The sequence below is a fragment of the Orcinus orca genome, chromosome 3 (genome assembly GCF_937001465.1).
Source record: "Orcinus orca chromosome 3, mOrcOrc1.1, whole genome shotgun sequence".
Lineage (NCBI taxonomy): Eukaryota > Metazoa > Chordata > Mammalia > Artiodactyla > Delphinidae > Orcinus > Orcinus orca.
In genome coordinates, this window is record NC_064561.1 from 131394737 (window position 1) to 131466825 (window position 72089).

The 72089-nt window shown below is 38.7% G+C and overlaps 1 pseudogene; it reads right to left on the reverse strand.

Moving 5' to 3' along the window:
- Positions 1–13403: 13403 nt before the first annotated feature.
- On the reverse strand, positions 13404–50319 carry LOC117201670 (B-cell CLL/lymphoma 9 protein-like; annotated as a pseudogene).
- Between the last annotated feature and the right edge of the window lie 21770 nt (positions 50320–72089).

Genomic DNA, 72089 nt, shown 5'->3' on the forward strand with positions numbered 1-72089 from the left:
GGTTTGTTGCAGTTGTAATTAGTTAAGATGAGGTCATACTGGAGTAGGGTGGGCTCCTAATCCAATATGACTGGTACCTTAAAGGAGAAATTTGGACACACACACAGAGAGGGTGTCATGTGAAGATGAAGGTGGAGATCTTCAAGCCAAGGAACACCAAAGATTGCCAGCAAACCACCTGAAGCCAGGAGAGAAGAATGGAAAAGATTCTCCTTCAGAGCCCTCAGAAGGAGCCAACCTTGCCAACACCTTGATCTCAGACTTCCAGCCTCCAGAACTGTGAGACAATAAGCTTCTGTTGTTGAAGGCACCCAGTTTGAGGTACTTTGTTACGGCAACCCCAGCAAACTAATACAAAGCTTGAGCAGACATAAATTAGATTTTCTACAATATTTTGGTCACATTTTCCATCTTGCATTAATAAAAGTGCAGCACAGTTTGTCCGCACTCCAGAATTTTGCTAGCACAAACACTCGCCTCATCACAATCACCACAGGGAGGAAGAAAAAACAAGCCAAGCTGAGGTGTGTGTGCAAACACGTGCTTGCTCTTCTGAAGAAACTGAAGGCACGTTTCTTAATTTAGGCATATTTCCAAAGAGGCTGAAGAAAGGAAATCACATTTAAAACAAACATTTACCCCTGTTGCTAAGTAAATGCCTCACAACATTACTATAGTATCAGACATGAAAAATAAACCAGAATTATGCAGCTGGGTCTAATGCTGTCTATTCAGGCGCTAGTGACTGACAAAGAGAAACAGTTGCATTTTGTATGATAATTGGTTGGGGATGTGCAGCATGCATTTAAAAACTGTGTCAGAACACTTTTGCATATCAGAAAACAATCTCATTAACACATCTCATGAGACGCTTGTGTAGTCAAGGAATTTTAATAATTCCCGAGGCCTTGGACAAGGAATACAATTCAAACCATTTCAGTAATAGAAAAAAAAAATCGATAATCTTTATATTGCCATTGGTAATGTCAAACTCATAATTCCACCTTTATTAATATTTCATCGTTTTATCGGAATAATTACTACTTTGTAGTATAAGTACTATTATGTGCTTATGGAAACATGGACATGAGCCGCATATTTCTTCCATTCAGCTGACACAGTAGAATCTACTGAAATCGAGACTAGGATGACAGAGCGTATGCAAGAAAAATGCTCACGTCTTATTTGTTGTTTTCAAATTTATACAAAACCCAAAGGGTAAAAACCAGCCCGAACGACAGGTAACCTCCCCAAGCCTGATCTGGTGGTTTGACTTCATGAAACTTGCACTAAACGAGACATTAGGCTTCGCACAGTTGACGAAGGACTTAGGAAATCACTGCTTCTATTCTGATGCCACATTCTTGATCTGCCCCACTCCCATCCCGCCTAGACACACAGGGCTCAAGACTCCTTCTGAGCAATTCAGACAGGACGGAGCAGCACATGGAATCCACCTAGCAGACCCTAACCAGCCTGGTTTCCAAAGCCTGTCTGTTAGAACTAAGGTAAGGGTGAGTCATGGGGCCCATGTTCACCACCCAACCTGTTTGGGAGCACTGCTCTGTCATTTTCACAGCTAGACCTGCAGGCAACATGTGCTCTGTTATGATAGGGCAAGGAATGCTCAACTTATCAGGGACCTGATTGGGAGAGCAGCCTTAGTACTTATAATAGTTGTTAGAACTGTTTACAGAACACTGTTTTTTGCACCTCAGGGTAAATCATGTGGCGTGAAGCCATGCCCCATCCCATGTGGAGCTGGGGGCCAGTGGGAAACTTCAGTTTTCCCAGGAAGGGGGAGCCTCTCTCTTTACTCGAAGCACTACAGAGGAGGCACTAAATTTAAATGGAAACAAGAGAGATGTAGATGAGATCTGAAGAGCTTAGGCTCCTACAGGAAGAAGAATGGTTTGTCTTTCTAACAGAATTCAGAGTCTCCTTGGAGGGGTTTTAAACAACGACAAGGAAGATTTCTCTTTCACCCATTTTGGAATACCTATATTCCATGTACCTTGGAAGATATCGAAGAAATATGTCAGACAAAGTGGTGCCTCATGGTTTTAAAGGACTAGGACTCTGTTCTCCTCTGTTGCTATGAAATCCCTTGGAACTATAGGAAAGAAATTAGTTTTTCCAACTCTTAATCAATGAACACCTCCCATTCCACCCACGGGTGCTCTTCTTTTAGGTGTCTTTGCTGCTAATCCTCTTTAATCTCCTCTTTCTTCTCTATGTTTGGTCTTCCAAAACTGGCCCTGCATTATACATTCAGAGAGTCCTCCTGCGGAAAAAGAACTAAAATAAAAAATACAACGTGCTCTCAAAAACGGTTTAACGCCTTGTGCCTTCAAGCTTAGTATACTCACATACAGAGAAGGATCTAAGAACCCACTCATTGCTATACTTTATCTTGGTTTGTTGGACTTGTCAATTAAAGGAAGTATTTTCATGTTCAGACATACCCAGGGAATAGTGAAGGAAAAAGAAATGTGGATTTAAATAAAGGCTCACTAAGAAGGAAACGTTAATGGATGGATGGAAAAATCAGCTTAGTATAGAAATAATGTTAATCTCAAGTCCAAATTCAGATGAGTGATACAATGCTCTAATGATCTGGAAGTTAAGCTTTGAAATGCCTGAAGTCTCATGTTCCCAATAAGTTTCAGATTATTTCAGCTTGACTAAAAGTAGGGAGAAAGGGAAATGACATTTCTGCTCTCATTTTTCCCCTCTTTGTGAGTGTCAGTGATGAATCGTGGGTGAATGAGAGCAACTGGGGGTTTTGACCAATGGAAGAAAATTTGGAAACCTTGCTGCCATCTATATCCAGTTTTTAAATTATTTCACTCAATGGGCAAGATTCGGTGATGAGAGTTCAGAGAGACAATGCTTTTCCATCCCAGCTGTGCCAGTAGCTCCCACAAGCATAGTTTCCTTTATTTAAGTGCAATTATTAAATCATTCTTTCATTGGTTCAACAAAAATTTATTGAGCACATGCTATGTGCCAGATATCATTCTAGATCCAGGGTTACAGCCATGAAATATCTGATAGATGTTCCTACCTTCAGTGAGATGGAGGAAGTGGACATTAGACAAGTAAGTGAAACTGTAGGGTATCCGATGGCTGAAAAGGCTATGGAGGAAAATAAAGCAAGGAAGGGCAATGGGGACTAACGGGGATTGAGTTGAGTACTCAAGTTCAAAGTAGGGAAGGCAGGCAAGACTTGGCTGAGAAGAAAATATCTGAGCAAAGATCTGAAGAAGTGGGAGGACCACATGTGGATATTTGTAGGAAGAGCATTCCAGGCAGAGAGAATAGCAAATACAAAAGCCTGAACATGCACCAGACAGAACATTTGTCAAAGCATGCCATATCCCTTTTCCTACCAAAGTAAATGTCACATAGAATGTAACTCTGCTCTAACAAAGGTAGCCAACAGCATGTGAATTCTGCATTCATAGTACAGTGTATTCTGATCAGTAAGATTATTACATCAATTTGATGAAGTGCCTTGGGACTTGGTCCATGTGTTACATCCATCTTATGTAGCTTTCTATTTGTTTTTGTCTTATACTGGGAATACATAAATACTAAATTATTGAAAAGATAGAAACAAAACAGACCTTTATACAGTGAAATGTGACAGTTCCCTCATCCCACTTCCTCTGTTCTAGTACCCATCCACCTACTGACCTCCTCATCCCAGAAGAAACTACTGTTAATAGTTTGATATATGTTCATATAGTAACTTCATGGTTAACCTTTTAAGAAACTATCAGACTGTTTTCCAAAGTGGCTGTGCCATTTTAAAATCCTACCAGCAGGGCTTCCCTGGTGGTGCAGTGGTTGAGAGTCTGCCTGCCGATGCAGGGGACATGGGTTCGTGCCCCGGCCCGGGAGGATCCCACATGCCGCAGAGCGGCTGGGCCCGTGGGCCATGGCCGCTGAGCCTGCACGTCCAGAGCCTGTCCTCCGCGCGGAAGAGGCCACAGCAGTGAGAGGCCTGCATACCGCAAAAAAAAAAAAAAAAAAAAAAAAAAAAAATCCTACCAGCAGTGTCTGAGGTATCCATTCTTTCTACCTCCTTACCAACACTTGTTATTATCTTTTTGATTAGAGTCATCCTAGTGGGTGTCAAGTGGCATCTCATAATATGATTTGCATTTCCCTAAAGAAAATGATGTTAAGCACCCTTTCCTGTGTTTGTTAGACATTTGTATATATTCTTTGGGTAAATTTCTATTCAGATCCTTTGCCTATTTTTAATCATTATATTATTGATTTGTGAGAGTTCTTTATATATTTTAGATATAAATTCCTTGTTAGATACATGATTTAAAATATCTTCTCCCATTCAGTCTTTCCACTTTCTCTGTGGTGACCTTGAAGCACAAAAGTTTTTAATTTTGATGAAATCTAGTTTAACTATTTTCTCTTTCACTTTTGCTTTTAATATTATATATAAGAAGCCATTGCCAAAGCCAAGGTCATGAAAATTTACCTCCATGTTTTCCTCTAACAGTTTATAATTTTGACTTACATTTAGATTTCTGATCCATTTTGAGTTAATTTTTGTATATAGGGTAAGGTAGAGGTCCAACTTCATTCTTTTGCATGTGAATTTCCAGTTGTCCTAGCACCATTTGCTGAAAAGACTCTTCATTCTCCATTCAATTGTTTTGGCACCCTCTTCAAAAATCAATTTACTGTAAATGTGGGGATTTGTTTCTGGATTCTATATTCTAGTCCACTGATCTATCCTTAATCACTATGACATGGTATTGCTTACATTTGCTTAGCAGTAAGTCTTGCAGTCAGGAAGTGTAAATCCTTCAACTTAGTTCCTTTCCAATACAGTTTTGCAATTTTGGGTCCCTTGTATATTCATACAAATTTTAGGATCAGCTTGTCATTTTCTGCAAAGAAGCCAGCTGGGATTTTGACAGAGATTGTACTGAGTATGTAGATCAATGGGGAGAGTATTGCTATCTTAATAATACTGCCTTCTAATCCATGGACATAGGATGTCTTTTCATTTACTTACATCCTTTAAATTCTATTCCAACAATATGTTTTCAATGTACAAGTCTTGTACTTCTTTTGTTATAGTTATTCATAAGTATTATTCTTTTTTGATGTTATTGTAAATGAAGTTGTTTTCTTAATTTTATTTTTGGATTGTAAGTATATAGAAAAACAATTGATTTTGTATATTGATCTTGTATCCTGAAAAATTGCTGAACTTGTTTATTACCTCTAAGTATTTTGGGGGATTCTTTTATATTTTCTAGCTACAAGATCATGTCAACTATAAATAAGTATAATGTTAGTTGTAGGGATTTTTGTAAATAGCATTTATCAGGATGAGGAAGTGACCTTCTATTCCTAGTTTTTTGAATATTTTTACATGAAGCGGTGTTGGATTTTTGTCAAATGCCTCTTCTGCATCTATCGAGAAGAGCACGTTGTTTTTGTCCTTTATTCTATTGATATAGTATATTACATTAATTGATTTCAGGTGTTAAACTGACCTTCTATTCCTGAGATAAATCCCACTTGGCCATGGTGTATATCCTTTTAATATGTTGGTAGATTCAGTTTGCTACTATTTTTTGCGTGTGTGGGGAATTTTGTGTTTATATTTATGAGAGATACTGGGCTGTAGAATCCTGGGTTTTTGTTGGGTTTTTTTTGGTGATGTCTTTGGTTTTGACATCAGAGTAATACTGGATTCAGAGAATGATTTGGAAAGTGTTCCCTCCTCTTCCATTTTTTGGAAGAATCTGTGAATAATTACTAATAATTCTTTAAATATTTGGTAGAATTCATCAGTAAAGCTGTTTTGGCCTGGGTTTTTCCTTGTGAGGAGTTTTTTGATTACTCATTCAATCTCTTTTGTTATGATCTATTTAGATTGTCTATTTCTTCTTGATTATTTAGCTGGTTGTGTTTTTCTGGGAATTCATCCATTACATTTAAGTTTTCCAATTTATAGTATAGTATTTATGGTATTTTCATAGTATTCTTTTAGGACCCTTTTTATTTCTGTAAAGTTGGTAATAATATCATCTCATTTATTTCTGACTTTAGTAATTTGAGTTTTCTCTCTGCTGTTTTTTTGGTCAGTCTAGGTATAGGTTTGTCAATTTTGTTGATCTTTTCAAAGAATCAAACTTTTATTTTGTTGATTTTCTCTATTGTTTGTAATTCTCTATGTCATAATTTCCACTCTACTCTTTATTATTTCCTTCATTCCACTTGTTTTAGGTTTAGTTTGTTCTTCTTTTTCCATTGTCTTATGGTAGGTGTTTAGGTTATTGATTTGAGATATTTCTTATTTTTTAATATAGGTATTTACAGCTATAAATTCCCCTCTTAAGTATTTTTTTAACAGCATTTTATAAATTTTTGTTTTGTGTCTTCATTTTCATTCTTTTCAGTCTATTTTCTATTACTTTTTCTGATTTCTTCATTGATTAATTTGTTATTTAGGAATATGTTGTTTAATTTCCACATGGTCATGAATTTCTCACATTCCTTTCTGTGTTTTGATTTCTACTTTCATTCTATTGTGGCTGGGGAGAATACTTTGTATAATTTCAATCCTTTTAAATTTTTTGAGGCTTTATATGAGATTTTTAGAAATATTTTTAATAGATATTATCAAATAGTCCTCCCAAAACAGTACATATCTTCCCACTATGTGATTGATTAAAATATTCAAAGGATTTGTCAAAAACCAGAGTGAAAATAAAATCTTTTGTAATTCCCTTTCTGAATTTATTTAGTTAATCACTAAAATTAGCTGAAATTATGTTACTCTTCAGGAGATAACAGAATGATAATTAAAGTGCCCACTTAACACTATCGTTCGCGCTAATGCTGCATATTTAAAATACATTATCTGTAATCTTCACTATAAAATAGGTATTAATATTCCCATATTACAAATGAAGAAACTGAGTGCCAGATCATTTAAGTAACTTGTCCAAAATCACACAGAAAATGAAGAAGTATTGGAATTAAGACTCAAATTTATTTCTACCATCATACTCTTCTTCTAAGGCCAAGGAAAAATGATCACACAGAGATCATGCTTTTCCCTCATCTTTCCTTGTTTCTGAAATACCCTAAGACCTATCAGGAGTCATGTTCCGACTATTCTCAGCAGCCACAAATTTACATTTTCCATTTTTACTTTTACCTTTTTCCTATTCCGGAGGTCAACTGCATCTTATAATTGGACAACATGCTTATTGGCTTCTTCCCAACTGAATTAGATCTGCATAGTGGATTTTGCATTTTAAAATACTGAATCATTCATAACTTTAGATGGGGCATGAGCTCTCCAGTAATCTACTGTGCTCACAGCCTTATTCTAACTGGTATTGGCCTAAGCAAAAATGTGTGTTATCTGCCTGGTCCTTGCAGATCTCTGAATATGTGAGTATTGATGTAGAACCTTGGCTTTTATTTTTTTTTTAACTCAATCTATGGTAGGAAATGTATTTTACATTTTGATCCAGTACACACTCATTTCCTACATATGTATGTAAAAGAACACACCCTTACTACTGATACATTCTATTATTTAAAAAACTCTGGTCATGATTCAGTAAGTTTATTTCATGAGATAATAATGGGCTATAACCTATAACTTAAAAATAACTTATAGTTTGAGAACCCAGAGAAAAGGCTAAACTAGGCCAGTTGTTCATTGTGCACTAAATAATAATTACTCATCATTAAGAATAAAGACACATCTTTCTTCCCACCCCACCTCCCAAATTCCAAGGTCATACCTTCTATAATTATTGTCCTCGACAGCCAAGTCCCCAAATGCTTGACTACTTTGACCCCTAGAAAGCCACAGTAAATGATAAGCAGAGACTAGACAAATTACACTACTCAACTGCACGTAACCTTTTTGAAGGCTCCTTTGACTGGATTTCCAGCACTCCCACATTCGTATTGCAAGACCAAGTTTAGAAGAAGGTAAAATAAGGAAAATGGAAGGCTTGGCAGGAGGGGAGGAACCATACAATGAGCTACTTGGTTGGGGCTTTGGGCCAGCAGGCCCTGCCCAGTAAAGGAGTTCATTCTATAGCTTCTAAAAGGACCAGCCTGAGCTTCCCTGGAAGCTGAAGTAGAGGCAAAGGCATGGATGGTGACATGAGTGAGGTGGGTCTAAAGTCCAGAGACAAAGACTTTGTGAGAGGCGACAGGGCCCAGATGTCCATCAAGGGTTACTTTCAGGCAATGCCAAGGCAAAAATCAGCCTGTGATTCCCTCTTTGGGAGAGGCCATAATGATCGACTTCCACTATGAGGATGTGGACACCTTTTTCATATATCTGCCCCCCTGCATTCTCCTGCCACCCCACCCACCCCGCTATGATTGCATTATTTAATGGGATTAAGAAGGTTGATCTAACAATGAGGCATCATTCAACATACTCTACTCTGAATAAAAATTTAAAAGAACAATATTTGGAAGGGACACTTTCTGGGCAGCTTTAAACAAACAAAATTACTTAATAACCCTTGTGGAAAAAATTACAGTAGGTTACAAGAGGGGAGGAAGCCATGGTAATTTGAAAAAATGTGTGCTCCTTTGGAACGACTTAACTAATAGAAGACACTTGGTTTTGTTAGTAATAATTGCAACAGATTTCTATGATGAAGTAGGTGAAATGCTCCCATGCTTGGAATTTAGTAGAGAATTGTTTTAACATGTTGCCTTTTCCTTTGCCGGCATTCTAGAGTCAAAACACAGAGCTTCTCTATAACCCTAGCAATACTTGTATGGAATTCGGGATTGTTGAGGCTAACTTAGATCTTTTCCCAAAGAGTCAGTCACTGCAAGTATCAGAAGGATCTTGATACACAGTCACATCCATGGCACAGCAATACATCCTCCAGAAAAAATGGTTTCTATCAGTTTCTGCTTAGCTGACTATACACACACATACACACACACACGCACACACAATCTCAGAGTTTTCCCTGGAACATGCATGAGTTCCTACTTGACCTATTTATATGGCTATAGCAATCTGTTCAATTAGGCTCTCTGGAAGCTTTCCTTGGTTTTCTGAAGTTAAGTCCATCTGTTTTCCTGCAATTTAGTGCATTAGTATGACTTGGAAATATAAGTTCAAAACCCAGTCTAGTTGTCCCACTTATATCCAGGGGCACATACCCTTTTTGTGGCTTTGTCATAACCCTCCTATAGGTGATGTGCTTTGCTGAATACAGCTTGAGACTTACCCATCATTGTTCTCAGGCAATTTCTGTGCCTCATTAGTCAGGATAATTGAGAATCAGCTGGATTTGTCAAACAAAGTCCACTGGCTTAGCTTCAAATTCTTCTTGCTTTTGTCCTACACTAGATGACATTAGGAAAATAGTGTTGGTAGCAGATCAACTCTTGTACCCAATCTTGTACCTAATGGCTTAGCTGCTTGACATAATAATATATATGACTCTGCAGTGATGTCTACTGGCATGGGGTGAGACAAAATGCTGTCTGGCTGGGACAGATAGGGTCCCCATTCCTGGAAAATAAACATATTTGCTGGGTTATTCTTGGAAGAGCTGTTTGAAAATTCTTAAAGCAAGGGGTAGAGAGTGGTGATGAATTCCAGACATAATGCCAAATGAGTCCCCAGCTCATAATTCCCACAGTTGGCTACAGATGAAAGTCCATAGGGATAGAAGCAGAGATTAAAAGTGCTGGCAGCTTGGACCACCCCTTCCTGTGAGCTCATTCTATGCATAAAGTGAGAGAAAACCTTATGTAAACCCCAGACTTTGAGAACCTCAGCAACCTGGACATTCAGAGTCAAGGATGACCTGCACCTAGGACCACAGCTGTACTTCACAAACCTCCCATTCATTCCCCCAACCTTCTCAGCCACAGAATAGAACATCCTATAGAGAGCAGTAGCTAGAGATGTGAAGCCAGAACCCATGAGAGACCATGACTACTGACAGGCAGATTCTTCATGTCCAAAGTCAGAGGGCGAGCACCTATGCCAAGTCCAGCACAGCCATCTTACTAAGCCTCTGCCTGGCTGCACCCCCCCTCCTGCACTTCTAGGTCTCTAGCCCTCGTCTAGACTCTCCTTGTTGAGCCTGCTCAGCTACTCTCCTTCTCTCTCTTATTGCACATTAATACTACTCTTTGAGTGGCTGCTGCTGACTTATAACTTCAATCTTTCTTCAGCTTCTAGCACAAACCGTGAGTACAGAATTCATGGGTTTTGTAATGAGGCAGATCTGGATTTGATTTTTAGCTTTTTTTTTTTTTTTTTTTTTTGGCCTATTTGCAGTGGCACCTTGAGCAAGATGCTTAACTTCCCATCTGTAATCCCTGCAGGATGGCTGGAAGAATTAACTCGCCCTTTCATTCAGCAAATGTTCATTAAACATCCTAAAATAGGAGAAGCAGAAAGCACAGCGCCTGGCATATAATAAGTTCATGATAAAGAATAATTATGCGTAGTGTGATGAAAATAATGATAGAGACAGAAGTAATATTAAGCACCAATCTGACCTCGTCCCACATCCTTAGCTACTTCAATCTGAGATCAGTAAATATTGATCCATTGCCCATAGTTTCTATGGCTTTGGTTGGGCCTCTAACTTCTAGTTCATTATCACTATACATAGCATTTCTTTCTTGGCTTGGCTCTTGCAAAGCTCTCAGGTTGTAGTCTTGCCTTTTTATCTGGATAATATAATCATCTACGAGAATTTGAACTCCTTCACAAGCTTCGTGTATCAAGTGACGCTCACTAGAAGAGTTCCTGTGCGGAGGAGCCGTTGGATGGCATCCTGAGATATCTCCACCTGCCATATGGTGTGGCAAATGTCATGATGTAATTGCTTCCTTCATTCCAGGCCAGCTTGCCAGGAACCTGATGCTACCCCTGTAACACATGATACCAGTGGCTTAACTGTTCTAAGGCCTTCAAAAGCAACTACTTTGCATGTTCTAACCCCATGGATTCCCTAAAGTCTCCACCATCCTACAGAGCTGCGTTTTCTGAGTTCCTCCTCCTAAGAACAGCTCTCTAGTTTTATGTTAATTGTGCTTGTTCCTACTACTCATTCCTGGAATTGATCTAAGTTAATAAGAGTGTTCTAAATACAATTACCAAGTGACTGCTCCCTTAGAATTTATGGTTCATATGCCCCAGCTAATAATCTCGTAACTTGAAAGAACTTGTTTGTAATTGTTCATGAATGTTCTATTTTATTTTCTTTACTTAGAACAAAATACTAATTATGTTTTTTTCTTGTTCTACAGCTTGTTTATGTCGTTATATGACAACATCTACAACATGGGTGTCTAGAGGGCATTGTCTTTCTTTAGGTGAACATATTGTCTAATTTATTAAACACATGTAATGGATAATGATCAAATTAGTGACTTTACATAAGAGGCCTTGTACAACAAGGTTTTTATTTAGTTATTTCTCTTGGTCACATCCTTAGGCTTCGGTAAGCAACAACATAATTCATCCTTAACTTCTTGCAACCTGTGTTTACTAATTGCCTTGTTAGCTGTTTTGATATTTTTTCTTAGGGTTGCATTCAAGTCTCTCAATAGAGTGAAAAGGGCACATGGGAGAGAGCTGGAAAGAAATGGGGAAGCCATGGTTCATATAGGCAAGCTCAGTGTTGCTGAGGTTTCTGATTTTTCAGAATATTAATAGATACTAGAAACCAAAAGAAAAATCAGTGGATCAGACTTAATTGATGGAATGGCAGTTTACAACCCCTGATTTACTATCCTTGGGTTCTTGCTTCCTTGAGTATTCTTCACATAATAAAGGCCAAGGTACTTAACAATGAGATCTATGCTGTCAGAAGCTGAGGACATTACATTATGCTAAGAATAGTAATTATTCTTAGGATTTAAAACATATTTTAGAGGTTTTTGGCTGTCAGTGGTTGATCTGTCAACTTTTCAATTGATTCTGGAGAATATGTGTATGTATGTTTGTGTGTGTGTGTGTGTGTGTGTGTGTGTGTGTGTGTGTGTAAAAGAAATGACCCTCCTCAGTTCTACATCTAGGTATTTTCTTATTAGCATAAGGTACTGTAGGACTTTGTTTCTACATTCATATAATGTCTCAGAGGGTTTTCTCCCACCGTAAAGTCATGGAGATACAATTCAGATTTTTCTCTCAAATCTTCAAGAATTTGGCAAAAGAAGCATCTAACCAACATTTTGGTTGATAGACCCAGAGGTGAGTTGCTGAGTGTTCGATAGGGCTTTCTCCCATGGTTGGCATATCATGTTCCCTGGACTTTCGTAGAGTGTGAAAATGTTAGTAAAATCTAAATTCTCAACTTCCTTAATCATCTGTTTAAGGAACTACTTAAAGCCCACGCCACAACTACTGAAGTCCGCATGCCTAGAGCCTGTGCTCCACAACAAGAGAAGCCACCGCAATGAGAAGGCTGCGCACCACAACAAAGAGTAGCCCCCGCTTGCCGCAACTAGAGAAAGCCCACGCGCAGTAACCAAGACCCAATGCAGCCAAAAATTTTAAAAAATAAATAAAATAAATTTAAATAAGTAAATAAATAAAGTTTATTTATTTATTTAAATGAATAAATTTAAAGTTTATTATTTATTCCTTATAATTTCTTGATAGGCTCTTAATTTTTCTGTGTCCACCCTAGAAAGCATCTTAATAGACTCACACAGAGATAAATGCTGATGGAGCAGGGAGAACTGAAGGGGAAAGCAGAAGCGAAGGGAAAAGAAGATTTCATCATTCAAAGAAACTTTATACCTTTGACAAGTACAACTGGAACTTCTGTTGAAGAATAACTAGAGGAGTGCACAATTAACCCCCCAAAATCTCTAGCACTTTCTAGTAGCCTTTACCCTCACAGCCTGCAGATAATTTATTTAATATTTCAAACACATGCTTCCCTTTTCAAAAGCCTGGGATAATTCTTAGATAAAACAGAAGAAATGTGACTTATCCCTAAACAAAGATTTTGCTTATACTGCCCCAGCAGGATATTTTCTTGCTCCATTAGATTTCTGGTTCTTTGTCTTTCACTGATTGTTTTTTTTTTTTTTTTTGCGGTACGCAGGCCTCTCACTGCTGTGGCCTCTCCCGTTGTGGAGCACAGGCTCTGGACACGCAGGCTCAGCGGCCATGGCTCACGGGCCCAGCCGCTCTGCGGCACATGGGATCCTCCTGGACCAGGGCACGAACCCGTGTCCCCCGCATCGGCAGGCGGACTCTCAACCACTGCGCCACCAGGGAAGCCCTGTCTTTCGGTGATTTTTAAAATAAATTTTGCAATCTTAAAATGCAACAGAAGACTAAAATTGCAGTAGCATTCATTGGGATCTTTATAGTTGGATCACGATGTAGTGTATACTGTCCTGTACCATTCAGATGCCCTCTTCAGGACCAAGGTACTCATCACCTCAGTTGCCAGAAATGTTGGCTGCTGATGGCTCACAGCTGTCTCAGCTCCATACAGTATTTGCTTGTGGACAAAGCGACCTGACTCACCCAAGTTAACATACCTTCCCTGGAGGCGGCCAGAATCCAGTGACTGGTTCTGGCGACCTCCTAGCCTGAATTTGGGAAATCCCTGACATATCATCACAGTGCCATAGATCCCAGAGAGACCTGCTAAGTCCTCTATTGCAACTACACTGGAGTTCAATTTCTCCTTCTCACAGTCTTACTTCTCTCATTTCCCCTGCAAACTTCTTGCATACAAATCTTTATCTCTGAATCTATTTTCTGGGGAATTGACAAAAGAGAGTTGATACCAAAAGTGGTCCTAGGAAGCAGCCTCTAAACTGGAATTTTTGAGCTAGATTATTTGCCAGCCAGCTGCCAATGAGAACCCCATCACTAGTGACAGGCTGAGGACTCAGAGCCCCCAGTGTGTGGGGGTAGTACTGGTGCAGTTATTAATGCTATTACCAGTGGCAAACTGGAATGAGATACCAGCTAAAAAGAGTGCACTGGTTGGTGCAAGATCTGAGGAGAGTTTGAGAAGTATGGGGGAAGTAGAAATCATGGAGATTATGAAATTGGATGGCTGCTCTTGTGCTATGTATTAGGATAAAGACAGCAAATTGCTGAGGAAGATTAATCCCCAACATAAGACAAAATGTGAAAGTCAGAGGGTCTTACTGGCAGCATAGAAAGAGACTCATTTCTAATAACTGAGGACAGAAAAATCCGAGAACCAGGCCCAGAACTTAATTATCAGGATAGTAGAGCTCAGAGAAGGTTGAATACTCAATCCCAATCAGTCTGCTTCACCAACATCAATTTCTAAACTTGGGCCTATATCTCAGATTTGAACTCACTGACAGAAAGGGAAGCCATGTTCTGATCAGAAAGGACCCTGCAGTATCAATAGCAAGAGTGTACAGGAATGAGTCTCCCAATTGGAATGGAACAACATCTACCTTGGGTAACAACACACTGAGGAAAGGGGATAACCAGACATTCTGAGAACTCCTTGGGAAATGTTCTGTGTTACTGTTGCTAGCCTAGGACTTAAAGCATCATCATAGTCCCTGTTAGAGAGCTGGCATCTGACTGCCAGGTAATAAACGGGATCATGTCCCATGTTTGGCTCAGAGGGTCCAGTTGGTGGACCCTTCAGCATGGATGGTCATGCTTAGAAGTTGGCAGAAACCCTACATTGGTTCCTTGGCCTGTGGTGAAATAGCTATTATAGTGGGTGAGGCAAAGTAGAAGTTTATGAAACTGCCCCTTCCTCTATCCAAGAGAGTGAATCAAAAAGAGTTTTGCATCCTGAGTAGATTGTCAGAGGTTAGTGTTACCCTTAAAGACCTAGAGGATGGTCACCTTTGCTTCTCCATTGAATTTACCAGTCTGGCCTCTACAAAAAGCAGATGGATTCCCACTGATGATACTGGACTTCCACTAATTCAGCCAAGCATTAGCCCTAACTGAAGATGCTATGTCAGTTGTGGTATTTCTACTCAAACAGATCGACATATCCTCAGGAACATAATTGGGCAGATGACTTCTTTTCCAACCTTATCAAAGAAGGAGGATCAGAAGCAATTCCCATTCATGCAGGAACGACAATATTTAAGATCTTGCCTCAGGGCTCCATCAATTCTCTAACCCTCTGTCATAGTGTGGTATGAAGGGACCAGAACCATCTGGATATTCCACAGAATATCACGTTGGTTCACTGAATACATGGCATGTTAATTGGACTTGAAGGCTATTGCAAAATACCTTTGTTCCTGAGAGTGCGAGGTAAACTCTTTAAAGATTTGAGTTTCCTCTACATCAGTGAGGTTTTTAAGTGTCCAGAGGTCCAGGGCATGCTTAGACATTCCTCTAAGGGACAGATTGTTGCATCTTGCTTCTTCTGTCACTATGAAGGAAACACAGGTTCCAGAGGCAGCATATTTCACACCTGGGAATACTGCTCCAATCCATTTACTAAGTGACACTAAGGCTGAGAGCATTAACTGGAAAATAAAGTAGCAAATGCAGTCCATGGGATAATCATCCCTGTACCCTGTACCACAAAATCCAGCAGATGCTATGGTACTAGAGGCACTGGTATCAAAAAGAAATATTCTGTGGAGCTCATCGCCAGCCCTTACAGGGAAATCACAATGTAGACCATTACGGTTCTGGAGCAAGGCCCTGCCATCTAAAGTCTAGAACCACATACACCATTCAAAATACAGCTCCTGCTATGCTACCGGGCCCTGGTAAAGACTGAGCTTCTAACCAGACCATGAAGTGACTATGAAGCCACAGCTGTCCATTATAGATAGGTTTTGTTTACCAAGCCATAGATCATGCAGTCTCAAAAGCAATCGTAAGATGGAAATGGTACATCTAGGATCAGAGATGAGCAAGGCCACAGACACAAGTAAGCTGCACAATCAACTGGTCAAGATTGCCATGTCATCAACCACTATTTAACTGGCTTCTCTCTCTCAGCTTACATCTATGACCACATGGGAGTCCTTCAGACCAGCTGAAAGAGGAAGAAAAAGACTGAGATTATTCAGAGATGAGTCAGTTCAAATGTGGGCACACATGAAAATGGACTGTTATTGTAGTACGGTCTTACTCAGGGATGATCCAGGGAAAGGACAGTGAGGAAAAATCCTGCTAGTGGGCAGAGTTTGGGGCAATGCACCTGGTCATCCACTTTGTGTGGAAAGGGAAATGGTTGAGGGAAAAATAGACATGGATACTTGGGCAGTAGTGAATGGTTTCACTGGTGGTTCAGGGGTCGCGAGGAATAATATTGAAAGATAAAGAAGACAGAGGGCAAAACGTGGTGATGGGCACAAAGGGTGAAGACCTTTATTTTGCCTGTCAACACTCCCCAGAGAGCATCCACCCAGGAGAGTGCTTGCCAGGGTTCTAGGCAGAGAATAAGTCCTCAACAAAGATGCATTAACTGGGAAATAACAGGTAATGGTAGTTGTCCCCAGGAGAATGCAATGGATAAAACTAAATATTTGCATCATACAGAGGAACAAAAACCCAAAAAATTCTCGGTTGAGATAGGTTTTTAAATATGAATAACTAGAAGCAAAAATGAATAACAAAGCAACATCAAGTGACACTTAAATCTTACATTGTTCTGATGAAGAGGATGTTTTAACTTGGAGTCAATGAATGGGCCTCAGCATTTCAAGGGAGATTTTTGTGAAGCTGAGTGGATGTTTGTGTGTAGGTATATTAAATGGGAAGTGTTTCACTACCTTAAACGCTGGCTAGTTCAAAGAGCAGTGGTTGAAGAGTCAAAGGACCTGCATTCAAGCCTCCTCTTTCTACAAACAAGCTTTAAGACTTGAATCTTTCTAGACCTTGATTTCTGCATCTATAAATAAGGGGGGGCAGCCTAGATCAGAAGCTTTTAAAATTTTTCCTGCTGTAGCATGTACGTGTCTTTGTGCAACCCAGGATCATACGTGATACCTAGACATGTACACTCGGACTTTGACCATAGGCAGCAGCCCCGATAAACTGACCACTTTAGAAATGCCCATGCCTCAACCACTACAAATAGGAGAAATCTTGGTCAATAATGTATTTAAATTACTGTTCAATTATGAAGTTCTATCTTTTTTATATAGCTTCTAGAAATAGAAATTGTTATGTAAGAGGCAAACACTAGGCTTTTTTTTGGGGGGGGGAGTCTCTTTTCTTGAGCTTCTAGAATACTCCAGGACCCACACATTTGTTTTTCAATTGCCAGTCACCTTTTAGTAAGTGTGTCTTCATCTTGGCCCAAAAACACAAATAGGAATTTAAAAAAGAAATTTATAATGTTCTAATGCCACTTTTATGCACTCTATGCTTTTCCTGTGAACACATGAAACATTTCCTATGTGACTACAAGTCTACAGAAAAACAAAAAGAGCAAATAAAAGTGAATTTGAAAATATTCATTCCATAGGGAGGGTGTTAAGTAATTAAGAAGACGTCTCAAGTGGCTTAAATACATGAATTAGATTAGAATAAACTGCAAAATATGACCCCACCCCATAAAAGGGCATTTCGGCCCATAAAAGTATTTTTCTAAAAAAAATTACTTCTGGATACACTTTAGCAAAATTAAACAGTAATAAAAGAGTAGCCATCAGGAAAATGCAAATCAAAATAACAATGTAATTCCACTGTATACCTACTGGGATGGCTATAATAAAAAAGATAGATCATAGGTTTTGATGAGGATGTGGAGAAACTGGAAATCTTATACACTGCTGGTGGGATTTTTACATGATATAGCCACTTTGCAAAACAGTGACAGTTCCTTAAAGATTAAACATAGATATACCCAGACTTACCATATGCTCCACCAATCCTACTCCTAGGTATATACCCAAGAAAAATGAAAATATATGTTCACACAAAAGCTTGTACATGAATATTCATAGTAACATTATCCATAATAGGCAAAAAAGTGGAAACAACTCAAATTTCTATCAACCGATGAACGGATAAATAAAATGTGGTATATCTATATAATAGGATATTATTTGGCAATAAAAAATTGTGAAGTATTGATACATGCTACAACATGGATGAACCTTGAAAACATTGTCAAGTGAAAGATACCAGATGCAAAAAGTCACAAAGTGTATGATTCTATTCAAATCAAATATGCAAAATAAGCAAATATATAGAGACAGAATATAGATTAGTGGTTACCTAGGGCTGGGGTGGGGGGTGGGTGGGAAGAAATGGGGAATGACTACTAATGGGTATGAAGTTTCTTTTGTGGTGATGAAAATCTTCTAAAATTGATTGTGGTGATGGTTGCATCATGTGACCATATGACCATAATATGTGACCATATATGTGACCATAATAAACATCATTGAATGGGTGAATTGTATGATATGTGAATTATATATCAATGAAACTGTTGTAAAACATGATAGAAGAAAGACAGACATTCAGAACATAAGATAGAGCACACAGTGCAATGAAGAAGTGAATGCAAGAAATCCTACTATGACAGCTAGGCAGCTGACTCACAGAAGTTGATACATATTAGAGCAAACAAGGCTACAGGAAGAATATCTTCAATAAGAAAACAAGTGTCATTACACACTTATACAATTTAGAAGTACAATAGAATATTGATAAAGTAAAGACATACATGTCTTCTGATAAATAAGAACAAAGAAAGGCAATTAGAAGAAATACATACACAAAAATCATCACCCAAACACAGCATGAGATTTAGCAAATGATGTCCAAGGAAAAGTACTGTCTGAAACACTAAGCTACAACCCCGCAGGCTGAGTAATTCAGGAGTGAGGAGATGACCAATGTCACTCAGAATTCATAGGTAATGTACTTGGGCCAATAGCAAAACAGCTAGAATTATTTTGTTGTGATGAATTTGTATTTTTCCTGAAAGTGAGTTGTCACTTTGACAGCATATTTGTTCACAGAACATTCTTTCCCTTTTAATCATTTATGGAAAATCATTCAAAAATATGTTTGCATCTTAAAATTTGTTTTTCTTTTATAAAAATAAAAGGGCTTACATAAAGGATATTTTCGGATTTTTACTTGTGAATATTTTTTAGAAACAACTGACTAAATTTTATCTTCTGGAAAATTTAAACTTATTCCCATGTAAGAAACATGTAGCTTAAAAAAATAACCCCAATATCTTAAAGATTTCATAACCTCTTTTTAATTTATAATGAATTTTTAGGAACCAACAGCTCTAGTTTTGCTCTAGCTTCAGAGAACTTTTGGCTGAAGTTTAGCAGCTTTTAAAATTTCAACTCAATTTCTTTTCTTTCTATGTAATTCAAATATAACTACCAGATTATTCCTATTTAAAAAGTGAAATAATTACTTATAGCTTATGTAATTTATAATAATTATAATTTTCTACTTTTTTTGTTTTTTCAAAGTCTTTCTAACATGGCCATATGTTACTTTTAAAATAAGAAAAGTGTTATTTAAAAATTTAAGCTTGTCTTGTTCTAGTTCTAGTTCTAGTTCTAGTTCTTCCTGGTTCAATCTTGGGAGATTGTACCTTTCTAAGAATTTGTCCATTGCTTCTAGGTTGTCCATTTTATTGGCATATAGTTTCCTGTAGTAGTCTCTTATTATGGTCCTTTGTATTTCTGTGGTGTTGGGTGTAACTTTTTCATTTCTAATTATGTTGATTTGAACCCTCTCCCTTTCATTCTTGATGAGTTTGGCTAAAGGCTTATCAATTTTGTTTATCTTTTCAAAGAACAAGCTTTTAGTTTCATTGATCTTTTCAATTGTTTCCTTAGTCTTTATTTTATTTATTTCTGCTCTGATCTTTATGATTTCTTTCCTTCTACTAACTGTGGGCTTTGTTCTTTTTTCTCTAGTTGATTTAGGTGTAATATTATGTTGTTTATTTGAGATTTTCCTTGTTTCCTGAGGTAACCTTGTATCGCTATAAACTTCCCTCTTAGAACTGCTTTTGCTGTGTCCCATAGGTTTTGGATTGTTGTGTTTTCCTGTTAATTTGTCTCTAGGTATTTTCTGATTTCCTCTTTGATTTCTTCAGTGATCCATTGGTTGTTTAATAGCATACTGTTTAGCCATATTGTTTGTATTTTTTGCAGCTGTTTTCTTGGGTTGATTTCTAATCTCATAGTGTTGTGGTTGGAAAAGATGCTTGATATGATTTCAATTTTCTTTTCTTTTTTTAAAAATTTTAATTTTTTTTAAAGTCTTTATTGAATTTGTTACAATATTGCTTCTGTTTTACGTTTTGGTTTTTTGGCCGCAAGGCATGTGGGATCTTAGCTCCCCTACAGGGACTGAACCCACACCACCTGCATTGGAAGGCAAAGTCTTAACCACTGGACCCCCAGGGAAGCCCCAATTTCAATTTTTTTAAATTTACCAAGTCTTGCTTTGTGGCACAGCATGAGATCTATCCTGGATAGATAGATGTTTCATGTGCACTTGAAAAGAATGTGTATTCTGCTGCTTTCAGATGGAATGCTCTATAAATAGCAATTAAGTCCATCTGATCTAATGTGTCATTTAAGGCCTGCATTTCCATATGATTCTATGATTCCTTATGATCTATGACTTTCTGTCTGGATGATCCGTCTGTTGATGTAAGTGGAGTGTTAAAGTCCCCCACTATTACTGTGTTACTGTCAATTTCTCCTTTATGTCTGTTAACATTTGCCTTATGTATTGAGGTGCTCCTATGTTGGGTGCATATATATTTACAATTGTTCTATCTTATTCTTGGATTGATCCCTTGATCATTATATAGTGTCCTTCTTTGTCTCTTGTAATAGTCTTTATTTTAAAGTCTATTTTGTCTGATATGAGTATTGCTATTCCAGCTTTCTTTTGATTTCCATGTGCATTGAATACCTTGTTGCAGCCCTTTACTTTCAGTCTGTATGTGTCTCTAGATCGGAAGTGGGTCTCTTGTAAACAGCATATATACAGGTCTTGTTTTGGTATCCATTCAGTCAGTCTCTGTATTTTGGTTGGAGCATTTAATCTGTTTACATTTAGGGTAATTATTGATATATATATGTTCTTATTGCCATTTTGTTAATTGTTTTGGATTTGTTTTTGTAGGTCTTTTTTTCCCTTTTTTTTTCTTTTGTTCTCTTCTCATGTAATTTGATGACTATCTTTAGTGTTATGTTTAGATTCTCTTTTCTTTTTTTGTGAATATTTATATAGATATTTGGTTTGCAGTTACCATGACATTTTGATATGGCAGTTTATATAGACAGGTAATTGTTTTAAGTTGATGATCACTTAATTTCAAATACATTTCAAATATCCTTACTCTCCTCCTCTTATGATTATTGGTTTAGAGGTCATATTTGTGTGTGGATGATTTCTTGCCTTTAGAAATATGAACAGACTAATTACAAGTACTGAAATTGAATGTGTGATTTAAAAAAACCCAACAAACAAAAGTCCAGGACCAGATGGCTTCATAGGTGAATTCTACCAAACATTTAGAGAAGATTTAACACCTATCTTTCTGAAACTATTACAAAAAATTGCAGAGGAAGGAACACTTCCAAATTCATTCTATGAAACCATCATCACCCTGATACCAAAACTGGACAAAGATACCACAGAAAAGGAAAATTACAGGCCAATATTGCTGATGAACATAGATGCAAAAGTCCTCAACAAAATATTAGCAAACCAAATCCAACAATACATTAAAAGGATTATACACCATGATCAAGTGGGATTTATCCCAGGGATGCAAGGAATTTTCAAATATCCACAAATCAATCAGTGTGATACACCACATTAACAAACTGGAGAACAAAAACCATATGATCATCTCAACAGATGCAGGAAAAGCTTTTGATAAAATTCAACATCCATATATGGGAAGAACTCTCTAGAAAGTGGGCATAGAGGGGACGTACCTCAACATAATAAAGGCCACATATGACAAACCTACAGCTAACATACTCAACGGTGAAAAAAGCTGAAAGCATTTCCTCTAAGGTCAGGAACAGGACAAGGATGTCCACTTTTACCACTTCTATACAACATAGTTTTGGAAGTCCTAGCCACAGCAATCAGAGAAGAAAAAATAAAAGTTAAAGGGATCCAAATTGGAAAAGAAGAAGTAAAACTATCACTTTTTGCAGATAACATGATACTATACATAGAAAATCCTAAAGATGCTACCAGGAAACTACTGGAGATCATTAATGAATTTGGTAAAGTTTCAGGATACAAAATTAATACACAGAAATCAGTCGCATTTCTACACACGAACAATGACAGATCAGGAAGAGAATTAAGGAAACAATCCCACTTACCGTCACATCAAAAAGAATAAAATATCTAGGAATAAATGTACCTAAGGAGGCAAAAGAACTGTACTCTAAAAACTATAAGAAAGACACTGATGAAAGAAATCAAAGATGATACAAACAGATGGAGAGATATACCATGTTCTTATATTGGAAGAATCAGTATTGACAAAATGACTATACTACCCAAGGCAATTTATAGATTCAATGCAATCCCTATCAAACTACCACTGGCATTTTTCACAGTATTAGAACAAAATTTTTTTCAATTTGTATGGAAACACAAAAGACCCTGAATAGCCAAAGCAATCTTGAGAAAGAAAAACAGAGCTGGAGGAATCAGGCTCCCTGACTTCAGACTATATTACAAAGCTATGGTCATCAAAAGAGTACGGTACTGACACAAAAACAGAAATAAAGATCAATGGAACAGGATAGAAAGCCCAGAAATAAACCCACACAACTATGGTCAATTAATCTATGACAAAGCAGGCAAGAATATACAATGGAGGAAAAACAGTCTCTTCAATAAGTGGTGCTGGGAAAACTGGACAGCTACATGTAAAAGAGTGAAATTTGAACATTCCCTAACACGATACACAAAAATAAACTCAAAATGTATTAAAGACCTAAATGTAAGACCAGATATCATAAAACTAGAGGAAAACAAAGGCAGAACATTCTTTGACATAAATCGCAGCAATACTTTTTGAGTAATGGAAATAAAAACAAAAATAAACAAATGGCACTTAATTAAACTTAAAAGCTTTTGCACAGCAAAGGAAACCATAAATCAACATAAAGACAACATACAGAATGGGAGAAAATATTTGCAAATGATGCAACCAACAGGGGATTAATCTCCAAATATATAAACAGCCAATACAGCTCAATATCAAAAAAACAAACAACCCAATCCAAAAACGGGCAGAAGATCTAAATAGACATTTCTCCAAAGAAGACATACAAATGGTCAAAAGGCACATAAAAAGATGCTCAACATCGCTAATTATTAGAGAAATGCAAATCAAAACTACAATGAGGTATCACCTCACACCAGTCAGAACGGCCATCATTGAAAAAATCTACAGGCAATGCTGGAGAGGGTGTGGAGAAAAAGCGACCCTCTTACACTGTTGGTGGGAATGTAAACTGGTACAGCCACTATAGAGAACAGTATGGAGGTTCCTTAAAAAAACTAAAAATAGAGTTACCATATGATCCTGCAATCCTACTGCTAGGCATATATCTGGAGAAAGCTATAATTTGAAAAGATACATGCACTCCAATGTTCACTGCAGGACTATTTACAATAGCCAAGACATGGAGACAACCTAGATGTCCATCAACAGATGAATGGTTAAAGAAGATGTGGTGTATTTATACAATGGAGTATTAGTCATAAAAAAGAATGAAATAATGCCATTTACAGCAACATGGATGGACCTAGAGATTATCATACTAAGTGAATTAAACTAGACAGAGAAAGGCAAATATCATATGATACTGCTTATATGTGGAACATTAAAAAAAATTAATACAAATGAATTTATATACCAGAAAAAAACAGACCCACAGACATAGAAAACTTATGGTTACCAACGGGGAAAGGAGGTGGGTGGAAGGGAAAAATTAGGAGTTGTTTGGGATTAACATAAACACATTACTATATATAACGTAGATAACCAACGAGAACCTACTATATAGCACAGGGAACTATAATCAATATTTTGTAATAACCTATAAGGGAAAAGAATCTGAAAGATATACATAAATATGTATAACTGAATCACTTTGCTGTATGCCTGAAACTAACACAACATTGTAAATCGACTACAATTAAACAAAGAAACAAAAATTAAACTCATCAAAATTATCTTTGAAAATATTAACTTATAATGTTATATTATTCAATAAATACTATCAGGCTGACTGGCTAATTAAAAAAATAATAATTTTCTCTTCATCATACCATACCTCAAAATATATTAAAGATAGATTAACAGCACACGTCAAAAAAAACCCTTACAGTAAGAAAAAAAAAAAACACAAACACTTGTTTATTATATACTAGTATATACTGGAAGAGGGAAGTTTTTAAAAGCCTCACATTCAAGGCAAAGCCAAAGAAGGAAAAATAATAGATTGGCCAACATAAAAATTATGTTTGTACATAAAGGCATACCTCAGAGATACTGCAAGCTCAGTTCCAAACCACTGCAGTAAAGCAGATATCAGGAAAAAGTCACAGGAATTTTTTGGTTTCATAGTGTATATATAATTTATGTTTACAGTATGCTGTAGTCCATTCTGTGCAATAGCATTCTGTCTTTAAATTGTACATACCTTAATTAAAAAATACTTTCGTTGGGGGCTTCCCTGGTGGTGCAGTGGTTGAGAGTCCGCCTGCCGATGCAGGGGACACGGGTTGGTGCCCCGGTCCGGGAAGATCCCACATGCCGCAGAGCGGCTGGATCCGTGAGCCATGGCCGCTGAGCCTGCACATCCAGAGCCTGTGCTCCACAACGGAGGAGGCCACAGCAGTGAGAGGCCCGCGTACCGCAAAAAAAAAAAAAAAAAAAAACTTTCATGCTAAAACAAATGCTAACCATCATCTGACAATGCAGGGTTGCCACAAACCTTCAATTTGTAAAAAATGCAGTATCTGTGAAGCATGAGAAAACAAAGTCCAATAAAACAAGGTATGCCTGTACATGCGAAATGACGTTAGGATAAATGAAAGACAAAAAGAAAACAAAAAGGGCATATTTATAACATGTAACATACAATGAAGTTATTTTTTTACTTAAAAAATGAGATGTCGGGCTTCCCTGGTGGCAAAGTGGTTAAGAATCTGCCTGGCAATGCAGGGACACGGGTTTGATCCCTGGTCCAGGAAGAGCCTACATGCCATGGAACTAAGCCCACAAGCCACAACTACTGAGCCTGCGTGCCACAACTACTGAAGCCTGCGCACCTAGAGCCTGTGCTCCACAGTAAGAGAAGCCACTGCAGAGAGAAGCCCGTGCACCACAATGAAGAGTAGCCCCCGCTTGCCGTAACTAGAGAAAACCCGCATGCAGCAACAAAGACCCAACGGAGCCAAAAGAAAAAAAAAAAAAGAGAGATGGCAATAAAAATTAAAGGGCAAAAAAACCAATAAATTCAAAAAAGAAGAATTACAAAGGGACAATATTAACTCTCACTAGTAACCAAGGAATGCAAAGTAAATCACAAATGAGATACTCTTTTTCCTGAGCAAAGGAATGAAGATATTTTATAACAGTAGAAGTTTTATATATAATGTAACAATATATGACATAATATAAAATTTTGTATATTAGCAGGCCATGAATTTGCTGAAAGAAAAGATCTTTGTATGAAAATAAAGAATGAAAAGCTCTTACCTCTTTTTCTAAATTAAAAGTTCTTTTTAGAATATGTTCTGGGGATGTAATGTACGGCATGATGATTATAGTTAATAATACCATATTACATACTTGAAAGTTGCTAAGAGAATAGATCTTAAATGTGTCCATCAGAAAAAAGAAATGATAATTATGTGATGTGATGGTGGTAATCATTTTGCAATATATAACTGTATCAAATCAACCTGTGTACACCTTAAACTTACACAGTGTTATATATCAATTATAAACTCAATAAAGCTAGAGAATAAATAAACTTTTTAATTAGGGACTTTCTTTCATGTATCATTGAAAAACTATCCATCTTCCTGTCACTGAACTTAAAAATCTAACACAGTGGCTGGCAACTAAACAGTTAATATTTATCTGAATGAATTCATAATGATATATCAGTTTAATGAAACAGTTTTCCCAGAGTTCTTTTTTGTGCATGGCTGAGTCTTCACCCACAGAGCCTCATGAGGCTGCTGATCCTGCAGAAGTGGTGGGTGCAGCTCTTTGGACAGCCTACAGGGCCCCAAGGAAATAAGGCTCCATTGTGTCCATTGTGTCCAGTCCAGGAAGGAGCAGCAATTCCTTAGGCAGGCAGGTCTCAGCAAGCCCAACCACAGGGAAACCATTCAGGTCAGCTATCTACAGGCTCATCTGTTGAGCATGTCACCCATGAATAATTAAAAACTAATGCTAAAAGATTTTCCATTTTTACATTCTAACAAAAAATAATGTTGGAAGCTAAATTTAAGCTCCTATATTATAATTTACTTTTGTCAGTCAGCTTATTTAAAGCCTACAGGTTTCCACTTATTTAAAAATGAGGTTGCATTTGTTTAGGGGCCTGGCCCCCTAAACAGGATTGTCCCAGAGACTGCTACCAAAACATCTAAGAAATTAATATTTAATAAGAGCTAACATTTATTAAGCACATACTAAATTCCAAGTGTTGTTCTAAGTATTCTACATATTTTAATTCGTTTAGTCCAATGAGAACAGTTGAGGAAAATGAGGTTCACACAAAAGATAACTGACTTGCCCAAGGTCACACAACTACAAATGGCAAGGCCAGAATTTAAACTCTGGTGACAGCGTGCCTGAGACTCTGTTCTTAACTACCAAGATATTTGACAAAGATAAAAGAGAAAAAAGGACTGACTATGGGAGAATAGTTGGCTATTTTTCTAATTATAAATTGTTCTAGCAAATATAGAGTTGGAAATTTATGATGTGACTAAAGAAACAAAATTACTATCTCAAAATTTAAAGGAGAACAAAAAGGTTTCAAAGGCAGGTAGCGCTGGCTGGGATGGTGGGTTAAACATGGAACTGTGGTTGCCAGCGATTTGTGTCTTTTAACGTGTACCAAGCCAACACATTAAGCCTCATTACCTCAGTCATATTGAATTACATTTTATAGTTTAATAAAATGTGAAGTTAGACCATGAAGTGCAGTCATCAGCTCAAAGTGCTGATGTGTTCTCTGGCAAAGGATCAACTGGACAGACCTGATTCCCAATCTTCCCCACTGATGCAGGTGATCAGATCATGATACTTCGGCCAAAGCGCCAAATGCTTCTTTTTCTGCATCTTTTCTCAAGGTGGTTATGTTAGAAGTAAAATAGACAAATTATATTTTTATCTTTTATCATTATTTCTCTTTTCCTTTTGATAAGAAGACCATGAGTAGAGAGACTGCTGGAAAAGTGTAGCCCAAGATTGTGAAGACTCTAATACGAGACAGAGCCTTGCTTAGATTGACTCCAGTGTCAATAGAGTAGAGACCATTAAGCGTGCTCTTGGGGATTTTAGAAAGATCCTGGTACTTTGGTAATTAGATCCTATTAGCTGAGCTGCAGGAAGAACTTGCCTCATGCCCAAGTTGTTTTGTTTGTTTTGTTTTTTAATCTTTATTTTTATACAGGAAGAGGCGGGTGTTACAGTGAGGTTTCAGAGCACGTATGTTGAACTGATGCTGTAAAGGTCCCTCAAAGTAAAATAAAGATAGAATGTCAGAAGAGAGGAGGAGGTAAGAATGGCTTATGCCCTCGAGTCTCTTTCTATTTTGTCTCTAGTCAGTTACTCCATGAATAAACAGAAAGAGTCAGCAGGCTTCTCTTATAGCAGTGGTTCACAGAATGTGGTCCTTGGTCTATCAACATCAGCAACACCTGGAAGTTTGTCAGAACTGCAAATTCTCAGGTCTACTAAATCAGAAACTCTGGGGGTGGGTCCCAGCAATCTGTGGTTCAACAAGCCCTCCAGGTGATTCTGATGCACACGCTAATTTGAGAGCCAGTAGCTCAGGTTACTCCTAAGTGTTTCCCATCTGTTGAAAATTAATAGTCAACAATTAGTATTTTGGAAGCAAATAACTGATGTTAACCCAAATGCACAAAAATAGAAGATTTTGTCATTATGAGTTGTCTCCTGATTCATGGAGCTGTGTCAGATCCTCACCTTAAGTCCAATTTAATGACCTAACTCAGGTATCACATCCAGAGTTGGGAGTGACAGGAAATAAAAGCCAGTATTTCCTCACCTAAAAAGACCATTTGAAAACTAAATATTTTTACAGATGGTATTTGTACCCTTGTCCAATTATTTACTTAAAACATACTCTTAGAAATGGACTTTCTGAGATGAAGACCACAATTATTTAAAATTGTAATCTGTTTTGCTAAATCCCCCTTGAGAATATTGTGATAATCTACACCCTCATCTCATGGGTGCAACATCATTGCTTGGTACAATTTTTCCTATTTTTCCCAATTTAATTGGCAAAAAAATACAGTATTTTAAATTTCTTTCCATCTGATTATCAGTGAGATTAATTTATCAGATGGATTTACTTGTCACCCGTATTTCTTCTCTGAATAGCTTTTCTTTATTCTTTTTTTTGCTTTCTCACTTAGCGTCTTAGAATACATTGATACTGATAGATTTCCTATTGTATTCCAGGGATAAATACCAGCTAGGCATGATACATATGCACACGAACACACACATTCACACACTCACATGCACATGCTGGATTCAATTGACTAGTGTTTTTAGTATTTTTTATCTACCTTCATAAGAGTAATGGGACTAGGTATTTTTTTCTTAAATTTGTCTCATCTGATTTTGAAAGCAAGATTATACTACCCTTACAAAATAAGTTGGGCATTTTTCCTTTTTTTTTTAATGCTCTTAACAACTTTTATAGTATTTGGATTATCTATTTCTTTACGTTTTGTAAAAGTTGCCTGAAAATTTGTCTGGGTAGGTGGGTGTTTTTTGTGAGAAAACTATTTTTGCTATAATTTCAAACTTTGATAGTTACTGATCTACTGAGATTGTCTACTTATTCTTGAGTCAATTTTGATAATTCATATTTTCTAGAAGAATATTTTATAAATATAGATGCAAAAACATGAATAAAATCTGATTAACTAATTACAATAGAGAAATTCAAAGGCTACTGAGGTCTCCACAACTTAATAGTCTGATTTTTAAAAAATCTTTTTATTTTGAAATAATTTTAGACTTATAGAATAGTTGCAAAAATAGTACAGAATTCCCATCTTTCTCTAGTGTTAACATCCTATGTAACCACAGTAACATTACAAAAACCAGGAAATTAACATTGCTGTAATACTATTAACTAAACTATAGACTTCATTCAGATTTCACCAGTTTTTTCACTAATCCTGTTCCAGGATCCAATTCAGGATCCTGATCATTGTACTTAATTGTCATGTTTCTTCCAGTTTGTGATAGTTCCTTGGTTTCTCCTTGTCTTGTATGAACTTGACACTTTTGCAGAGTACTGGACAGGTATCTTGTAGAATAGCCTTCAGTTTGGCTTTCTCTGACATTTTCTCAGAATGGATTAAGGTTATGTATTGGGTTGGCCAAAAAGGTCATTTGGGTTTATCATAAGATGTTACGGAAAAACCCGAATGACCTTTTTGGGCAACCCAACATATTGAGAAGAACACCCGAGAGATTTGCCCTTCACAGGGTATCCTATCAGGGTTAAATGATGTCAGTAAGTCTTACTATTGATGATGTTAACTGTTCTCATTTGGTTAAGGTATTATTTGCCAGGTTTCTCCACTGTATCTTGAGGGAGGTGATACTTTGAGGTTATACAATGTCCTGTTACTCTTAAACTTTTACTCACTAATTTTAGCAATCATTGGTGGATCGTACCTGTAACAATTACTATGGTATTCTATGGTGATTTTCTGTTTTCCTCATTTCTTCTATATTTATTAATTGGACTTCTTTGGCAATGAAGAGTAGTCCTTTCTTCATCCTTATTCATTCAATTACTTATTTATACCATCACAAACTTACAGATATTTAATTATCCTTTCCTAATTCTGAAATCAACCACTCCTCCAAATAGCCTTGGTTACTTTTATTGGAAATGCTATTTTGAAACTAAGATCTGAGCATGGATATTTTAATCTTATTTTATATTATCTGTCTTTTAGAAAGTGAGTTAAATTCATTTATATTTTGTTATGGAGACTGGCATATTTAGAGTAACTTCTATCACCTTTTTAAAAATAAGTTTCTGTTTACTATGCATTTTCTTTCATTTTTTTACATCTGTCCTACCTTCTATTAACTTGATGAAATTTACTTTATTCTCTATGTTTTTTCTTCCACTGACTTGGAAGCTGCAGAGTGTATTATGTATTTAGTTATGACCATTAAATTTTTATTGTAAGTATTTATCTAAACATTTTTCTAGCAAAGTCCAATGTTATTCAGTATTCCTAGGCCCCTCCTATACAAGGCATCTATCCATGGCATCTATACACTGAATCCTCTTCATCTCTAATAACTGCTCTAATTTTACTTCAACATTTAAAAAACTTTTTATTTGAGTATACATATAACATGTGTACAATTGGATTAATTTTCCTAAAATGGACAATTAAACACACTGTATAAAATGCATGCAGATCAAGAAACAGAATATTATCAGTACTCACAGAAGTCCTCACTAATCCGCTCATCCTGGAATCACAGCCTCCCCCTAACCCCTTCCTGCATAACCATTACTTGACTTTTAGCAGTATAGATTTGTTTTACCTTATTTTGTACTTTTATGTAAATGAGTTTTTGTAGCATTTACTCTTTCATTTTTAGCTTCTTTCATTCAATATTATTTTTGTGAGATTATATTTTTGCATATAGTAAGTAGTTTAGTCTTACTGCTATATACTATTTTGTTGTGTGAATATAAAACTTATTTATACATTCTCCTGTTAATAGGCATTTGAATAGTTTCCAGTCTTGGGCTACTTCTGCTGCCTTTGCATGAACATGTACAGAAGTCTGAAGCCTGCATGACTTTTTCTCCCATTTTAGGTGATCTGTGACTTCTGTCTCAATCCTTTTAGAACTATTTGCCTTTGAATTTCAAAATGTCATAAGAAATTGTTGACAGCATTCCAATAATTTCACCTAGTAATTATTTTTACTCTGCACAGTTTCTTTTAATTCAATTACAGTTTTTTCTTTTGTATTTTTAACTTATATTTAAGTACTTCATTCACACTCATTATTCATATGCAGGATCTCTGTTTTTGCATTTTATGTCTATTACTTTCTCTTTTATTATTTCCAGCTTTCTGCCCTTCCCCTCTGCATGCTTTAGAATTTCCTCCTATTCATCTTTCAGGCTACGGATTTATCTTTCTGCATTTTTGATTCTTTTCTCTATATCTAGATCTCTGTCTCTTTGACTTACACTACCATTAAAAATTTGAAATAACTTATTTGTTTTTATAACAAAGCTGGTACTTTTTAATTTCCAGTCTCTTATTTCATCTCTTCTCTTTTTTTCTTAGTTCATGTTTTTCTCTTTTTTTAATATTTCCTTTAAAATGAAAATATTTATTATCCACTTTTTTTCAGTTTCCCAGAATAAATATTTCTAAAACGATGTTCTTTCTTGGAATGTAGTATTTATTTTCCTTTTTTATTACAGATGTTTTTCAGAAGTCTCGTTTATCCCTTTGCTTGAGTTAAAGAGACAAGGCTATCTATAACTGTCATTTTTAAATAAACAAACAATAAATAGTATAGATGGAGTCTTGTATTTCCTCTCATTGTACTTGGGTGAATTTCCTGTCTCTCCTTTGAATCTAGGCTGAATGCCTGACTGGACAAACTAATGTCATCTGTTCAGCCATTTAAGTCATTCAGAAGTCTTCTGTTGAGCAGATAGTTGGGATTATGAATGCTTACTATTAAAAAAATGTTTAATTATAAGCTTTTCCTACATATGTTTGAAACTAGTTCATCAAGTTCCAGTTCCACTGAGTTGGGAGAATATTCTGGTTTATTCAGTAGGCTCTAGTTACTAGCCATACTGGTTCAAATTCAACATCAAGAAATTCCCACTACTATGTCCTTTTTGTTTGGTGAAAGGGCATATATTTTTTTCTTCATCACCAGTTTCCTCCCTTCACATACTACCATCCACTTTATATGTACAGCAGAAATAGCTCCAAGTGAGGTGAGTTCCGTCTCTTCAATGATCCATATTCTAGACACTACTTCTCCAGATTACCACTGCTAATAAACTTCTGAGTCAAAGAAGCCCCAGGGAAAACATCCCTTGCTTTCCTCAAGGGATCTATGACTTCTAAACACAGCACACAGATGGTTTCCAACTTCAGTGGTTTCTCCCAACTCTTTCAGTCTTTGTCCTTTCAAACTAAGGGATATTTAGAAGAATGTTCCAGAAAGATCTATTCTTATTTGTTGCAATTCATACTCCCCCATCATTCTCTCAGTTGTGTGGTAGCTCACTGAATCATTTTCTGCTATGTTTCAAAGGTCATTTTTTTCTCTTAGAAATGTCAGAAATTTTAGAGTACCAGATTGACGCTATTACAAAGATTAAATGCTGGTATAATTTTTTTATATTTCCCTGTTCGTAGTCTTTGAGTCAGTTTTGATGATTAGAAGGGAAGGCCTGTTAAAATTGCTTTCACTTCCATCTTCTACTAAACCCTTGTATTTTCAGTATTAGATGTTGTATATCTTTTCTGTTTTTCTTAATGAATCCTGTATGGACCTAAGCCTTATAGGGTATAATATCTTGGGACAATTCACCACTTTCTTTATCTGTTTAATAAGTGTGGCTTTTCATAAATTAGGTTTAATACATATGGAGCTTAACTGTGGTTATGGCAACATACTTCCCAATTTGCTCACTTTTTTCTTTCCCTCTTTGATTTTTAATGAGGCAATTATACTCTTTTTCACATATGCAGAATTCTTCTGCTGGGAATAATATTGCGACTTACTTTGCCAATAAAATTTCTGTTGCAGCAATATGGCAGGAAGTAAAGTGTTTTTTCCATAAGAATTCAGTTTTAGTTCATTTCTTGAAGGTTTCCACTGCATAAATCGAATACACTGTAATCTATATATGAATAAGAAAGCTTCTGAAATCCAGTCGCAAAAGATGAGGAGAGCTACTTTAACAGTGCTTTCATACAATCACTTTGTTTTAAAAATTCCTTTGCATGGTAGAGTGGTATGGGGCTAGGGGAAATGCACAGGTGAAGTAAGTTATTAAAAATAGCATTTGTGATCTATAAACCTCTCGTTTCCACCCCTTCCACTTTCTTTTAAGATCAGATATGAATTGAGGGCTCTCAGTGCTCAGCATCATAAAGAAAAGAAAAGAATACAGAAGCAGTGGGGCTGCTCTACAGTATGTCCTTCTGCAAGGGTATTATCTCTTTGAATTACTAAATCTCTTATAAAAGTTTGTGAATATGGTCTTATAAAAGAATCTATGGTGTAGTAAGTCAAGACTGGATTAGGAATCAGGTGATATGGGTCTAGTACTGCCCTTGCCCTAAGCCAGTTGTGTGACCTTGGGTGAGTCACTTTACTTCTCCAAGCATCTGCTCTTCAATCTGTAAAATAAGGGGGTAACATTAGGGGTCCCCAAGCTTCCTTCCTATTCTCAGACTCTGAAACACAAAGAGCCTCAGGTGTGCAATTACAAATGAGGGGTCTGCTGAAGCTCCTGAGCAGTCAAGCAGGCAGGGAGATAGAAATAGTTTCAGGAGCCGCTAGGATATGCTTAGATATTGCCCAACTAAATATTGTGGGAAAACACTTTGATCACTATGCAAATCACTAGAAACTCATTTAGTTAAATACGAGAATAGGCTTGACAATTTAAAATCAATTGTGACGGCAGTACTGCTGCCTCAGACACATGGCAGATATCACTCATCATGTCTGAGCATTGGCACTGAGCCCGTTCCTCCCACTCCCCTTCTCAACAGAGCATTCCAGAAACTGCCCCTGTCAGTGAGGGTCAGCATGTAAGATGTCACTGCTCTGCCATCCTAAACCCTAAAGAGTTACTCAATATCCACAGTAAGTTCCATTTTCAGAAACCTGAGGAAACTTGCAGTGCCCTACACTGCTTGCCAATTATTTACTGAGAAATGCCCTGCCATCTTCCTTGAAGAAACTTCACAACTGAAAATACTTGGAGAAAAACTTTGAGAAGAAATTTCTATGAAATATTCTTGGCTTATGGAATTTAATTTATCTCTACTTTAGTTTCAGTTATAATTGATCCATTGTAAGAACATGATATTAATTCCTTCTCATGCAGATAAAGCTTGAAAAAAGTGAGCAAAGAGCTTTAGAATCTTGCCCTCTGGTAGAAGCGCTGCTAGAAACTTTCTACAGAGGTTTCCTGACCTGGAGCATCTCATTACAGTGAGAACATACAGAATGACCTAATTTCAGGACTCACTAGCATACTCCCAGCAAAAGTACACTACGAGATCCTTGGAGAAAGAGTGCATTCTTAATTGCCATTTTCCATTTATATAACAAACAAATATTCAATGTCAAAAACTAAGAGAGGGAGGGAGGCAGGGAGGGAGGGAGAGAGAGAGAAGTCTAAAGAGAAAGTTAAAATTGCCTATTATCCCACTGTTTTTGAAAAACTGCCATTACAAGTATTGATATGTAGGTATTTTTTAAACAAATCAATAATCGGAACATCTACCTGCTAAAAAGGCCCATTTTTTCTTAGCATTTCTCTGCTCTCAAGCACATTTCATGTGTTGGCTAAAGTTTTTTGAGGTAGAGAAGATTCTTTCTCACCTAACTGAATCCCTCAAACCATAAAACTGAGACACAGCTTTTAACACTCAGGTTTGTGTCCTTTGAATTGTCCATTAGAAACAAAGATATATTTTTATTGGGAATGGGACCCAGAAACTCGAATCAGAACTAAGGAAACATCCAGATTCATCAGTCTCCAGTTTCCTTTTTAAGCATTGCCATCTGATTCTCTCCCTTCTCCACCCATCGCTTTGTATAGGATGAACACTGTTTCAGTATTTCTCTGAAGGAGAATTATGCCATTGCCTGGAGCCCAGTGACAGTGACCTGATGTTTAAATCAGCGTTGTTATAACAGTGAGCATGGAAGTGGAGGAGAATGAAGAAATAGACTGCACTTTACTACGTTTTCTAGTGCTTTTTAGCCTATTGGCCCACCTGCAGGAAGGATGGAACTTGAGGAATTATGCTTGTTTACGTTAAGCAACTTTTCTAACTCATCAGCGGAGGAACATTTGGAAAGGTTCTCCTTTCCTTTGGAATGTTGGCCAGTCCTGCATCCTTCTCTCCACACGGTACGAAATGTGAACTGCTCACTAACTAGGATTTTTAGTATCCACGTGTTTTCTGAGGAGTGGCAATGTTCTTCTTACCTGTCAGGGATCTAAAACCATGTGACTGATATTCAAAGAGAACCAGAGGAAATTCCTCTTTTAGGAGAACACAACTGTCAGTGAGATAGCTAAAGAAAAAGGAACAGGGTGAGTAACATCCACTAATGGATGACCACATGCAGCCAGGACACATGTCCCATGTGAATGGGCAGAAGACTGCAGCAAGGTGCTTCTTTTCTCGCTTAAAACCCAATGACAAGGATGATGGGAGGACAGTTCTGGCAATGTTTCTACAAGAGCATGTGAAACCCCGAAACACCAGACCCAAATAAAAGAACTGCCAAACCCCAGAAAAAAACATAAGCACAGGGACTCCTAAAGCTTTCAGCAGGGCCTAAAAAGAAAAAAACTAAATCCACCAACTTGATTAAATGAGCTATTCATCTTATGGACTGTGGTTCATAATTGTCATCCTATTACTTGGGAATCAAGGATGGATCCTGGTAGTGACCCAGTTAAAATTGAGGGGATAGAAAATTAAATTGTTGTGTCTGGTTTATCTTTTTTTTAAGTGAACAATGAAACAACTGCAAGTCATATACTGCATACTTCATGTCTTGGATCAACAAGGGAGCTATGCCAAGTGTCAGATTAAATATTCCACAGCTGAAGTGTTTGCATAACTTTTTGGTGGCTACCATTTAAAGAAAGAAAAACAGTGATGGGCCTTTAAAAAAAAATATTCCCTTAACTTGACATGCTCATGGTGTCCTGCCAGCAATTGCTCTCAACTTGGAAGGCGAGGCCACGCATATCTTGTACCTCGAGGGACAGTGCCAGCTGGCAAGTGTGTCCCTGGGTTTCCATTTGCCCCAGGAGCGTGAAGCCCCACTGTGCGCCCTGAAGGCCACAGCTGCACTGCTGTACTGTTTAACCATCTCTGTTTTGGCTAAGAAGCAAGGCATTTCCAGAAAGAATCTCCTGGTTCCTGAAGTGTCCGTCATGTTTCAACAATGCGTTTGCAATGGCCACGTGCGTTTTCAGTCTGGGCTGGCTCTGTGGACCTGCCCAGGAAAGTGGAGGCAGGTCTCCTATTGAAACAAAATAATAAGTCTGGACAAATCAGCTTTATTGTCATTGGCTCTGGCATGGCCTGGATTAATTTTAGCTTTAAGTTTCTAAAGGATCGCTCAAGAGGTGACACTCTTCAATCTCAGGTTATTTGAGGGAAGAGAGGGAACTGACATATTTTAAGTGCCTACTAAGTGTCAAGGGCTTTGCATGTATGATCTCAATGACTTTTCCTAACCACCTAAGGAAGTAGTTGTTCCTCTATTCATTTTACCAATGAGGAAATGGAGGCACTGAGAGGGTCATTCCCTTGCCCAAGGTCACGTAGTTAAGAGCACAGGCTGTGAAGTCCAATTGCTTTGTTTTATGCCACTTACTCTCTGTGACCTGGGGCAAGTCACTTCACCTCTATTCTCCAACTTTCTCCTCTGGAAAATGAGAATACTAATAGGAATCCTCCATCGAGGACTAAATAATGTGTGTAAAGTGATCAATACCTAAGCTGGTCAATACATTCAGCCCTTGTTACATGACAGCGCAGAGATTTCAACTCACTGCAGCTCCCTTCCATGCTGGTGCTAATGCCACCTGCTCACCAGTTTTGCTGACCAATGCCACTCTTCTCCATGGGGAAGGCTTAAGTCAACACTGATATTCAAGACCCAAAGCTGAAGGCAGATTTAACGTCCTTGTTTTAAAATTATTTTCTCTATTGAGGCAAACAAGGTCTGCAGCTTTGGCTCAGGCTCCTATAAGAGAAGCTCTTTCTGAAAAGGAACCAGAAAGAGAGGAGAAATGGTGAGAAGTATAGAGGCTGGAGGGCTCTATTGTCTCATCGTCCAGGCCAGGGGCTTGGATTCAGAACTAAAAGCTGAAAAATTACCATGTGATATGTTTTCTCATGACAGCTGATGTCTAGTGTATTCACTGAAGCCAAAATCAGAGCTAAACTGGTGATGCTAACTGATATCAACCATCACAGGGCCTGTCAGCCTGGCCCTCAAGCCCTGCCTGGGAGCTTCCTGGGTGCCAGGCTCTTTGCTGGGCCTTGGGATGCAAAGATGGGTAAGACATGTTCCCTGTCCTTGCAGAGCTCAGACAAGTGATCAAACGAGCCTAAACAACACAGGGACCTTGCTTTCAAGCAAGGCTATTTAAAATCTAGATCCTCTGAAATCCATTCAGAAAGAAACACATACTTCATTAGCTGTCTGTAACCAGAAATTTCTGGAGCTTTGTGAAGAGTCTTAGGTAACTTTCTTTAATAATCCTCAGTGAAAAATCAAAATCCACAAGTAGGAGGGAGGTCCATAATGCAACCAACTCAGTTAATCACTTGGAAGTTTTTCCAGTCTTGTGAGAATTTCTTGGGCACCAGTTGCCCCAATAACTACCCCCAGGGACTTGGAATCAGAAGACCTAAATATAAGTTCCGGTCTCACCACTCACAAGCTGTATGATTTTAGCCAAAATCACTCAACCTATCTGAGTCATATATTTTTATCTGTAAAATGGGGAAGATAAATAATATTCAGACTACAGGTTTATTATCAGAGAGTAAATAGATTAATGTCTTTCAAAGCCTTCTTATGCAGTAAAAACTTGTAAATACTTGTTCTTGTTACTTCCATTCATACTTTCTCTTGCATTCATCTGGGAATCATTTGTATCGTATGACTTTTAGATTCTAAGTTTCTTGCTTTATAGTTTGATGTTTGTGAATATTTCAATAAAGAAAAGGTGGGAAAGAATAGCATCAGTGAGCAATTTTTCAATACCACCTCCATGAAGGACAATAGGTAAAAAGAGGGCATCTCCCACTATTTTATTTTTAAACAATTATTTGTGAATTATTTACTTTATGTCAGGTATTGTGTTAAATACTGTGTGTGTGTATGTGTATGTAAAATCCCACAACATTCTCATTCTCACAACAAACTCCTCAGGATATCATCATTTCCATTTTACAAATAAAGAAACTATGGTTTCAAAAGCCTAAGCAATATCCTTAAGGTCAGAAATCTAGAACCAATTGAACTGGGATGTGAATTTCTATCTGCCTAACTCCAAAGTATGGGTTCTAAACTATCCTATATCTGAAGTGATGATAATAATAATCTGAAATGGGAAAGGGGTGACTAATAACGATGTCCACTTATTATGTTTATAGGAAACTGAAATGTGATCATTTACGACTATCTTTGTGGGTTGGATAATGATTATAAATATGTACCCGTGGATAGAAATTTATGAGTTATGATCTAAGCAAAAGATGGGTGAAAAATATAAAAGACTATGTAAATATGTGGTGCTTTTATACAAGCTTCTTCTTTAGCAGGACCTCTATTTTCCCTGAACTGATCTTGAGGGTCTTATATCATTATCGACTCTCTTAGCTAGAAATAATCTCATCAACTCTGAATTCCCAGAGCCTGTTAGAATATTTTTTATGACTAACATTCCTGCCTCTGGACATCTGCGCTTGCTGTTTTCCCTGCCTTCAACATTATCCTCCAAGAAACCTGTTAAGCTCATCTCCTCACTTCATGGAAGTGTCTGTTCAAATGTCCCTTATGAGACTGACCCTCCAGTCACATGACTTGACTAGGTCTTTTCTCATCACATTGTACAAAATAGCCAAGTCTCCCTCACCACAATTTTTCCATTGCCTTACTTTATTTTTCTTCAAAGCACTTCCTACCACTGAATATATTATTTAATATTTATGTATTTGTTTATTGACTGCTTCCATGACTCACATAAAAGCTCTGTAAGAACAGGGAATTTTTTGTTTGTTTATTGCTGCCCCAAATCTAGCACCTGGCACATAGCAGATGCTGAATATATGTCTGTTAAACAAATGAATGAATGACTGAAGAATGAATGAATATGGCCCTTTCTCTTTTGTATCATAGTTGGTAATACATGAGTCTTACCTCACCTAGGAAACTGAACTTTTTGAGGTCAAGGTCAGTACCTGGCTCATTTTTACATCTCTCTAGTTCCTAACACAGTACTCATAATTTGTTTAGTGATCGAAACTTTGCAGAGATTTTATATATGTCTCATTTGTGATCTAAGGACTCTATAATATAGGTTGGTATTTTTATCCCCATCTGTTTTAGTCAGCTTGGCCTGCTTTAACAAAATACCACAGACTAGGTGGCTTAAAAAATATACATTTATATCTCACAATTCTGGAGGCTGGGAAGTCCAAGAATAAGATGGCAGCTGATTTGGTTTCTGCTTAGACCCCTTTTCCTGGCTTGCAGACAGCCACCTTCTCACTGAGTTCTTACATGGTGGGGTGGGGGGAGGGAGGGAGAGAGGGAGGGGGAGAGAGAGAGAGAGAAAGAGAGAGAGAGAGAGTGCCCTTGTCTCTTCTTCTTATAAGGGCACTAATCCCATTCATGAGGGCTCCACCCTTATCACCTCATCTAAACTTACCTACCAAATCCCCACCTCCAAATATCATCATATTGGGGTTAGAGCTTCAACATATGAATTTGGGGAGGACACCAACATTTGGTCTAAAACACCATCTTACAGATGAAAAACCGTAAGTCAGAGAAATGTAATGATTTTTCCAAGGTCGGAGATAATGGATAAGTCAGATCTCAAGCCCAGTTCTTTTCTCTACAAGTCTAGGACTCTCTCTTTGAAGGGCCACTGCCTCTCCCTGTGTTAGGCTCATAAGCAACTACTGAACCAGGAAAGAATAAATGGATACTGAAGCAGTAGTCCCTTAGAGGTACAGAGGAGACAGGAATTGTAAAAACATTTCATACAGTCAATGTAAACGTAGATTTCTATTTTCAGGTTTTCTTGAATATTATTTTTTAATCAAACATGGCTTTAAATTTTTATTTTGTGATAGGAAATCTATCCTCACACTGTTACCCCCTCTGCTTTCAGGTTGAAGGAATAGAGGCTCTGTGAGGTAGAATAATTTGAATAGGCCACATAGCAACTAAGTTGAGAGAGACAGGATTTGAACTCAAGCCAGGCTGTCTCTTTTTATACCTACAAGGGAGCTCAGTTCTTAATATGGCCATTGAGAAAACACTGTGTGTCCTATTTGGTTTGCTTGCTCTGGTGGGCATGGTTTAGAATAGAGTTCTCTTCTCCCACAGAAGTAGAAAAGACATAAGCCTCTGAAAACTTGAAGCTTTGGTTATTAATTCTTCCCTAAGTGCGTGTGCGTGTGTGTGTGTGTGTGTGTATACACACAAACACATATATTTGGGGGGACATCCATAAAGGACATGCATTTTTTTCCTGGATTTGATGAGCTCTTTAATCTCCAAATACTTGTGTAATCTGTCACTAAGCCCCAGAATTCCTGGAACCCTTATATAAAGTCAACCCAGATTCCAAACTTAATGAGATTTATCCACCACTAATCTCCATATCTATTTTTAACAGAAATATCTTACTTATTTTCAAGACAGAACATGTCTCTATAACATGCCATTGCAGCAAATTCTACATCCTTGTAGATCAGAGTATAAGACAGAATACAGGGTTAGATCTCAACCCAGAGAATGCTTTATCTTTTATGTTTTAGGTTGCACTACAGATAGAAGGAAGAACTGTGAGATTTAGACATTAAGCAGACTAATTCAAACTCAAAGCAACATTTAAATTTGTTTGCCTGGGAATGCCTGATTATGTAATTCCATTCTCTGTTCTACCCTACCATGGGCCAAAACAAACCAAAACAAAATCCTGCCTTGTTTGATGCCAATAATAAATTCACATGAAAAGCTGCCTTTCCCCGGTACCCACTATACATAAAAAATTGTGACCTAAGCCAAGAACCTTCAGAGGAGCCACTTCAGAGGGTCTCCATCTCTGAAGCCAACAATGCCACTCCTTCTTCGGAACTGTTCATTGGAAGTGGATCCATCTTTTAAGGTTAGCTTGGGAAGAGAAACAGAAATGCTTGGAAGGCAAAACAAAGATGCCCATTCTACTTTTTGCACCTACAGTATGAAGGATTTTGCCTGATTAAGAGGGTGCTAAGGACCATTAAAGCTCCAATCTTCTCTGGTGATCTGATTTTCCCCATATAACACGCTGTTCTGCCAATCCCAATCTTATTTTCTTTCTTCACAGAAATCCAAACAACTTGACATGGAGTAGGCACTTTAATATGATTTCCCTGTGAGTAAAATAAAATGAATTTTCTGAGGATGGAAACTGATTCACAGCAAATCAGTGCTGGAACAATCATTTTCTTCTTTGGCCTCTTATTCTGGATTCACAAGCCACACGGCACATGACACAGACAATTAGCTGTTTATCCTACTTCTGGCTGGCTTCAGAAAGTGTCAAAGGCTGTGCTAGAATAATGAAGAGAACACAGGTGTGCAGCATTTCCAGCAAATCCAGAGTTCCTGGGAAATAAATGTTTTCAGACTTTAAAATGTACTAAAACAGCTTCTTATTTAAAGTGTTGACACGGTAAAGGATCCTTTTCTTTAGCAGTCACTTTGCCAGCTTTTCTATTTGGCAAGTCTAAATTTTTGTAAGTGGGATTTATTTAAAGTGAGCACACCTGTGAGTAAACAGAGACCATTAGCCTCAGGACAGTGACATAATTCCTGGTGGACGGGCTGGAGCTGGTGTTTGGAGCCTGTGGCAGCAAGGCCATGAGGGTTCCTCACTGTCATTGCATTTAGAAGCTAAGAATCTTGGACATGACATTTCTTAAAAGCACACATTTATTGCCCCCATCTGTATATGACTACTTCCAGAGTACTTTCATCATGATACCTAAGCAAGGTAAATAGAAAATACTTTTAAAATGAAGTCTTCCCAAGAGTCATTCTTGAATGTAAGTAAAAATAAAGTGTCAAAATAGCAATTCACAAAAAGAGGATGCAAAATGTTAAGATGCAGGCATGTACTCCGAATATTTTCTGAAGTAGACAGAGACCTTTCTCTCTTCTCCATGTGCACTCTGTATTTCCAAGCCTTCATTTAACTAAGCAGGGAATGGTTGAAATAAGCTGCTTTGAATATGAAACTAATTTGGGGAGGCTACAAAAGAGTCATTTTATAATAGCACTGGATCTGATAAAATTTTAACCTCCAAGTTTTCCTGAGGGACACTGTGAGGAAGATTTTTATTAAAACCCCCAGTTTCCAAGGCTTCAAGAGACACCACTGGCAGTGTAGGGCTGTCATCAGCATCACTTTTCACTTGATAGGATGTGCGGGGTGCTTTCTGAGCCTATGCAGAACCATAATGTTAGAGACTGAATGTTTGTCCCCCCAGAACTCACATGTTAGAAAACCTAACCCCCAATGTGATGGTATTAGGAGGTGGAGCCTTCGCAAGGTGATTTCATGAGGGTAGAGCCCTCATGAGTGGGACTAGTGCCTTTAGGAAAGAGACCCAGAGAGCTCTGTTGTCCCTTCTACCATGTGAGGACACAGCAAAAAGACAGCCATCTATGAACCAGGAAGCGGGCTCCAACCAGACAACAAATCTGCTGGAGCCCTGAATTTGGACTTCAGCCTCCATAACTGTGAGGAACAAATGTCTGTTGTTTAAGCCCCCCAGTCTATTACAGCCTTTTGTTATAGCAGCCTGCACAAAGACACATAGTAAGCCCTGATACTGCCTGACTGCACTGCTAAGAAGCAAACTTTATAAACTTCCCCTTCCTTCTTATAAACTCCAGCATTTTACCCGCAGCACCTTGTAAGCCCATACAAATCCCTGTCACATGTTGCTTAGTTTCTTTAAAGCTATTTATAGCTCAGGTTATATCCTCCTCCGACTCCTCTTTTTTTCTCCTCATTTCATAAACTGAGTGTCATGTTTCAACTTGTGAGGCTTGTTTTAATTGTTCCCTCCATCATTCCCCATGTTAGGGATAATTTGCAGTGGTTAGAGAAAAAAATTATGCATCTGCCTAACATTCAGTGAACATCTACATGCAAAACACTGTGAAGCATCCAAAGTTGAATCAGGGTCAGAACCAACTCTCACATAGTTTCAATTTATAGGAAAGATAAAACATAAAAAAGTATGTTACAAGAAAAGGACGGAAGAAGCTGTTAGATGTTAGTAGCAAGTTCCAAGGAAAATGACATTTGGTCTCCCCTGGAGATGAGGAAGAGTCTCATGGAAGTCATTTTTGGACTGAGCCTTGAAATATTCTTTTTAATTTTATATGAAGCAATATATTTAATTTTTCTGACATCACAGCCCCAGCAAGTGGTTTTGTACCGAATTTAATGGAAGTTCCATAGAACACTTTGTGTGTGGGAGCAGGAAGAAAGGGAAGTAACCACAAAATCTCAAAAAACAAAAACAAAATCCTGGATAACTGTTAGCATCTGTTCCATCCCACATTAATAAAATTCACCTGGAAATTCCGCAGAAAAGGAGACCAGAAAACAAGAGTGGAGGCAAAAGAGGGCATATTGGCAAAGAAAAAGTCACCCGGGAGGAGAAAGCCACAGAGCATTCCAGGGACAGACCTCACTCTCCCTCCCAAAACCAGGAGGATGCTCAGCAGGGATGCTGAGGCTTTACTAGATCTATCTCCCCCAAATAATGCTGAGTACACAGCACCCAAGGGAAAAGAAGGGGGGAAGGCAGGGCGTGAGCAGGCTGGGGGTGGGCATGAGGGAAAGAAGCACACTTAATGAAGGAGATGGTGAAGGGTGAAAGAGGTGGATGTGTATATCAAGAGAGACAGACAGTGATGAGGCGCACTTAAACTGAAAAGCAATGTCCTAAGTTTCATTATTAAACAAAAAATAGATTTCCTTACTATTCCTACCCTACACTGAACTTAGTAACAGTTAGTTTTTTTTAAATTAATTGTGTGTCTGTGTGTGTGTTTCATTAATATTTTGCTCTTGCCTGAGAGAGGCCAGTGATCGTATTGGGTTGAGGCTTGGCATGGTTACACCTGTACCCGGAAGGATGCCCAGAGTTTCCACAGACCCGGGACCTCCCAAGCCAGGCAAAGCTAGTACATTCAGGGGGCTGGTTTGCCCATCATCCCCTGTGCAAAAACCCAGGTCTAGGACCCCAGGGCTGTTTATAGCCTGGGACTTCCCCTCATGGAACCATTTCAGTGTCTGGCTGGGCTTCTCAGGTGGAGTGTAGAGGACAGGTCCAACTCAGGTATGACTTCCTGCAGATCTGGGTCCGAAAAGACTGAAGACAGGCTATTCCCCAGCACAGTGATGGAGTCAGGACCCCTTGGGCCCCCAGGCTTTTAAAGTGCTGAATTCTAAATTGGGTGTTAGAATGGCCAAATGTGCCTTCTCCTGGGACACCCACGTCTCCAGGAAGTTGCTCTGCCTCCATTGGGGCCATGGCAAGAAAATGATACCTGCTGCGGAAGAGACTCATCTTGGAGGGAACTCCTGCAAAAACCCATCTGTCCTTGAGATGCCATCTCAGGCTCCTGGGACCCAAGACCCATCATAGGATTGTGTGACGTCAAATCAGACCCCACTGAAACACCATGAGGAAGCATGTTGGTTCCCATGGTAACCAAGGAGGGCATCTGGTTATAGTGAGGAGTGCTTGGGTCATTCCCATGGGGTTGAGTGTTGGCATCAGAACGTGAAATTCGAGGATTTTTATGTATTAATGCCCATTTCTGGCAGGCTATTCATTGATGAGAAGTTGAGTGAAGGAGCTGGAGGGGAGCCTGTCATCTGAGTCGATTGCCATCTTGATGGCATAATGGAATAATCAGGTAGAACTGGACATTGCAAACTTGAACATTTAAGACACCACAATGGAGAGCAGGCTTGGGGAAGGATAGGCTCTGGAGGCGAGTTGTACTAGACAGAAGACATCTGGATATTCACAGAAGCAGATCACCCACAGAGCAGCAGCAAACACTAAGAAGGCTGTTTAATGAAGGCAGCAGCATCTGGGCCTGCCATCAGGCCTACCATGTACAATGGAATCTGGAGGCACTTGAGGTTTCCTGAGGGTGAGCCCAGCATTGATGACTGGACAGTACATGGTGGGAGGTTGCAGAGGGTTCAGACCAGGAGAATGCAGAGGGCTTTTGCCCCAGGCCATTTCAAACTGGAGGAGCTGTGTTGAGGCTAATGGGGTTTCTAGAGGGTTGAGATGTATTGGTGGCTATGACAGAGCTGGCCATTAGTCCTTCTGGTGAGTCCGATTGCTTCTCTGAGATTCTGCAAACCACCGTTGCTTCCTGGACCTTGAGACACGGAAAGTATGGCCTAAAGCCCAGGACATACTCCTGCTGAGGACGCTCACCAGATGGCAGGGGAGCCAGCTTCTGCTCAGCAGGCAGCATCTCGGAGCCACCTGAGTGCAAGTCATCATCTCCCCAGGGCACACTGAGCCTCTCATCTTTTGAGGTGTCATCTGAAAGTTGGATCCCTTGTTGATATTTAAGTTGACATTTCCTTTCATGACATTAAGGACCATCCCAAACTCAAATTCCCAACCAGGGCTTATTGGTGGGGAATCGTTTTTGGAAAGTTATCCTGGCAGGACTGCAGGAAAATGGGAATGTTCACTGAGAGCCTGGGATCATGCTAGTCATCTCCATGTTGGACCTTATTCCTGTTATGCTCATCCCAGGGAGACCACCTTGAAATTTCTCTGCAAGCTGCTGTTGAAGCATCTCTGCAGAGAATCTTTGGGGGTTTTGGAAGCAATCCCATCAATCCAAAAGACCCCCTGGCCAGGAAAGAAGTTTCAATTATTTGGAATTTTTGACATGTTGTCTGGCCAACTGACTCCAGAAAGACATGGTCTGGATGCAGGGTTGGTGACATTTGCCCTTCCATTTCAGATTATCATTCCTGCAAATCCAGGAAGGCATATCTGATCCCTGGTATGTTGCAGTCGAGGGCCGTGTGCCTAAGAGCAGAGAACATGGTGCAGTCATACTATCAGAAGATGGTGCCCAGGTGCCCAGCCTTCACTAGGGGTCATCTGGTATCCAGGGAGAGGCCCTTAGAGAAATTCTAAGGTCCGTGCAGATAAACCTTTGTAACCTGGAGGGAGTGCTAGGGTACAGCCACTTTTCCCTGATACCTCTTCTTCTGTTTATTAAAAACTCCTGCTATAATTTCAGTCAAACTATCTGCTCAGGAGTCATATGATCTGGGTGGTTGGGTCTTAGGGGCCCAGACAGGGAGTTCATGGAAGGTGGAATCACTTCATCTGGACAAAAGGGCACATCTCTGTATCCTGGAAGGACAAGTGGAGCCTCCACAGCTGTCTGGGACCCAGGTCCCTTACCTAAGCTTTGTTACTAAGCCACTCTGGCCTGTATCAACCCTTCTGGTTTCTTTGGAGGTTCATTTAACACTCCAGCATTCTGCATCCCTTGTGCTGCTACGAATGTCTTCTCATCAGGGGAAAGCATGCGCTAGATTTGAGAGTGTGTAAGGAGTGCTCCCGATGCTGAAGCTGCTCATGACGTAGTCTATCTGGGGTTTCTCCCAGGGTGGGGGGATCTCCACTGGACACTAGTGGAGGGAGGTGGGGAAGGAGTACACTGGGATCTGCCAGAGCCATTGTCCAGTTACAGAGGTAACTGCTTGGTTTGGGGGCATCAGGCCTGGAGCACTACCATGTCGGAGCACTGGAGTAGAGCTGGCAGGGCTGCCTGCAGAAGGAATCAGTTTGTTTTCTACCCCAGGCTTATCTCAGGGGACATATGGGAGCAGCACGTGTGGGTGCTGGTGCCAGAACACACAGAGTTGGCTGCGGTGTGGTATTCGGGGAAGAATTCCAACCCTGGTCGGCTGGAGCTGGGAGAGGTTTCAGGTCATTCCAAAGGCACATATCTGCCTGTTCACAGAGGTATGCTTCTGTCTTGCTGCTAGGGATGTCATGGATGTGAAAAGGGGCAGCAGTTTCAACTTGACCCTTAGTGCAGAATCTGCAGCTTGAAAACATACACACTATTTGGTCTAATGTCTTCGGAGCAGGTGTGGGTTTGGATAATAGTCTGGCTGTGGAAAGGTCTGGAAGAGCTGTGGGTCGTGTAATATGATGGGGTCATCAGTGGGTTGTGCACTGGGAATCCTGGGACTTTAGTGGTCAGCAAAATTCCATTCTTCAGTCCCAGGAGCTCTGACCAGATCAGTGAGGCGGCGGGGGATGGGGAATACCTTGCTCCCTTGGCACCATCTGCAGCCCCATTCTTCAGGTCCAGGCTCCCACCAGGCCAAAGGAGTGCTTACAGTGTATGGCTCCCACTCTTGGAGTCATTAAGAGGGGGGACTAGGATTGACTGGCCAGCCCCCTTGTTTTCTCTGCCTGGAGAATTTGAAAGGCAGGTGGGGATTCCCAGATGGGGTCATCACTGTAAGGGAAGGCCATCATCCCCTGCTTTGACTTGGACTTTGACTCTTTTTTTTTTTAAACATCTTTATCGGAGTACAATTGCTTCACAATGGTGTGCTAGTTTCTGCTCTATAACAAAGTGAATCAGCTTTATATATACATATATCCGCGTATCTTGTCCCTCTAATGTCTCCCTCCTACCCTCACTGTGCCACCCCTCTAGATGGACAAAAGCACAGAGCTGATCTCCCTGTGCTATGCAGCTGCTTCCCACTAGCTAGCTATTTTACATTTGGTAGTGTATATATGTCCATGCCACTCTCTCACTTTGTCCCAGCTTACCCTTCCCCCTCCCCGTGTCCTCAAGTCCATTCTCTACGTCTGTGTCTTTATTCCTGTCCTGCCCCTAGGTTCTTCAGAACCATTTTTTTGTTTGTTTTTTTAGATTCCATATATATGTGTTAACATATGGTATTTGTTTTTCTCTTTCTGACTTACTTCACTCTGTATGACAGACTCTAGGTCCATCCACCTCACTACAAGTAACTCAATTTTGTTTCTTCTTATGGCTGAGAATATTCCATTGTATATATGTGCCACATCTTCTTTATCCATTCATCTGTTGATGGACGCATAGGTTGGTTCCATGTCCTGGCTATTGTAAAAAGAGCTGCAATGAAAAGATACTTGATACGATTTCAATTTTCTTAAATTTACCAAGGCTTGATTTGTGACCCAAGATATGATCTATCCTGGAGAATGTTCCATGAGCACTTGAGAAGAAAGTGTATTCTGTTGTTTTTGGATGGAATGTCCTCTAAATATCAATTAAGTCCGTCTTGTTTAATGTATCATTTAAAGCTTGTGTTTCCTTATTTATTTTCATTTTGGATGGTTTGTCCATTGGTGAAAATGGGGTGTTAAAGTCCCCTATGATTGTGTTACTGTTGATTTCCCCTTTTATGATTGTTAGCATTTCCCTTATGTATTGAGGTGCTCCTATGTTGGGTGCATAAATATTTACAATTGTTATATCTTCTTCCTGGATCGATCCCTTGATCATTACGTAGTGTCCTTCTTTGTCTCTTCTAATAGTCTTTATTTTAAAGCCTATTTTGTCTGATATGAGAATTGCTACTCCAGCTTTCTTTTGATTTCCATTTGCATGGAATATCTTTTTCTATCCCCTCACTTTCAGTCTGTATGTGTCCCTAGGTCTGAAGTAGGTCTCTTGTAGACAGCATATATACAGGTCTTATTTTTGTATCCATTCAGCCAGTCTCTGTCTTTTACTTGGAGCATTTAATTCATTTACATTTAAGGTAATTATCAATATGTATGTTCCTATTACTATTTTCTTAATTGTTTTGGGTTTCTTATTGTAGGTCTTTTCCTTCTCTTGTGTTTCCTGCCTAGAGAAGTTCCTTTAGCATTTGTTGTAAAGCTGGTTTGGTGGTGCTGAATTCTCTTAGATTTTGCTTGTCTGTAAAGGTTTTAATTTCTCCATCGAATCTGAATGAGATCCTTGCTGGGTAGTGTAATCTTGGTTGTAGGTTTTTCTCTTTCATCACTTTAAATATGTACTGCTGCTCCCTTCTGGCCTGTAGAGTTTCTGCTGAAAGATCAGCTGTTAAGCTTATGGGTATTCCCTTGTATGTTATTTGTTGTTTTTCCCTTGCTGCTTTTAATATTTTTTCTTTGTATTTAATTTTTGATAGTTTGATTAATATGTGTCTTGGCATGTTTCTCCTTGGATTTATCCTGTATGGGACTCTGTGCTTCCTGGACTTAACTATTTCCTTTCCCATATTAGGGAAGTTTTCAACTATAATCTCTTCAAATATTTTCTCAGTCCCTTTCTTTTTCTCTTCTTCTTCTGGGACCCCTATAATTTGAATGCTGGTGCATTTAATGTTGTCCCAGAGGTCTCTGAGAGTGTCCTCCATTGTTTTCATTCTTTATTCTTCTCAGTGGTAGTTATTTCCACTATTTTATCTTGCAGGTCACTTATCCGTTCTTCTGCCTCAGTTATTCTGCTATTGGTTCCTTCTAGAGAATTTTTAATTTCATTTATTGTGTTGTTCATCATTGTTTGTTGGACTTTGACTCTTTCGTGGTGGAGTTCCTCCCTTTAGGGTTACTGGACTGCACTGGTTGAATGACTGAGCCTGCAGTCACAGACAGGGACAGGCTCTCTGAGTTCTTCTTGGACCACAGCAGAAGCAATTGCTGAGTCAGTGACAGTGGCTTGCTGCTTGCTGGGTGCGTTCCTGCATGTTGGCTGCTGGTATACCTTGTTCCTCTTTGTTTTTCTGTGCTCTGGAAGTGGGTTTTGCAGCTTCAGCATTCTCGGAGTGTGCTTCCTGCTGCCAGAGGAGAACCTTGCATGTTGAAGGCACACAATACACAAGGGCCACCATGCTGCCGTGCTGATCCTGGAGCTCTGGGGCCTAGGAGCCATGTTCTCAAAGGCAACCCCCACCTTTCGGGAGTTCAATTTGCTCTTTAATCTACATTGGGACACAAAAGAACTTTGCAAAGATGATCTCTGCCACCTAAACTGAAGTGACTTTCTAGGTGAAAACTGGGCTGACACCAGCTAGTTCCACATTTAGTCCCTGGAGGCAGGGTGGTGGCAGGGAATGGGGAGTGGGCTTGGGTCCAGGTCCCAGCCAACTGTTTAGCTGGGTGGCAGCCTCCCCTCTTCTGTCTCCCCACTGCAGCTCTTAGAGTGTTTTAACCACTGGAAGGACCAGGTAAAGAAAGCATATAATAAATAAGCTTGGAAAGGTTAGTTGGCACAGATTGTAGGAAAGTCTTAAATGCTAGATAATAAATTTGGAGGGTTTCTTTGGTAGGGAGTGGGGAACTACTGAAGATTTCTGAACGCGGGAGCCACATGATCTTGACTTGGCTTTAGAATGATTCACTCTCCTATTACTGTTTAGAGGAAAAAGAGTCAAGATACTTCCAGATGCAAGTAAGAGAATACCAAACCAAGATGGTTTGGATGATAGAGATTTATTACCTCATATAATAAGAAGTCCCGTAACTATAAAGAGAGATTCAGTTGTTTTTCACAGAGCAATGATGATATTTGAAACCAAGAGACTGACTGAGGGTGTCAAGAAAGGACACAGAAACAACAGCAACAAAAATTGACCAATAACAGAAATCTGTAGAACGTCAAGGAGGAAAACTGGGAAGCAGAAAAACAACAAAATAAATTCCTTATTATCTAATTTTTGCTACTTCTAGTTTAGTATGAGAGCTCACCTCTACCCCCCAAATGATTATTTTTAAATGAAAATAGTTCAATATGAATACTCATTCTCTCAGGAATATTACATTCTCATTTCAGAAAACCAATTTAGCCAAGCATAAGGATAACTGAAAGAGCCCTTTCTCTATAGACAAGACCTCTGATCCATATCAAAATAATTTTATTTACTGTCACCAAAAGTAATTAGAGCATTCATTCCTAGTGGCCACTGGTCATCTTATGAGAAGTTTCCACATTCATATAGGGAGCACCCCTGAAATCTGTAAAGAAACTCAGGAACACACAGAGCACTGTTTCCTCCCTGGAAACAGGAGCAGGAAGCTGCTACAGCTGTCTGTAACCAGGCAAGGTGCTCATCAAGAATTTCAGAATGCCCAGGTCAGGGGCACCTCTTCACATGTCTTGGCACAGTGTCCTCCAAGATCTTACTGTGATCACCATGAGATCCTATTTTGTACAGCAGGATAAAGGGATGTAGATTTGAAACTGAAAAATGAAAACACTATTCTCCATCTTTTACTTTTGACTGAGCATAGTTAACACATCACCTCTATCATTCTTCTGAGCACTCCGGGTGCAAGTGGCAATACCCAGCCAAGGCAGGTGTCACTCAGTGCTCTGTCACATAATTGTTTTTTTTTTGCCAATAGACCAAAATGACACAGTCATAAGAAATGTGCACTAATGATTCTGCAAAGAAACCAAAGGGGATGTTGAACCTTTGTAGATGATGTCATTTCTTATGACACAGTCATAAGAAATGTGCACTAATGATTCTGCAAAGAAACCAAAGGGGATGTTGAACCTTTGTAGATGATGAAGTTGATGTCAGACAACCTGCCCTTGCAGATTGATTCTACTGCCCACACCTCAGGACTCAACTCCTTGCCCTTGGGGTGATGTGCTTTTGCCACAGACAATAATGATAAGGTCTAAATTGAAACTGACAGTGCTACATTCTGTACAATTATACCAGAGCTTTTAATTTAAAAAGCTCAATTGTATAATTTTTAGGTTGATCCCTCAGATACCATGTATTTCTTCAGTGGATTTGAATGAATGAAAAAATAAGTAAATATCTATAGATGTATAGATACAGGTATAGACAGTTAATATTTACTGGGTACTTAGTATGTGCCAATATGTTTACATATATTAAATCATTTAAACCTTATGAGGAAGATACTGTTATCATTATATTCTTTTCATAGATGAGAAACAACAGGAATAGAAAAAGACATTGATAGATGGGTTACAATGAATTCCAAAATGAAAGTAACAAGTAGAATGTCAACAATGACATTTGCATATCCCCAATTTATACATACTTATTTTGTCTTTTTTTTTTTTTCCTTTCTCCCAGCTTCACCACACAAAACAGTTTTGAACCTGGATAGGCTGAGCAACCATCCTCAGGACTGTAAGGGAAAGCTGCTGTTAATTAGAAGCTCTTAATTAGCAGCTTTCCGGAAGACAATGTTCCATTCTCCTCTGGAACAATGTGTCCATGGACATTTGCCTCCAAGAGGTAGCTGGTAAAGAGCTCGTGGTGGCTCTTCTAATCCAGTCTTCATATTTTGCAGTTACAACATGCACTCAATTCAATGCGTTAAGTAATTAGTTCTCAGCATCTGTGAACCGAGGACCTATTTCCAGAATGATTTAGTGCAGTTTCCTCTGAAGTCCCTGATAACAGAGGAAATAATTAGGCTCAGAAGGGTTTTACTTAAAACCTTGTGTCTCTACTTATATAAAATGACTGTGCTAATTAAGCCTCTCATAAATTTCCCTGCCATGCTTCACTCTGAGGACTTGGGTCTTCACCTCAGGTTTTCCCTCAGGGTCTGGCATAGTGCTGGGAACACCCTGAGGTGAGAGCCGCTCAGATTGGAATCCCTAGAGACATGTAATTCACTTTGGGACACAGGCTCTTCTCTTGTACGGCCGGCCGTACATTCAAATGTGTTTTTGTTTTTGTTTTTTTTTCTGTAATCATATTTAAGTCAGTCGGCTTGAGGTTAAAAAAAATACTGGTCTAATCAGGGCTACATCAAGTGTGGTCTACAGACCAGCTGATGGTCTGTGGATTGTTACTGGCCATTTCATGGAACAATAAGTATAAAACATGGGAGCAAGCATGTAGAAACTTTTATAGCAATTTGACAGAATAATTTCCTTTATGTCCATTAAATAATTTTTAAAAAATGGGTCTTATATTTTTATGTCATATTTTGGTTTCATTTTTATATAATTCATCTTCTAACAGTTGAGTTTTTTCCCTTCATAAGGATCATATTTCCTGCTTTTTTGCACACCAGGTAATTTTGTTTTTAATTGGATTGGGGACTGTGTAAATTTTCACTACTGGGTACTGAATTTTGCTGTATTCCTTTATGTAGCTGTGGTCTTCGTTCTGGCATGCAGTTATGTTACCAGGGCTCAGTTTGATCCTCTCAAGTGTGCTTGTAGGCTGCCTCTAAGCAATAAGCTGAGGTGACAGGTCTCACCTTGTTTGTTTCTTTCCTCTGAAGGGATCACACTCCTAATGCGACTTTTGTTCAATATCTGAAAACCATTGTTTCATATATTATTCTGGTTTCCTAACTGTTTAAGGTAGAAGAGTGAATCAATCCCTTTTACTTCATTATGGCTAGAAACAGATGTACTAGGACTTCATCTTAACATCCTTCATCTTGATATCCAGTAATTCACTGGTGGTAATTTTACTGTATTTTATAAAAGTATCAATCTATAATGGAAGAGAAGTTAAACAACAAAATAAAGCAAAAAAGGGACATCCCTGGTGGCACAGTGGTTGAGACTCTGCCTGCCGGGGCAGGGGACACAGGCTCGAGCCCTGGTCTGGGAAGGTCCCACATGCCATGGAGCAGCTAGGCCCATGTGCCACAGCTACTGAGCCTGCGCTCTGGAGCCCACGAGCCACAACTACTGAGCCCGCGTGCCACAGCTACTGAAGCCTGCGCGCCTAGAGCCTGTGCTCTGCAACAAGAGAAGCCATCGCAATGAGAAGCCTGCGCACCGCGAGTAAGAGTAGCCCCGCTCAAGGCAACTAGAGAAAGCCCGTGTGCAGCAATGAAGACCCAACACAGTCAAAAATAAATAAATAAATAAAAATTAAAAAAAAAAAAAAAAGCAAAAAAGCACAAAAAAAAACAACTCAATTAAAAAATGAACATACAATTTGAAAAGACATTTCACCAAATAAGATTTATAAATGGCCAATAAGCACATGAAAAGATACTCAAAATCACTAATCATTAGGGAAATGCAAATCAAAACCACAATAAGATACCACATTATATCCATTAGAATGGCTATTTTAAACAACAACAAGAAGCTCCAGAAAATAACAAGTCTTGGTGAGGGAGAAATTGAAACGCTTGTCCATCACTAATGGAAATATAAAATGGTGCAGCCTCTGTAGCAAACAATATGGCAGTTCCTCAGAAGATTAAGAATAGAATTACCCTATGATCTAGCAATTTCACTTCAGGATATACACTCAAAAGAACTGAAAGCAGAGACACAAACAGATACATGTACACCATATTCATAGCCGTCTTATTCACAATAGCCAAAAGGTGAAAGCAACTCAAGTATTTATAGGATGAATAGATTTTTAAAATGTGATATATCCATACAATAGAATACTATTCAGCCCTAAAAATGAAGGAAATCATGACATATTCTACAACACAAACGAACCCTGAAGACATTGTAAGTGAAATAAGCCAGACAGCAAAGGACAAATACTGTATGATTTCACTTACATGAGGTACCTGGAATAGTCAAATTGATAGAGTCAAAAAGTAGAAGAGTGGTTGCCAGGGGCTGGGGAGAGATCGGAATGGGGAGTTATTGTTCAATGGGTATAGAGTTTCAGTTTGGGAAAATGAAAAGTTTTAGAGATGGGCACTGGTGGTTGAACAGCAACATGAATGTACTTAATGCCGCTGAACTGCACGCTTACAAATGGCAAAATGGTAAACTTTATGTTATGTGTATTTTACCACAGAAAAAGAATACTTAAAAAAGCAACTTCATCTCCCCTCCAGATAGCTTGAGAATCACTGGATTTCAGAGGCTGAAGGTAGGAAAAGGACTAAGTGAGGGGGAGTTTGATAAACTTTCTACCAGGGTTAAAAGATGATAAACAATACCCTTTCAGGCCACCCAGGCACTCTGGCCAGGGAACCAGGAAGGTCTGTCAAATCTTACAGAACGTGCCACAATGGCCATTTTTGTATTATCTGTTTTCCTACTCAATTACCAGTGAAATCTTTAACAATGGTCTGTGAGGTGGGCTTCATGGACAGTGAGGAAAGCAGAATCTGGGGATGTTGTATTGTCTTCTGCAGTATGTATTAGGGAGACACCTCAAGAAATTGGTGAGGTGATGGCTGCTCTGAAAAGGAAAAAAAAAGCAATTAAGTCCCTGTGGCCTGAAGGGAGGAAGAGAGACAATACCAACCCAGGGCATACTGTTTATCATGAAAAAAGAGAATACTATTAAGTAATATGTATAACATGATGCCATTCCCAAATATTAGGAAAGTAAATATATATTTCTATGTATTTATGCATAGAAGAAAATCCCCTGGAAGAATATAAGCCAAAATAACACTATAGTAATATCTTATGCATGCCCATATGTATGTATATGTTGGCTTATATGTGTATGTATATACAGAGAGATATATATGTATAGTCAATTTGTAAATTAAAATATCTCTATGGAAAACAACAATAACAACAAACAGATATAACATGGTTATATCTGTGTGGTCAAATCATGGGGGGGTTTTATTTTCTCTTTGTAAGTATTTTTTAATTATCTGTTGTTTTCACAATGGGTAGGTAAAACTTTTATATCAGGGCAAGAAAGCAATTTTTATGTAAAAAGTAGGAAAGGATTGTTAGGAGATGTTATGTGGTCCAGGCTTGAGATACCTTTAATTGTTTTTGGAGATTTATGCATAAATTAGTCTATGTTGCATTATCTCTCATTCCGTTTTTGTTTTTAACATTAGAGATCAGACCAGCAGCTTACACATTATAAGGTAACAATGCCTACCATTTTACGTGGAAATGCATTTCATTCATTTAGGTCAGATAAGATTAGAGTAATTAAGGTCACTGGACTTTGCCATTTAACAAATCCTTAAATCCAATTCTAATCTCATTCATTAATGCCACAAACAAAAGGGTTAATTGCTAACATATAATGTTTCAGACCCACCTTGGCACAAATGTTATAATATTAGATGGTATTAATGCCTTGCTGTGTAACTTTAGAGAAGGGCTGATGTATTCAGTATTCAAAGAGTTACAGATTTATTGGTTCTGAAGAGGTTATCCCTAGGGTAACTCATTATCACTTGTACAATCATGGAATGTTCTGTGACAGGAGAATGTCTAAAATGAAACAAGCCAATTAATCAAGATGGGGCAAGCATGTGGTGACTCTGCAGTACGAGCAGATGCTGTCAGCTCCTGAATTGTCACTATGCAGCCTCGTGGCTGAGGCAAGGCCCCAGCCAGAACAGGTTGGCCGCTGATGTGGGGATCCTGATAGTCTGTTGTCACATCAGACTTATGCTCAATTGCCTCACTTCAGCTCTGACCCAGCTGGAAAGGACAATCCTGTTGTCTTATGATTCTCCCGCACCAAACCTTTCACCACTTCAAAAAGGAGAGAAACTGATTTGAATTTTAATCTCTCTCCTTTCTTCTTTTTCCAATTCTGACAAAGGTATTAAGGGGAAGCGAAAATTCCTAAAGGTGTTCTTGAAAGATCAGTCTCCAACCAAATGTGTTATCTCAATGTCTGGAATCCTCAGCAGCCATTAAAAATGATGTTGCTAAAGGTTCTTAAAGACATGGGGTCTTGCCCTAAGGCAGCAGGTTTTGTTTTGTTAGCATTTCCCGGCCAAAGCCCGCCTGACAATGAGAGCACCTCTGGAGCTCAAGTTTATCCTGAAAATACTTCAAGTTCTACCTGTCCTCACTTATCTGTGGATTTCTGTGTGACCAGGTATAAGGAAACCTTTCTCTCAAACTAATTATGACTTACAGTAATTTGCTAAATTATACCTTTGTAAGCAGAATTGAAACATTTATTTTGGGGGGGGGACCTTCAAGATGGTGGAGGAGTAAGACGCAGAGATCACTTTCCTCCCCCACAGATACATCAAAAATACATCTACATGTGGAACAACTCCTACAGAACACCTACTGAACACTGGCAGAAGACCTCAGACTTCCCAAAAGGCAACAAACTCCCCACGTACCTGGGTAGGGCAAAAGAAAAAAGAATAAATAGACAAAAGGATAGGGACGGGACCTGCACCAGTGGGAGGGAGCTGTGAAGGAGGAAAGGTTTCCACACACTAGGAAGCCCCTTCACGGGCGGAGACTGCGAGTGGCGGAGCGGGGAAGGCTTCGGAGCCGCGGAGGAGAGCACAGAAACAGGGGTGCAGAGGGCAAAGTGGACAGATTCCTGCACAGAGGATCGGTGACGACCAGCACTCACCAGCCTGAGCAGCACCAGTCTGCTCACCCGCTGGGGCGGGCGGGGCAGGGAGTTGAGGCTGGGGATTCGGTTGGATCCCAGGGAGAGAACTGGGGTTGGCTGTGTGAACAAAGCCTGAAGGGGGCTAGTGCGCCACAGCTGGCCAGGAGGGAGTCCAGGAAAAACTCTGGAACTGCCTAGGCGGCAGGAGATGATTGTTTCAGGGTACATGAGGAGAGGGGATGCAGAACACCACCTAAAAGAGCTCCAGAGAAGGGCGCAAGCCGCAGCTCTCAGCATGGACCCCAGAGACAGGCATGAAATGCTAAGGCTGCAGCTGCAGCCACCAAGAAGCGTGTGTGCAAGCACAGGTCACTATCCACACCTCCCCTCCCAGGAGCCTGTGCAGCCCACCACTGCCAGGGTCCCATGATCCAGGGACAACTTCCTCGGGAGAACACACGGCGCACCTCAGGCTGGTGCAATGTCACACCAGCCTCTGCCACTGCAGGCTCATCCTGCATTCCAAGTATAACTACTGTACACCTCCCTCCTCCTGGCCTGAGTGAGCCAGAGCCCCCTAATCAGCCACTGCTTTAACCTCGTCCTGTCTGGGCAGGAACAGAAGCTTGAGGGCAATGTACATATAGAGGCAGGCCCAAATCCAAAGCTGAACCCCAGGAGCTGTGAGAACAAAGAAGAGAAAGGGAAATCTCTCCCAGCAGCCTCAGGAGCAGCGGATTAAATCTCCACAATCAACTTGATGTACCCTGCATCTGTGGAATACCTGAACAGACGATGCATCAACCCAAAACTGAGGTGGTGGACTTTGGGAGCAACTGTAGACTTGGGGTTTGCTGTCTGCAACTGATTTGTTTCTGATTTTTATGTTTATCTTAGTATAGTTTTTAGCACTTGTTATCATTGGTGAATTTCTTTATTGGTTTTGTTGCTCTCTTCTTTTTTATTACTTTTTAATTTTTTATTTTAATAAATTTAAAAAATTATTTTATTTTATTTAATTTTTAATTTTTTTCTTTCTTTTTTCCTCCCTTTTATTCTGAGCTGGGTGGCTGACAGGGTATTGGTGCTCCAGCCTGGTGTCAGGCCTGAGCCTCTGAGGTGGGAGAGCTGAGTTCAGGACATTGGACCACCAGAAACTTCCCAGCCCCATGTAATATCAATTGGTGAGAGCCCTCCCAGAAAGTGCCATCTCAACCCTAAGACCCAGCTCCAGCCAGTGGCCAGCAAGCTCCAGTGCTGGATGCTCCATGCCAAATAACTAGTAAGACAGGAACACAACCCTACCCATTAGCAGAGAGGCTGTCTAAAATCATAATAAGGTCACAGACACCCCAAAACACAACACCAATGTAGCCCTTCCCACCAGAAAGAAAAGATCAAGCCTCACCCACCAGAACACAGGCACCACTCCCCTCCACCAGGAAACCTAGACAAGCCACTGAACCAACCTTAGCCACTGGGGGTAGACTCCAAACACAATGGGAACTATAAACCTGCAGCCTGTGAAAAGGAGACCCCAAACACAGTAATTAAGCAAAATGGGAAGACAGAGAAATATGCAGCAGATGAAGGAGCAAGGTAAAAACCTACTAGACCAAAAAAATGAAGTGGAAATAGGCAGTCTACCTGAAAAAGAATTCAGAGTATTGATAGTAAAGATGACCCCAAATCTTGGAAATAGAAAGGAGAAAATACAAGAAATATTTAACAAGGACCTAGAAGAAATAAAGAGCAAGCAAATAATGATGAACAGCACAATAAATGAACTTAAAAATTCTCTAGAAGAAATCAACAACCAAATAACTGAGGCTGAAGAAAGGATAAGTGACCTGGAAGATAAAATAGAGGAAATAACTACCATAGAACAGAATAAAGAAAAAAGAACTAAAAGAATGGAGGACAGTCTCAGAGACGTCTGGGACAACATTAAACTCACCAACATTTGAATCATAGGGGTTCCAGAAGAAGACAAAAAGAAAGGATCTGATAAAATATGTGAAGAGATTATAGTTGAAAATTTCCCTAACATGGGAAAGGATATAGTCAATTAAGTCCAGGAAGTGCAGAGTCTCATACAGGATAAATCCAAGGAGAAGCATGCCAAGACACATATTAATCAAAGTATCAAAAATTAAATACAAAGAAGAAATATTAAAAGTAGCAAGGGAAAACCAACAAATAACATACAAGGGAATCCCCATAAGGTTAACAGCTGATCTTTCAGCAGAAACTCTGCAAGTCAGAAGGGTGTGGCAGGACATATTTAAAGTGAGGAAAGGGAAAAATCTACAACCAAGATTACTCTACCCAGCAAGGATCTCATTTAGATTCGATGGAGAAATTAAAATCTTTACAGACAAGCAAAAGCTAAGAGAATTCAGCACCACAAAACCAGCTTTACAACAAACACTAAAGGAACTTCTCTAGGCAGGAAACACAAGAGAAGGAGAAGACCTACAATAACAAACCTAAAATAATTAAGAAAATAGTAATAGGAACATACATATTGATAATTACCTTAAATGTAAATGGATTAAGAGCTCCAACCAAAAGACAGAGACTGGCTGAATGGATACAAAAACAAGACCCATATATACACTGTCTACAAGAGACCTACTTCAGATCTAGGGACACATACAGACTGAAAGCGAGGGGATGGAAAAAGATATGCCATGCAAATGGAAATCAGAAGAAAGCTGGAGTAGCAATTCTCATATCAAACAAAATAGGCTTTAAAATAAAGACTATTACAAGAGACAAAGAAGGACACTACATAATGATCAAGGGAACAATCCAAGAAGAAGATATAACAATTGTAAATATCTATGCACCCAACATAGGAGCACCTCAATATATAAGGCAAATGCTAACAGCCATAAAAGGGGAAATCAACAGTAACACAATCATAGGGGACTTTAACACCCCATTTTCACCAATGGACAAACCATCCAAAATGAAAATAAATAAGGAAACACAAACTTTAGATGATACATTAAACAAGATGGACTTAATTGATATTTAGAGGACATTCCATTCATAAACAATAGAATACGCTTTCTTCTCAAGTGCTCATGGAACATTCTCCAGGATAGATCATATCTTGGGTCACAAATCAAGCCTTGGTAAATTTAAGAAAATTGAAATCGTATCAAATATCTTTTCTCACCACAATGCTATGAGACTAGATATCAATTACAGGAAAAAATCTGTAAAAAATACAAACACATGGAGGCTAAACAATACACCACTAAATAACCAAGAGATCACTGAAGAAATCAAAGATGAAATCAAAAAATACCTAGAAATAAATGACAATGAAAACACAACGACACAAAACCTATGGGATGCAGCAAAAGCAGTTCTAAGAGGGAAATTTATAGCAATAAAATCCTACCTCAAGAAACAAGAAACATCTCAAATAAACAACCTAACCTTGCACCTAAAGCAATTAGAGAAAGAAGAACAAAATACCCCCAAAGTTAGCAGAAAGAAAGAAATCATAAGATCAGATCAAAAACAAATGAAAAAGAAATGAAGGAAACAATAGCAAAGATCAATAAAACTAAAAGCTGGTTCTTTGAGAAGATAAACAAAATTGATAAACCATTAGCCAGACTCATTAAGAAAAAAAGGGAGAAGACTCAAATCAATAGAATAAGAAATGAAAAAGGAGAAGTAACAACTGACACTGTAGAAATACAGAGGACCATGAGAGATTACTACAAGCAACTCTATGCCAATAAAATTGACAACCTGGAAGAAATGGACAAACTCTTAGAAATGCACAACCTTCCGAGACTGAACCAGGAAGAAACAGAAAATATAAACAGACCAATCACAAGCCCTGAAATTGAGACTGTGATAAAAAAATCTTCCAACAAACAAAAGCCCAGGACCAGATGGCTTCATAGGCGAATTCTATCAAACATTTAGAGAAGAGCTAACACCTATCCTTCTCAAACTCTTCCAAAATACAGCAGAGGGAGGAACACTCTGAAACTCATTCTATGAGGTTACCATCACCCTGATAATGAAACCAGACAAAGATGTCACAAAGAAAGAAAACTACAGGCCAATATCACCGATGAACATAGATGTAAAAATCCTCAACAAAATACTAGCAAACAGAATCCAACAACACATTAAAAGGATCATACACCATGATCAAGTGGGGTTTATCCCAGGAATGCAAGGATTCTTCAATATATGCAAATCAATCAATGTGATAAACCATATTAAAAAATTGAAGAATAAAAACCATATGATCATCACAATAGATGCAGAAAAAGCTTTTGACAAAATTCAACCCCCATGTATGATAAAAAACCTTCCAGAAAGTAGGCACAAAGAGAACTTACCTCAACATAATAAGGGCCATATATGAGAAACCCACAGCCAACATCGTTCTCAATGGTGAAAAACTGAAACCATTTCCTGTAGGATCAGGAGCAAGACAAGGTTGTCCACTCTCACCACTATTATTCAACATAGTTTTGGAAGTTTTAGCCACAGCAATCAGAGTAGAAAAAGAAATAAAAGGAATCCAAATCGGAAAAGAAGTAAAGCTGTTACTGTTTACAGATGACAGGAAACTATATGTAGAGAATCTTGAAGATGCTACCAGAAAACTACAAGAGCTAATCAATGAATTTGGTAAAGTAGCAGGATACAAAATTAATGCTCAGAAATCTCTTGCATTCCTAAACACTAATGATGAAAAATCTGAAAGAGAAATTAAGGAAACACCCCCATTTACTATTGTAACAAAAAGAATAAAATACCTAGGAATAAACCTACCTAAGGAGACAAAAGACCTATATGCAGAAGACACTGATGAAAGAAATTAAAGATGATCCAAACAGATGGAGAGATATACCATGTTCTTGGATTGGAAGAATCAATACTGTGAAAATGACTATACTACTACCCAAAGCAATCTACAGATTCGATGCAATCCCAATCAAACTACCAAAGGCATTTTTCACAGAACTAGAACAAAAAATTTCACAATTTGTTTGGAAACACAAAAGATCCCGAATAGCCAAAGCAATCTTGAGAAAGAAAAATGGAGCTGGAGGAATCAGGCTCCTGGACTTTAGACTATACTACAAAGCTACAGTAATCAAGACAGTATGGTACTGGCACAAAAACAGAAATATAAATCAATGGAACAGGATAGAAAGCTCAGAGATAAACCCACACACATATGGTCACCTTATCTTTGATAAAGGAGGCAATAACACACAATGCAGAAAAGACAGCCTATTCAATAAGTGGTGTTGGGAAAACTGGACAGCTACATGTAAAAGAATGAAATTAGAACACTCCCTAACACTATACACAAAAATAAACTCAAAATGGATTAAAGACCTAAATGTATTGCCAGACACTATCAAATTCTTAAAGGAAAACATAGGCAGAACACTCTATGACATAAATCACAGCAAGATCTTTTTTCACACATCTCCTAGAGAATTGGAAATAAAAAGAAAAATAAACAAATGGGACTTAATGAAACTTAAAAGCTTTTGCGCAGCAAGAGAAACCATAAACAAGACGAAAAGACTACCCTCAGAATGGGAGAAAATATTTGCAAACAATGCAACTGACAGAGGATTAATCTCCAATTAACAGGTGGTTCATGCAGCTCAATATCAAAAAAACAAACAACCCAATCCAAAAACGGGCAGAAGACCTAAATAGACATTTCTCCAAAGAAGATACACAGATTGCCAACAAACACATGAAAGGATGCTCAACATCACTAATCATTAGATAAATGCAAATCAAAACTACAATGAGGTATCACCTCACACAAGTCAGAATGTCCATTGTCAAAATATCTACAAACAATAAATGCTGGAGAGGGTATGGAGAAAAGGGAACCTTCTTGCACTGTTGGTGCGAATGTAAATTGATACAACCACTGTGGAGAACAGTATGGAGGTTCCTTGAAAAACTAAAAATAGAATTACCATATGATCCAGCAATCCCACTACTGGGCATATACCCTGAGAAAACCATAATTCAAAAAGAGTGATGTACCACAATGTTCATTTCAGCACTATTTACAACAGCCAGGACATGGAAGCAACCTAGATGTCCACTGACAGAAGAATGGATAAAGAAGATGTGGCACAGATATATACAATGGAATATTACTCAGCCATGAAAAGAAATGAAATTGAGTTATTTGTTGTGAGGTGGATGGACCTAGAGTCTGTCATACAGAGTGAAGGAAATCAGAAAGAGAAAAACAAATACCATATGCTAACACATATATATGGAATCTAAGAAAAAAAAAAGAAAAAATGGTTCTGATGAACCTAGGGGCAAGACAGGAATAAACACGCAGACATAGAGAATGGACTTGAGGACACGGGGAGGGGGAAGTGTAAGCTGGGACAAAGTGAGAGAGTGGCATGGACATATACACCCTACCAAGTGTAAACTAGATAGCTAGTGGGAAGAAGCTCCATAGCACAGGGAAATCAGCTCAGTGCTTTGTGTTCACTTAGAGGGGTGGGATAGGGAGGGTGGAAAGGAGACACAAGAGGGAGAGGATTATGGAGATATATATATATACATCTAGCTGATTCACTTTGTTATACAGCAGAAACTAACACAACATTGTAAAGCAATTATACTCCAATAAAGATGTTAAAAAAAAGTAAACAAAGACATGGGAATGTGTTTGCTTCATGCTATTATTATGAAAAGAGCAGCTTACAAATGTAACCCTATGAATATAGGGTATGATTACAATATTGCAAACTAAAACGATGTAAAAGATGAGAAGGAGTAAAAGACCTAATGTCAACATTAGAAGGGGAGATTAAAGGTTAGTTGGGTTTTCTGTTTTTCTAAGTTTTTTTTTTCTCTATATACTTTCCTACATTTTCCAGTTTCTTGAATAGAAATATATTACTTTCTAAAAAATAAAGACTCCCAATACATGTTATTTTTAAGGTTATTCTCTAAACCAATGAGAGGGTAGCTTCTATTTCCTAATATCAATTCAATAGCAACAGATACTTTTCTATAAATCTCCTTCATTTTGCCATGTTGAGACGAGGCCTAAAGAGAAATAGTTTGACCATGCCATACTTTTCTCAAACTAAAATCTTACATGTTCCCTCATCTTCTTTATCACAAATTTAGAAAACTTATCCAGAAGGGGGAAAAGACGCTGCCTAATCAGCTCTGCTTTTTCTCAAAGGTTCTACAGGAAGATTTAATAAAGAGGCTGCTTTGGTCCAAGGGGTCACTTCCTTTGAGAATGCTTTTCTCTCTCCTTGCCCTGACACCAGGATTGGCATTCATACTCAGAGCCTTAGAAGTACTTTCGCAAGTAATAAAAAGAATGCAAAGAGAAATTCTCCAAAATAGTCTGATGCCCTGGTGAAAAACACACCCCCTTACCTAAGCACATTCTAACTTGGTTTGCAAGTGGCAGCGAAGGGGATCCCAGAGGCACTGAATAGGGGAACTCACCAAGTCATAGAGCTGACTTTAGGCCAGGCACTGTTCTCATCACTTGACGTATAGTATGTAGTCTCACCTCACTGGTGAGACTGGAAGGAAGGGGACAGGGCACAACCATTAAAAGAATGACACTACCATTAAGAACATGATACAGTAAGTCCCCTACATACGAACCTTCAAGTTGCAAACTTTCAAAGATGCGAACATGTGTTCTCATGTCCAATCATATAAGTTAGTTCACGTGTCTGGCATACATTGTCACATGCCTGCATCCCCTACAAGTGGTTTTGCTATTGTGTACTTTACTGTACAATACTGTATAGAGTATGGTAGTATGGTATCTTTATTTCAAGCCCAGGATGTCTGGAAGCAAGCTTAAAAGCAACGGTGATGTAGTTGGCACTACTATACTTTTCAAGGTACTGTACTGTAAGATTTAAATGTTTTTTAAAATTTTTTGTGTTTGTTTTTTATGTATTATTTGTGTGTAAAGTACTATAAACCTATTACAGTACAGTACCGTATAGCCGATTGTGTTAGTTGGGTACCTAGGCTAACTTTGTTGGACTTACAAACCAATTGGACTTAGGAATGTGTTCTCAGAACTCGTGCGTATGTAAGGGGCTTACTGTACAACAAAAACTGATTAGAACCTACTAGGCCCAAGATGGAGGAAGATTCGACTTCCAGTTGAGCCTCATTATACGCTCATTGTAATACATCAGCTAAAGTGACACATCCACAGGCGCCATGACAGTTCCAACGCTGACCACAAAAGGCCAAAAAGTGGGCGGTGGCCCAATTCCTGGAAATCCCTGCCCCTTCTCTAAGACAGAATATTCCTCCCACTCATTAGCCTATGAAATTACCCAGCCCATAAAAACTAACCACCCCTGCACTCCGGGGCCTCTCGCCTTCTGAGACAGCCCACGCTCTGTCTACAAAGTGTATATCTCTCTAAATAAACTTGCTTTCACTTTACTATAGCTCACTCTTGAATTCTTTCCTGCACAAAGGCAAGGACCCTCCCTTGGAAGCCTGTACCAGGGACTCACCTGAGACCTGGGACATGACCATCCCCTCACGTCCCATCTTTCCTACAACACTGGGAGGAAAGTATTGTTATCCATATCAGGGGTCAGCTAACTATAGTGCATAGGCCAAATCGAGCCTATGGCTTGTTTTTGTAAATGAAATTGTATTGGAACACAGCTACTCCCATTTGTTTTTTGTCTATGACTGTTTTCCTACTATAATTGCAGAATTGAGTATTTACAACAGAGATCGTTTTTCCTGCAAAGCCTAAAATATTTATTATTTGGTCCTTAACAGAAAATGTTTGCCAACCCCTGATCTACATGATACCTATGAGGAAAATGAGGCTCAAGGAAGTTCAATAATATCTCAGTGTCACTCAGCTAATTACTGCCAGGACCAAGATACAAATACGTATCTACCTTACTTTTAGCCCATGTTCTTTTCATTTCTCCAAATCAAAACTCAAAGAGTAAGACCCCAACCTCCAACAAAGTATATCATATGTGTAACACATTACAAGGTGAGAAAGATGAAACATGAAAAGCTATGCTATTATTTTTAAGACACATTATGAGACATAACTATTGGATTCCTTAAACTAAAGAACATTCTACTGTAAGTTACCTTTTTCCTTCAACTTATAGTTCAACTGTACAGTAAAAATTATGAGACAGATCATTAAAAAAAAAACTTGTGAAATTTCACATGCAAAATTGCCATTAGGTTTCACTGTATAACTTTCACATTGAAACATTCTAAAATATTTGATGTGTGATATGGTACCACCTCTCTGAACTTGCTAGCTTCCTCCCATCCTAGAGAGAGGGGAAAGAAAACATGTGCTTAAAATAAAAGCCTAACCTATTCTTCATTTTTAGCATGACTTTTGTTTTAAATGTCAGTTTCTCTTTCAAATTCTCTTTTGCTTAACTCCTTAACCACTGGATTAGCTGAGACAGGGGGCTTCGAAGGGATGTTTTATAGGTGCCTAATGGAAGAAACTGCTCTGGAAAAAATGCTCTCACTGCCCACACCACCTCATCCATTGGTGACGTGAAGGTATGAGGTGTTAAAGATGGAGACCAGAACAGGGTGGCAGGCTGGCTCAAGCCACACCAGGGACAGCAAAGGCATCATCTTCCCAAGACCCCATTCTTTCCTAGACAGAGTCCAGCAGTTTTATGGAGGAAAAGTAAGGAAAACCTAGAGGATTTGTCCTTGGTATGCTCAGTGGCAAGGAGGATCTGGTTCATTGTTTCTTCCTGTGAATCCCCAAGAAACATGTCTGACTCTGTGGAAAGACAACTGCTCTAATGTTTACAAAAAGGCATGGAGATTCAATTTTTTCTGGAAGGAGTCAGCAGAAGAAGAATGAATATAAAGAGCATTTTAAAGTGATATCCCTACCATGGAAAGAGAAAGGAGGGAGATGAAACCAATGTGGTGGAAATTAAGAACGGTGAAATAATTTGAAGTCTGTGAAATCTTAAATAAGAGTTCACAGAGGGGGACTTCCCTGGTGGTGCAGTGGTTAAGAATCCGCCTGCCAATGAAGGGGACATGGATTCGAGCCCTGGTCTGGGAAGATCCCACATGCTGCGGAGCAACTAAGCTCGTGCACCACAACTACTGAGCCTGCGCTCTAGAGCCCGCATGCCACAACCAGTGAAGCCCACACACCTAGAGCCCGTGCTCTGCAACAAGAGAAGCCACCGCAATGACATGCCTGCGCACAGCAATGAAGACCCAACGCAGCCATAAATAAATAAATAAATTTTAGAAATTAAAAAGAAAAAACAAAAAAGAGCTCACAGAGGAAGCTACTAACATAAAAGGAAAGTAAGAGCCTCAGTTGCCACTCTAATAATACATTAAGAAGAGTTAGCAAGACACTGAAAATGGAAAGAAATTTCCCCTTAATGTCATTTATTTTTAAAAAGTTTCATTGAAGTATAACTGACATACAATAAACTTTACATATTTAAAGCATACCTTTTGAGAAGTCCTGACATATGTATACATCCTTGAAACCATCACTGTAATCAAGTAATGAATATATCCATCACTGTCAAAAGTTTCTTCATGCCCTTCTATAATTCCCTCCTCCTGATACTACCCCTTCTACCCCCAGGCAACCATTGATCTGTCATATAAATTAGTTTGTGTTTCCTTGAAATTTATATAAATGGAACACAGTTTTTGTCTGCTTTCTTTCCCTCAGCACAACTATTTTGAGATTCACCTATATTATAGCTCATAATGTAGCTTTATGCCTCTTTTTGGCTGAGTCATGTTTCATTGTATGGATATACGAAGATGTGTTTATCCTTTCACCTATTAATGGACATTTCAGTCATATCCAGTTTGGGGTTATAACCATTCATGCTCAAATCTTTGTAGGACATGTGCTTTTATTTCTCTTGGTAAACAACTACGAATCAAGTAGCTGGATCACATGGTGCATGTTTGTTTAAATTTTAAAGAAACCATTAAAGTTTTCCAAAGTAGTTGTGCCACTTTACATTCCCACCAGTATGGGGATTCCAGTGGCTCCCCACCCTCACCAACATTTGGTATGGTTAGTCTTTTTAATTTTAGTCATCCTAATAGATGTGTAGTGGTATTTCTTTGTTTTTTTTTTTTTGCGGTACGCGGGCCTCTCACTGTTGTGCCCTCTCCCATTGCAGAGTACAGGCTCCGGACGCACAGGCTCAGCGGCCATGGCTCACGGGCCCAGCCGCTCCGCGGCATGTGGGATCTTCCCGGACCGGGGCATGAACCCGTGTCCCCTGCATCGGCAGGCGGACTCTCAACCACTGCGCCACCAGGGAAGCCCTTCTTTGTATTTTTAAATTACATTTCCTAATGACAAATGATACTGGATATATTTTCATGTGCTTATTTGCCCTCTGTAAATCTTCTTTGGTCAAGTGTCTGTTCATGTCTTTCACCCGTTGTTTAGCTGGGTTGTTTGTGTTCATTTTAATGAAATCCAACTTATCAAGTTATTCTTTTGTGGATTGCATTTTGGTTTCAAAGCTAACAAATCTTTGGCTAACCCGAATTCACAAAGGTTTTTACTTATGTTTTCTTTTAGAAGATTTATAGTTAGGTCTATGATCTATTTTCATGATTGTATACAGTGTGAGTTGTGGATTTAATTTTTTTTGTTTTCCATATAAATATCCAATTGTTTAAAAGGCTGTTCTTTTTACACTGACTTGCTGTTACACCTTATCAAAAGTCAGTTGTCCATATATATATGGGTATACTCCCATCCTCTCTGTTCTGGCCCATTGATCTATTTGTCAATCTTTATATCAACAGCACAGAGCCTTGATTACTGTAGCTTTATAATGAATCTTGAAATTAGATTGTGTTAGTTCTCCAACTTTGTTCTTTCTGTGAAAGTTGTTTTGTCTATATTATATCCTTTGCATTTGCATGTAATTTTAGAATTACCTTGCTAACTGCTTAGGTTTTGACTGAGATTGTTAAATCTATAGATCAATCTGGAAAGAACTGATAACAATACTAAGTAGCTTACTCATGAATATATCTCTCCATTTACCTAGGTGTTCTTTAATTTCTCCCAGCACAGTATTATAGTTTTCAGTATATAGATCTTTCTCATCTTTCATCAGATTTGTCCCTAGATATTTAATTTTTTGATGCTATTTGAGATCTTTTTATTTCTACTTCTGGTTGTCCCTTGCTAGTATACAGAAATACAATAGAATGTTTTTATTGATCTTGTATCCTGCAAACTTTCTAAACTTACTTGTTAGTTCTTGTGGGTTTTTTTGTGGATTCTGTCAGATTTTCTACATAGTTGATCATGTTTCTGTAATAAAGGTTTTACTTATTCCTTTCCAATCTAGATGCTTTCTTTATTCATTCATTCATTCATTTTTCTTCTTATTGTACTGTCTAGAAGCTCCGATACAATGTTTAATAGAATGGTGAGAGCAGAATCTTTGATGTCTTCCTGATCTTATTCCTATGGATCATTTTAAAAGTAGATTTTAAAGTAGAAAGAAGAAAAATGCAAGAAGCAGGACAATATCATTGAAGTAAAAAGTTTTAATAAAGGAGGAAAAAAGGACTAGGGCAAGGGAAAAACTAGCAGGTAGGGGCAGGATTTAGATCAATTCTGTGGAAAGTTCAAGCATTGTTCCAGCACTTGGAGGAATGTGATGTAGGTAAACAGTATTTGTAATGTCCATAGCTGGGCACCAGTGCAGATGAGCTATAGAAAGATGCCCACAACCTGACCCCTCTAGTGATCATGGATGTGTCTTTCCAACACAATCTTGCATCATAATGGTGGAGACTCCATTTTGACACTCACAGTAATAATTTATTTACCAGCCAGTGAGATTAAAAATATGTCTCAAATCCTTAGTTGCAATCTCTAGGTTGCTGGGACCTGACCTAACTTTTGGACATTACTGAGAAATAAAAGCATACATGGATAAAGTAACCCAAAATGAAGTAAATATATCCACACCCTAGATCCAGCATGAACTTATTTCTTACCCAGCAGAGCTTGATTATTGATTTTTTTCCCCAGTGTTTTATATGATAGTACCCTATGAAAAACAGGTTAAGTTTAAGTTAAAATAATTCTTCTTGGAACTGAATCATCAATCAAAACACAGGCAAAGTCTCCTGCTCTTTGCAGGGATTTTGCTGTATGCATCTTTGTATTATGACATGTGACCTCAAACATCATCAATTCGTGTTCATGTAGGCAAGTAAACCTGGTGCCACAAAAAGAGCACTCAACCAGGAATCAGAAGATTTGGACTCTAAGTTCATAAGACTCATAAAAAAGAAAAAACAAAAAAACACAGAACAAATACAGAGAGGCACACCTGAGCAGTGGGAAAGGACACTGAAATCCCCAGAGTCAGAGGGGGAAGGGAAGGAGACTGAGAATGACGACAGAAGGGGTCATGAATACTTAGAAGATTCACATAAGTGAGATCTGAGAGGTAGAATGGGTGAGGGACTTGAGCTCTGCAGTGGGAAGACATGGGTTTCAATTCGGGCTCTACCACTTCCTGGTCGTGTTAACTTAGGCTTTTTACCTCTCTTGCCTTTGTTTCTCATTCCTTAAATTGGGGTGATAATAATGCCTGCCACACAGGGTTTTTGTGTGGCTTAAGTGGTGTCACACAAATGTGCAAATGCCTTATAAATGTGTCTGGATTATGAAAGTAAAATCTGCTAACATTATAGCTGAGGTGACCTCATTCACTGAATACCTATTGAGCACCCACCATGTGCTAACACTGTTCCAGGCACTTAGGTTACATTGGAGAACAAAAGAGGAAAATCTCTGCCTTCCTGGTGCTTACAGTCTATTAGGGGTGATGAAGAGGGAGCATAATAAATGAATAAATGCTGCAGCATGATAAAAAGTAGTAAGTATTCAGAAGGAAAGAAATGGAGCAAGTAAGGTGTCAAGGGGAATTAAGAGCATCATGGTGGCTCAGTTATCATAATAAATGGGATGGTCAGGGCAGGCTTCATTAAGAAGGTAACATTTAAGAAATGGTGAAGTGAGAAAGGCAGTCAGCTCCATGGGAAGAGCATTCCAGTTAGAGGCAACAGCAGCGCAAGGCACTAAGGCAGCAGCATGCCCGGAGGGTTTAAGGAACAAGGAGTCCAGTGGAGGGGAGACTTGTAAGGGAAGAGGTTAGGGGCCAGGTCATTAGAGCTCTACGGACCCTGATGACGACCTGGGCTTCGACTCTACGTGAAATGGGGAGCCATTGGAGGGTTTGGCATAGAGAAGCAACTTGATCCAATTTATGTGTGAA